The sequence below is a fragment of the Saccostrea echinata genome, unplaced genomic scaffold, assembly GCF_033153115.1.
Source record: "Saccostrea echinata isolate AGI-Se365-2 ecotype Australia unplaced genomic scaffold, CSIRO_AGI_Sech_v1 ptg000002l, whole genome shotgun sequence".
In the NCBI taxonomy this organism is placed as follows: domain Eukaryota; kingdom Metazoa; phylum Mollusca; class Bivalvia; order Ostreida; family Ostreidae; genus Saccostrea; species Saccostrea echinata.
In genome coordinates this window covers 18,118,320-18,190,408 of record NW_026889751.1, presented here as the reverse complement: position 1 = coordinate 18,190,408, position 72,089 = coordinate 18,118,320, and the positions used below count along the sequence as shown (strand labels likewise).

At 33.4% G+C, this 72,089-nt stretch overlaps 3 protein-coding genes across 3 annotated transcripts; 1 reads left to right on the top strand and 2 right to left on the bottom strand.

Moving 5' to 3' along the window:
- Positions 1-3,423: 3,423 nt before the first annotated feature.
- Positions 3,424-5,270, top strand: LOC133178083 (uncharacterized). Its single transcript, XM_061312845.1, has one exon. It carries the CDS (start codon positions 3,424-3,426, stop codon positions 5,263-5,265), a length of 1,842 nt encoding a protein of 613 aa, XP_061168829.1. The 3' UTR covers positions 5,266-5,270.
- Positions 5,271-23,145: 17,875 nt separating this feature from the next.
- Positions 23,146-45,193, bottom strand: LOC133200982 (shiftless antiviral inhibitor of ribosomal frameshifting protein homolog). The gene is made up of 7 exons (XM_061336793.1): positions 45,139-45,193; positions 39,651-39,762; positions 37,669-37,715; positions 34,746-34,880; positions 31,303-31,406; positions 30,210-30,364; positions 23,146-24,166 (listed from the first exon to the last, which is right to left on the bottom strand). The coding sequence occupies exons 1-7, from the start codon at positions 45,175-45,177 to the stop codon at positions 23,985-23,987; spliced, it is 774 nt and encodes a 257-aa protein (XP_061192777.1). The 5' UTR covers positions 45,178-45,193; the 3' UTR covers positions 23,146-23,984.
- Positions 45,194-58,033: 12,840 nt separating this feature from the next.
- Positions 58,034-66,444, bottom strand: LOC133200971 (homeobox protein orthopedia-like). The gene is made up of 3 exons (XM_061336786.1): positions 66,375-66,444; positions 65,431-65,696; positions 58,034-58,678 (listed from the first exon to the last, which is right to left on the bottom strand). The coding sequence occupies exons 1-3, from the start codon at positions 66,433-66,435 to the stop codon at positions 58,148-58,150; spliced, it is 858 nt and encodes a 285-aa protein (XP_061192770.1). The 5' UTR covers positions 66,436-66,444; the 3' UTR covers positions 58,034-58,147.
- Positions 66,445-72,089: the final 5,645 nt, after the last annotated feature.

The window sequence follows — 72,089 nt, the reverse complement described above, 5'->3', positions numbered from 1 at the left end:
AACAAACTAGAGTAATCACCTGGGAACCATTTATGCATTATATGAACTTTCGACCTTGACATTTTGACCTACATGTAACAATCAATGAAAACTAAAGTTAATCTGGAAACCATTTACTACAATATATGAATTTCTGACCTTGACTTTTGACCTTTTCATCTCAAAATCAAACCTTTTTTAGGCCAAATAATTGATTGAATGTAAGTTGTTTTACGTCCCATTCGAGAATTTTTCACTCATATAGAAACGTCACCATATACCGGTGAAGGGTTTCAAATTTAGATCTTTACTCTAGATTTGCATTGAGCAGTGAGGGATCTTTAACGTGTCAACGCCTACCACGACAAGGGCCTTGGTTTTTAAGGTCTCATCCGAAGGATAAGCAACTTTCACTTCAAAGTGCCGATGGCTTGGCGAAGGAAAGTTGCTACCTATTTTTTGTCGACTTAGGTAAGTCGCGGCCGGGGCTCAAACCCACGACCTTTCAATCACGGAACGAGCGCTCTACCGTAGGCCAAATGAAGTTATGATATTAAATTTCATCGATGAAGCTCTAATAAAACTAAAAATATCATTTGGAAACTGTTATTTGCAAGTTTGAATTTCTGAGCTTGACCTTTGACCTTTTAACCTCATAATCAATAGGGTTCTTTTTTTTAGGCCATAACGAGTTGCTATGTAAAATTTCATTGCAAAACTCTCAAAGAGGCATTTTTAAGATATTGTCCAGAAACGAAAGTGTTAAACACAAAAAATATACGGATTTCTAACCTTGACCTTTGATTTTTTGTCATAAAAATCAATAGGGATCTTCTTTAGGCCATAGGAAGTTGTTATATAATATTTCGTTGCCAAATTTCATAAGCCTTTTGAGATAGCGTCCAGAAACGAAAGTGTTACACTCATCCAGAATCACAGACAAGCAGAGGTACAGATGGACAGACAGACCCAAATTAATATTCCCCACTTTCAGTGAAAGCGGAGGAACAAAATAGGTTTAGGTCTTTTATGTAAAGGACTGATCAATAACAAGAGGCCCATGGGCCACAACGTCCACACGAGTCACTATGGCCCTGCTATACTTTATCAACAGATTTTCCCTATAAATTCCTATGTAAAACTTGATAGCCCAATGTGACCGCACACTATCCACGGGGGGGGGGGGGGGGGGGCACAATATGAACAAACTTTAATATGCACTATCTGATGGTATTAACATATATATATGACTAACCATGGCTTTGTTCTTTAGAAGAAAAATTTTAAATATTTTTTCATATATTCTCCTGTGTTAAAATTTGACCGCCAATCATGGCAGCACCCTATCCAATGACGTCATGATTTGAACAAACATGAATCTACACTTTTTAATGTGGCTCTTACATATGTTTCACCTTTTCTGGCAAAGTGGTTCTTGGGGAGGAGATCTTTAAAAGATGCCATTAAATTTTCACCAATTCCTAATCAACTTTCCTTGAAGAAGATGTACCCCTGCATTTGATAAACTTAAATCCCCTTCTCCTAAGAATGCTTAGTAGCAAGTTTGGTTGAAATACGTGCAGTGTTTCTGAAGAAGAAGATGAAAATGTGAAAAGTTTACGACAAGGACGATGACAGGGACAACGACAGACAATGGACAAATTTCGACCAGAAAGGCTCACTTTAACCTTTGGCTCCGGTGATCTAATAAAAAAACTCTTCGACTGCTTTAAATATCACCATCATTTATTAGTATTATTCATGTTGATATTGCAGATGGATTTTAAGTTCATGTTAGTCATTATTGTTATTAAAGAATTATCATCTTGCCAATAATAGTTTCAAAACTAAATTACAAGTGTGAGTAGGCCACAAGGTGATGGGTTTGATTAACAACTCTAAATGCCAAACATATTTAAATTAAAAACAACTTCTTTCTTTCCAGTAAAATCTGTTATATTTAGATAAAGAGTATGTCCAAGAACTATTGTTCACATCACAAATTGGACACGATCGAGGGTACTTTGTTTAACAAGCACATCTTATTTATTATTTTGACAATTTAGCCACATCTCTGAACCTAGATATGAAAAACAAAGATTTGGTAGAGGTTTTTGTTTTCACATGTACATCAAACAATGTTTCTGAATATTCATTCAGACGTTTAAACGATAAACATACTCATAAGCTTACAAGCAGGCATTAAACGACGGACTAAACAAAAACAGAGCAGCATGTGACCTTTAAAAGTTGTTAATAAATATAACTCTTCATGATAATGATAATCCGCTATTATTCTGTTTTTCATTAGTGTTTATAATTAGTGTTTATTGTTACATTTAATTTTCTTCCTCAAAACATAATACACATGTATTAATTTCCGAAGCAACTTAATATAATGTGCGTATTTCATGAAAAAAAATTCAATTTACTATCATTAAACAGCTATTAATTAAACTACAGCTGTATTTATAAACATACTTTTGTTTTTCAGAGCATATCATGATCAACTTTAATATAATGAACAGTGAATTAATACCTAGATGTATCTATTTGCAATTGGCAAATTATTAAGCTGCTTTGTACACTTTCCCTCATTAAATAGTTCAAATTTAAGACGAACTATTTTGTGAAAATCATTAGATTTTATAATTCAAGCCATTAAAGGAATTATTTGATCTCCTTCTCATCAACCGCGGAAGTAAAATGTATTGCCGATGCTTAATAAATGAATTTTTAAACAGGAAAATTTTTCCGTATCATTTCAGATAAAGTGAAGCCAGCCAGTTATGAACACGTTGCACAAGTATGTATGTATTTAATACATTTTTTTAGAATCAAAACATCGTAATTTTTAACTCTATGAATGTGTCTTTAGTATGGAATTGTTCAATAGTAATTAGTTAAGTGATGAAATGGTACTTGAAAGACAGTGGATATTCTCTTAACTGAAAGTCTGTAAAGTATTTTTTTTAATCTCTTTTAATTTCTTCTAACACTTACGTGATGAGATAGGATTTTCTTTTTTTCAATAGTACATATAAGTACCAAATATGCATTAAAGTTAATCGATAATCTTAATACCACAAGTATGATACTCAGAACACCAAGATTTCAAATCAAATCCTCAACTAGGATAATGAAAATGCATTTAGAGTCTGTATGGATGAACCAAATTACATCCGTATAAGCATAAACAGAGAAACAATTCCTTGTTTGTATTATTTAGACATAAACATGAAGATTGCTTTTGTATTGTTAAAATATCATAAGCAATGAAGTCAAGAGTGCATAACTATGTCATTTTTTTCCTCAATGCTTTGTTTTTTTTAAAAAATCCAAATGAAAAAATTTGATGCAGATATAAAGGTTCTCTTCTCAACTGATGTTTAGTAATTTCGAATTTAAGTGTCAATTGTCCTATTTACATTCAGTTAGAACTAGATGGCAGCCGTTGGAAGGAGAGGGAGAGCGTCCTATGATCTTACATCTCCACGAAGGAGAAACAGAGCAGGTCCCAATCATGACTTAGTACCGCCACCAAATGTTCAAAATTCCCACGCGACAAAGCAACATTTCAAAAGTTCAGAAGCAACCGCTACAACCTCCCTCGAACTTCCAGCACAAACACCACGTGCTCAGAGACCTCCGGCTCCAACACCTCATGAATTGCCACCGACGCCACATTCTTTCGAGCTCACTGCGCCGACACCACATTCTCTTGGCGCTGTTCCTCCTCGCTTCTATACAAACTTACTCATGAATCAAGAAGAACCAACAAATATGTACACATGCAAAAAACATAAGGGCGAGTTACTAGAACATTATTGTGAATCCTGTCATGTGGTTGTATGCGGTTCTTGCATGGCATCGGAGGAACACAGGGACCACTTTTGTACGATCTTGTCTGACGTATTTGAAGAGAAAAAAGGGTATTTGATGACCTTTCTAAGTACTTTGGAGGGAAGTACAATGAAAAAACTGGAAACCCAATTGCAGTCCTCGGGCCAAAATGTCTCAAGGTACGAAGAGAAGGTACAGTGCATAGAATCGACAATACAGTCCGAAAAAGAAATGCTTAAGAACGAAATTGATCGCGCTTTCTGTTTGGTGGAAAACGAACTTTCTGTCATGAAGCAAATAGACCTGGGAAAACTGGAAAGCGAACAAGAGAAAGTCAAATCTCAAATAAAGACTGTTCAAAGCTTTATAGATGAGGCTAAACGCCATATCAAAGGCCAAGACAAGTTTCGTTTGCTGCAATTCATGAATGAACTTCCTTCACCTGAGGACATGACACGAAATTGTGTCTGTATGAAAGTTGAGCCGCCAACTTATGAAAGCGCAGAGAAGGATTTTGGCTTACTAAGTACTTTCTGTGGAGCCATACGTGAAAGTAAACAGCTACCCGATCAACACAGTCCTCTTGTGTCTCCAAGGTTTTTTCGAAGATTACAAAGACAAATGTCGCGAACATTAATGCATCTTCCATTCGTCATCAAATCGTTTGAAATCGGACTACAATGGGATTTGAACCTAAGCCCATGTAAATCAAAACCAGACTGTATCTGGGTAGGCTATAAGCAAAGCAAGATCGTTTTGATCGATAGCAATGGGCAAAAAATGAAGAAAATTAGATTTGGATTCCATATGGAAGATTTTGCAGAAGCGAAAAGTAAAGAGATTTATGTTACATTGTTTAAAGAAAGGTGTATTAAGAGATGTACACCAAACGGAAAGGTGAAGAAATTCTTGGACACTTCAGATTGGTCTCCAGTGGGGATATGCACCGATAGAAATGGAGACTTGCTGGTGTGTCTGACAAGAGACGGTGTTGGAAAAGTAATGAGATTTGGTAAAGAAAAAAATGTAATCCAAGATGTGATTCCCCAGCGACAAGGTGCGCCTCTTCTAAGCAAGCCTCACAGAATAACAGAGAATGCAGACCACGCGATCTGTATACTCAACCTTCCTGACAGAAACGTGGCCATTCTGCATGGAAATATGGCGTACAAGGCTATATACAATGGATCGGGAGATAATCAGAAGCGAGCTCAGTTCTATCCCACAGCAGTATGTACCGACAAACGATGTCACATTCTTGTGGCGGATCATAACAATCACTGCATTGACTTGCTGGATAGAAATGGGAAGTTTATGATGTACCTCGTCCGGGAGGACAAGATAAATAATCCCCGTTCTCTGTGTGTAGACGGCGATGGGATGGCCTGGGTGGAATACCTTAATGGAAAAGGGGGATTCAAGATCCTCATGTATTTATCGTAATGTTACTATAAATCGTCCAGCATTTTAACATGCATTTACATGAATCTTATACTAGTTTCCTAATATTTTAAATTAAATGCTTGTTAATTATTTAGGAATTATATGTATTATAAATGATATTGTACACGTACCAAGTTCGTTTATTGCGATATACAATTTAGAAAAAAAAATGTAATAAGAGAAATATGCACTTCTGAACAGAATGCATGGTAAAGTCTTCGTGAAATGGGATCATATTATTTCTTTATTTCTAAATCGAAACAAAAAACTTCTTGTTTGTGAATATTGCATTATATATATATATATATATATATATATATATATATATATATATATATATATATATATATATATATATATATATATATATATATATAAGCCACGGATAGAATATTTTATCAAATTTAAAAAAGGGGGAAAAATAGCAAAAAATTCCGAGTCTATCTATTTAATTTTACCTAGCTAATTATATAAAATACAAATATTTCTAGAAATTTGAACGGGAAGTAAAAAGTTGTCGCTTGAATTGCTATTTCGAGTTATACATCTATATTCTAAACTAAAGGAGTGCCTTATTATATGTGTAAACAGGAAATTTTTCAAGGATATTAATAAATCTGTTAAATGTGAACGGAAAATGATGGAAATATTTTAATGGTTTAAAAAAAACCCTTTCGTTTTAAAAATCTCTGTTAAAAATATGGTATTCTATAGGAAACTACATGTGAAGCTTAATGGTAACTGGCATATCCATTCTCATTGGTCCAGTTAAACTAGGAATATTAGTTATTTGTTTATATCTTATTTTGATTTTAAAGCTTAAGGATATGTAATTACGTGACCCAACAGTCCCTATCCTTCTCCATATACATGTAAGCTTTCAATGAACATGACCTTAGAATATACATTTGGTCAAGATATATATAAACCCACACCAACGGTAACAAAAAGAAAAAAACTGCGACAAGTGAAATTTTCGTTAAAAATGGGTTATATCTATTTTTCATTATTTCTACATAGGTAAAGGCAGATTTCATGCAATAGAAAAGATGAAGTCATCTTTTTCATCATAAAGTTTATTTATCATCAATATTTATATCTAGTAAAATATCCAACATGAAACATGTGTATCAGACTCTTTGGTAGGCTTTATGGAAAAACTTCCGATTGATTGATTGATTGATTATCTGTTGTTTTACACTGAGTCGGCAATATTTCAGCCAGCCATATTTCAGCGGGAAACAAATTTCGAAGAAAGATGTATGTTTGGAAGTTACACCAATGCAATTTTTGAACTATAATTTTCGTTCAATCTTAAAATTTTATTCCGTAATTGTTAAACCTTGCTTTATTCTTGTTGTACATAGCTAAGATGGATATGGAATTTCTCTAAGTATCTCTAAAGCCATATGTTAATTGAATTAAGAATACAATACATTTTGATTAATTACTTTTGGAATTTAATATAATTACACGTTTCTATAATTTCCTAGCATTTATTTTCATCTACATTAACTGTAAATATAAAGAGACGAGAACTTCAAATTCGTCATGAAAGTAATCCTTTGACTCTAAATAAACGAACATACAATGAAAAGTTTTGAAACAAGGTAAAATTTCCCATATATAGTGTAAAATCATTGAATTTGAAGACTAGGACTTCATATTATGTAGCATCGATTTTTTTTTTGTATTCCACAAACAGTATCTTTGTATAATATTTCCTATACAGCAGATACAGTTGAAAATGATAACCTTACACATTTGATCACACATTGGCCTCTTTTGGTCTTTGAAGAGTATGTAATGTATGGAGATAATGTTTTTTGTCTCATTATTAAATATTTATTATTTACAAGTCCATCTGACCATTAAAAACTATGAAAGTACTTTTTTGTATTTTATATTAAAAATTCTTGCTTAATTCTTAATCCAATTTGACCTAATAACAGCTGAACCCTGACCCTGGATAGACAATTTTTAAGAGGCATCCTTGCTTATTATCCCCCGTTTTCGTGAAAGCGAGGGGACATTAAATCTCATTCGTTTTAATGAGAAGAAATAGGGCTTTCACATGTACATTACCTGTGACACAATCTTTACAAATATACTACGATTTTTGACCCCGTGACCTTGTCCTTGAAGTTTGACCTACTTTTCAAAACATTTAACATTAATTAAAATTGGTCATAACTTTTGAAAAAGAAAAGACAGAGCTTTCATATTAAATATATATTTTGATGTAGTTTTGAGAAGCTATAATCTTTGCCATAACTGTTATTTATTTGATAATTTATGTCCTTTTTGTATGATGCACAAACAAGACAGGATACACAAACAAGACAGTTATAATATGACATAAATAATGGCAAATTTTAAATCTAAAATAAGTATTAAAAATCTGCCCCACCATCATACTTTGAATATGGTAACGTAACAGGCGACTGAATGTTCTCCAGACCAGACTTCGACATAATTGTGCATTAAATATTGACCTCTACAGATGTAATTTAATCTCAAGTCCTTTATGCTCATGTGGCAAAAAAGAAGATTCGTATCATTATTTTTTTATATGTCCAAAGTATAAAGAAGCCAGAAAGGAATTTCTTGATAAATTTTTATTATTTGATAAAATTCACATTTTAGATACACATGTTTTATAATGGGGGGTAGATTCATTGAGTGCTGTGGAGAATGAACGTCTTTTCTCTATTGTTCAAACTTCTATTAAACATTCTGGCAGATTCACATGTTAGTATTACATGTAGTATTATTATAAATATATTTATTTATATATACACGTATATACAAAATTATGTGTATGATTTTTTAAAAAGCATTGATTTGTAAATTTCACTAATATTGAATATTTTGAATGTACATATTTAACTGTGACCTAATTTAATTTAATTTAATTTTTGTAATTTACATGTAGGGAGAGTGCGTAATAAGTTTTTAGAACTTGTGCCCAATCCCTTTGTAATTAGAAACTACAATAAATTATGTTCAAACCAACCAACCAAAATAATGGCATTCCATCCAGAAAGCGGGGTACCACAATTCTTTGAATTTGCTTGTCATAACCACCAAGCACTTAGTTTACCTGCTTATAATACAGGAACAAGAGTAGGAGATTTTCAAAGAAATAATGCATTTTCTCTATATATTCAATATAGTCAGAAGAACCCTGATCCTGTGGCCATGGATTTCACAATTTCAGAAGAGGCAACCTTGATCAACACATTCAAGACTTACTTTGTTTGCTAAATACCTAAAGGCAAAGAAGAAGATTTTGAAAGAATTTATGCATTTTCATTATATAATCAATAGAGCAGCTTAGAGTCCCGCCCTAACACCAAAACCCGACCCTGGGGCCATACATTTCATAATTTTGAAAGAGGTACCCTTGCTTATCAAAATCATGCACTTACCTTAATTGCCTAATACCCAGGAGCAGAGAAGATTTTGAAATCTAGTAAATTGTATGACAAACGAGATGTCTTCACTTTTCCATTTTCAACTTTCCTTATTTATATACATGTAGTAACATTCCGCTATCATTAGCACATTGTATCAAGGTCTCCCAACTTATTCGATACTCAAGAGCATGCTCTGAGTACGATCAATTTTTAAACCGAGGCAAGCTACTGACTGATAAGTCGATATTAAATAGATCTCAACAACCTTTTGTAATTTCTATGGTCGTTAAAATGACTTTGTTAACAATTATAACCTATCATCGGGTCGTATTTTGGCTGACGTATTTCATACTAATTGTTAGGCCTATGTTTTTTCTACTACATCTGACTACCAGATCAATACATAGGGCTTAGGGCGGGTGCTTTCTTGCTTACACGTCCTGATCTAACTTCTGGATTTTTCTGGTTATTTTGTTTTATGTCTTGTTCACAGATTTATATTGTTTGTAGATTTTTTTCATCAAGTGACTTTTGGATTTGAAACGACCAATCAACACCTACATGTATCCGTTTACCTCTCCTTACATGGTCAATGTAAATTTCTTGACTTTTGATAAATACATGCATGTATTTCTAAATAAGATGTTTACTATAGAAATTTTCATTAAGCTAGCGTATTGCTAGTAAAAATGTTACATTCGGTGAAAAACAAACAAAATTTTATAAGTTTAGAGAAACCAGACCAAGATAGTATTCCATTATCCATGTCACAGGGTCATCGTTAAAGAATATAACGCTGGATTCGGATTTATGAAGTTTTAATGAGGATAACAAAGAAATGAAACCTAGAAAACATAGAAAACACACTCACAACACACACACATTAACAAGAGACAAATACAGCACATTAAACAAAATTACAAATTACACAACATGAAAATTCACGTCGCTGCCAATAAAGATAAATTACGTATTATCGAAATTGGTTTAATAAGTATTTACATCATTAGAAATAAATCTTACCAGGTATCCAGTATTATAAAATATGAAATATAATTATCACATCATCGTGAAAGTCGATGACTTCAAACATAAAGGTTTGGACCTCTTACACCGTAAAGGTAGAAATCTAATAGTTATTTGATTTGGCGGGATAAGCGCTTATGTAGTGCACGAAGTTAGTATACATGCATATTAATTATCAAATAGTGGTCTATCATTGGTCCACTGGTCGTATTCGTATACCTGGTCAGTTTGTAAACTAAAAATAGAAATATCACGTGACAAAACAAAACATTCACACATGGCACTCATTCACACAGACGGCGCTATGTTTGATTAGCAATGCGCGCTAATCAAATATAATTTATTAACAAAATATTTAATTAAATATCAACTGTGACATTCTCCCCTGCTAAGGAAAATGGCTCCTGACATTTCAAATATATTCATATAAATAACCCTGTAAAAAAACAAATTTTAAATGCAATACTAAATAAAATAAGTAAGTATATGTACATTAACACAAAGTTTGTGTGACATTCTCCCCTAAATATCTTACACATAGTACACAGGAGTTATCTGATGGCTCACCCATTCACCATACTTGTTTGGGTTTGGTGGTCTCACCTGTCTGGTAGATCTCCTTGGAACTGGTGATGTTCTAATATTTACAGAGGGAGAATTTGATACATTACGATTCAATGTCGAGGGATTGTACAGTCCCTGAAACGTTCTACTTTCCCATTTTTCCGTTCGCTCACCGTTCGTTCAGCGTGCGTTCACCGTTCGTTCACCGTGCGTTCACCGTTCGCTCTCCGTTCACAGTTTTGCGTTCACCGTTCACCGTGCGCTCGCGTTCACCGTTCACAAAGCGTTCAGCGTTCGCTCTTCGTTCCGTTCACTTTGCGTTCACCTTGCGTTCAGCGTTCACCTATCGTTCAGTTTTCATTGTCATTCGGAACTCCGAAGTGAAAGGACTTATCTTTTTGTAGGTTAGGAGCTACAGGTTTTTTAATTTAATAACTTACATATCGTGTTTGAAGAATCATTATTTCATGGGGAAAATATCTACGATATATATTTTTATTATTCTAACTTAGCTGTTAGGTTATTTATTAAATTACTCTGGAAAATAAATGTTGTTATAAGCACATTCTGTACCTATGTAGAACAATGCTGAAATATTAAATTTAACTAAAGGCAATGTGCAAATACTTCAAGCACTGCAACATTTTGTAGTTTTGTTAAAGACGACAAATCGTTAATGGAGATATAATTATCCGAGTCTAATTATGCAGCAAAATTACGAAAATATTTATTTATAATACTTTTTTATCAATTACTACAGAAAATATGTTAGAACTAGTTCTGAGAGTTATACATAGTACTGCGGATATCGTATTAATTTATTATCTTTAGAAATTAAATTGATGGTGTGGTTAAAGGAAATATTTATTTAAAATGTAATGCACTACAGAATTTTCTCTACTATAATATGTAAAGTCTATAGTTATAGAGAAAAAAAATCTTTCTTCACCGTAACTTTATATGTTTGTCATTCCATATGATTAATACCCCCCCCCCCCCTTTTCCCCCTAAATCGGTTACTTAGTCAGTATTGTATTTCCAGAATATTTTAATTAACATTTAAAAAAAAAAGTTAAGGTCTTTTTTAGAACAAAAACTCAAAACAAACAGGCTTCTAAAAAAGTCACAAAACAATAGTAGTTCAAAATGTACACGTGTCGGCGGTGGTATTTGGAATTGGCAGAGAGTATGTTTCAAATTCAAGTGTTTATGCCCTATGTATTTTATTCAATTATTATTCAAATGTTGGAATAAAATCTAGAAATGATAAAAATAAATGTTATAACTTGTTGGAAATACCCGCACTTCGTCTTCGATGTGACGAAACTTTCACACCTGCACAGTGTCGAATGATTTTGATTGACAGGACAAGCACGTGGACTTCGTGTGAACTTGAAGCAGGAAAATAAAAACGAGTATGACTGTCAAACAAATGGATTTGATTTGTTGATAAAAAAAGAAGAACTTACTTTCACTGTCTGATATACTTAGAAAAAATTTCAGAGTTTTTGTTTGATAAAGGTACAAACATGTAGTGAAGCCTGAAATGGGAGGGGGGGGGGCTAGCTAAAACGGAATATTTCTCTCTCTCTCTCTCTCTCTCTCTCTCTCTCTCTCTCTCTCTCTCTCTCTCTCTCATTTGTCTGTTTAATAAAAACTATTATAGCATATTACTTGAATATCAAGTTCTGAAAATTGAATTTAATAATATGAATATGTATCTTTGTATTATCTTGTTCGGGTATAATCACGGCCATCTACAGATAAATGTAGAAGTCTGCTCAGTAAACATGGCCGTAGGAACCGAGGGGGGGGGGAAGGGGGCACTGCCCCCCTCCCCAATAATTTTGCCGATATATAGATTATTATAGTAAACATAGATATTATATGCTTGTGTCCCCGCAATAAAAAGTCTGATGATTCTTTTTTTTTTTTTTTTTTTTTTTTTTTTTTTGCTTGTCAGGAAATTTTTGGTAGTGCCCCCTGAACGTATGGCTGTGCCCCCCCCAACCGAATTTGCTTTTTACGGGCCTGATAAATCATCATGTAAAATAGAAATGACACATAATATATTATTGTATTAAAAATTTAAAATACGAGCGTATAATGCAAAACGTCCACTGACCTATGTAATTATTTTTTTTTTTCATTACTTTACACGAAATCGCCTTAACACGGAGATATATGAATGGATGTTACAACCACTTTAATTCATTCTATAAGTCAGAAGTTTTCTCTGATTTGTTATCAAATAAGAATAAACATTTTTATTTTCCAACTAAAAAAATATCTCTTATACTTCAGCGTTCGGCAACAATTGCAATGTTTTAATGCGATAAAAATCGTGTGATTAAAAACTTAATGTGCATGCATCGTCTTTCTCAGGACAATTTTGGAGAATTTATTTTATTGACTTATTTATTCATTCATTCATTGGTTTACTTATTTATTATTGATTTTTTTTTTTTTTTTTGGCACTTGACATAATAAAACAATAAAATAGTTTCAATGCAAGGAAAAGATCAGAGGCATTCCGAATATATCGTTCATCTTGCGTTCACCGTTCGTTCACCGTTCACTTTGCGTTCGCGTTTGCGCTCCGTTCGCGTTCTGCGTTCGCTCACCGTTCAGCGTTCACACATCGTTCACCAAGTTGCGTTCAGCGTTCACACATCGTTCACTCACCGTTCGCTCTGCGTTCGTTCAGCGTTCGTTCAGCGTTCGCTCACCGTTCAAGTGGGAAAGTAGAACGTTTCAGGGACTGTAAGTACTACTGGCGTCAAATGTTGAACTAGTATTATAGGTACTAGTATTGCTCCAATTGTCTGAATGAATGGAACTAAATGGTGTACACTTACCAATACCTGATCCAGGATTTACCCGTCTCTGTGGTATAATATAAACATTACCACCATCAGATGACCCAGAATCTGAATCTTCTGACTCAGACTCAGAACTAGAATGAATAGATTTACAAATACTAGTATTATTATCTACCTTAGGTGGTTTTTCTGGGTTGGGGTTTTCCTGTTTTTGATCAATGTTTTTGGGCACCTTTGGGCAATATCTGCTCTGTTCAGAAAGTTTGGGGATATATGATATGGGCAGTAGCATATTTCTATGCAAGGTCTTAATTTTCTCTTTCCCATACTCTTTCTTGACTTGAAATACTGGGATGTCAGAATTGGGCTGATTGATAACAATATAGGTATCTCTGACCCACTTATCTGCCAGTTTATTTTTCCCCTTTAATCCAACATTTCTAATGAGAACACGGTCTCCAATATGAACTGTAGCTTCTCTAACCTTAGAATCATAATGTAATTTATGACGATAAGCACTTTTCTCAGCTTCACGTGAAGCTATCTTGTAGGAGAACTCTAGACGCTTCTGGAGTTTCTTCGCGTAATTGTCGCGACTGCGAATGTTTTCCGTGTCGGAGTCTAAGCCGAGGTAAGCATCAATAGCTAAACGCGGATGTCTGCCGAACATGAGAAAGAAAGGCGTATATCCGGTACTGTCATGTCTTGTGGCATTATACGCATGCACAAGTGTACTTACATAAGATTTCCAATCTTCTTTTTGCTTGTCCTCCAGTGTACCAAGCATTTTGATCAAAGTCTGGTTAAATCGCTCAACCATCCCATTCCCCAAAGGGTGATAGGGAGTGGTTCGCGACTGCTGTACACCTGCTAACTTACATAACTCTCTGATAACATTGCTTGTAAAGTTTCTGCCCTGATCACTGTGTAATCTATTTGGAAATCCATAATGAACTATAAAATTTTCAAATAATATTTTAGCAGTAGTTTTAGCTGTTTGATTTCTTGATGGAAAAGCTTGAGAGTAATGAGTAAAATGATCAGTAATTACTAATATATTTTCAAAGCCACCTTTCCTTTTTTCCAATGATAAATAGTCCATACATACAAGATCTAAAGGTTGGTAACTTTCAATGTTGACAAGTTCTGCAGAAATCTTTTCAGGAGTTTTGTACTTCACACATCGGTCACACTTCTTGATTCTCTCTGTGATATCTTGGAACATTCTGGGCCAGAAAAATCTTTCTTTTATGAGCTGGATGGTTCTGTCGCGTCCATGATGACCAAGGTTTGTATGTAAGAGTCTAAAAGCTGTTTCTCTGAAATGACTTGGTAAAACTAGCTGTTTAATATTTTCATTCTGTAAAATAGTTTTTCTGTACAATACACCATTTTCTAAAGTCAATTTGTCAATCTCTCTCAAATATCTACAAACACTATCTGACTCTTCTTTTAGATTTGATCTTAAAAACCCTTGCTCAACAAGTTGAATAACTCTTTTGATATCTCTATCAGATGATTGTTCCTTAACCCAGTCAATGTCTGAGAAAACACATGCATCATCAGAATGACACTCGTTAGCTTCACAAGTAAAGGAATCTGATTTGTCTAAAACGTCTGTATTCATTAGTACATTGGTACTTACAGTCATATATGATAATGGATCTTCCTCTGCAGTTAGGAATACATTTTCAAAATAGGGGCAACTTTCACGGTCTGCTACGTAAGCACTGCAGATAGACTGGACAACATTGGGATTGACTTCCACCATCTCATTTGGTCGTCTAGACAAACCATCTGCATCAGCATTGTTTGTACCTTTCCTATAGTGGATGGAAAACTGGAAGTTGCTGAGTGCTGCCAACCATCTGTGGCCTGTAGCATCGAGTTTCGCTGTGGTCAAAATGTATGTAAGAGGGTTGTTGTCCGTCACCACTTCAAACTTGTTACCATACAAATAGTCATGAGACTTATCGGTAACAGCCCATTTTAAGGAAAGGAATTCCAGCTTGTGTGCTGGGTAATGTCTTTCACTGTTCTTTAACCCACGACTCGCAAACGCAATAACTCTTTTCTCACCATTCTGGATTTGGTAGAGTACAGCACCCAAACCATTGCATGATGCGTCGGTATGAAGAATGAAAGGCTGGTCAAAGTCGGCATAGGCAAGAATAGGTGGAGACATCAATTTCTGTTTAATGGTCTCGAACGCCTTGGTCTCCTCATTACCCCATCTCAATGCTGGTGCTTTTGCCTTACTTGACTTACCTTTGTTCGTGGAATGGCCTTTAAGTAGATCATTAAGAGGCTTTACAATTTTTGAATAGTCACGAACATACCTCCTATAATATCCCGAAAATCCTAAAAATGTTCTAAGAGTCTTGATGTTGGTAGGAATCGGCCATGTTGAAATCGCTTTCATCTTCTCTGGATCTGTTGCTATGCCTCTCTCGCTAACTACATGCCCTAAATAACTTACACTGTTTTTGAAAAATTCACATTTCTTAGCTTTAAGTTTCAGACTGTGTTGTTCAAGTCTTTGGAAAACAGCTGTCAATCTGTTCATGTGTTCGTTGAAAGTCTTTGAAAATATCAGAATGTCATCTAGAAAAACCAAACATTTCCTTAAGTTTAATTCACCCATACAACTTTCCATGACACGTTGAAACGTAGCCGGGGCATTCGTCAAACCGAAACCCATTCTATTACATTCAAAAAGACCTACTCCACTTACCGAAAAAGCTGAACTTGGATCCAACTAACCTGTCAATTGTATCATCTATGCGTGGAAGATTGTAAGCATCTTTCACTGTCCTAGAATTCAGTTTCCTGTAATCAATACAGAATCTCAAGGTTCCATCTTTTTTCCTTACCAGTACAATGTTAGAAGAATAAGGGCTCTGTGATGGTCGTATGGCTCCAACATCTAACATTTCCTTGACATGTTGTCTGACTTCTTCGTACATACCTGGTGGAATACGTCGATAAGGTTCCTTGAATGGTTGATTATCTGTCAGTTTAATCTCATGCTTCAGTAAATCTGTCTTCCCTATGTCAGTGGGACCATCAGAGAATAAATGAGTCCAGTCAGACAGAAACTGTTTTACATGACTTACTTGCATAGTGGTAAGGTTGTCCTGAGAGATCTTAATGTCTAAGTCCTGTAGAGATTTCTTGGATTTCTTACATATACCTGAATTTGACGAATCAGGGTTCCAAGTATCCATGACCTTTGCGCCATGTACTGCACATAAAAGTGACTTAGGGGGAATATGTACAATGGAAGCAGAGAGGTTACAAACTCTAACAGGGATGGTTACAGTATACTTACCCTTTGTAAGGGAAGTAACTCTTGGACAAATTACTAGACCACCAGACAAAGTAGTATTGATTTGCTCAGTCACAGCTGAGTCAATGTTATGAACATTTCTAACAATACCTCGTATTACTTTTGTCTCATTTGGTGCTATCTGGATGGCATACTTGTTTGTAGTTTTCACTGGTGTTTCATCTGTCATTGTGTTGAAAGCTAATTTCCATTCTTCTTGAATATTTTCATCTGCTGTCTGCTCATAAGCATTTCTACAAATTCGAATAAAATTAGTTCCAACAATAACAGGGACATTTCTAGAATAATTTGTCTGAGGAACTACAAGTGCTGGAATTGCATATGATGAACTAACAAAACAAGGTACACATATTTCCAATTCAATGAAACCACTATATGGTAATGTACCACCATTGGCACTTTGTACAGTTAGTCCAAATTCAGAAATACTTTGTAAATCTGGTACTGGGTTCAAACTCTGATGAAAATCTTCTGATATACAAGTAACCATTGAACCTGAATCAATTAGAGCTCTGGTTTTGACACCATTTACAAAAATCTCTGAATCATTGGCTTCACCAATCAGTCTGGACAATAAATTGTTGGTAGTTTGAGGCTTGGTTGTAATGGCAGGGCTTTTCTTATAGACATCTTCTGTTTGCCTCACAACAGAAGATGATTTTAGTTTAAAGCATTACCTTGACCTGGATTAGAATTACCCATTCTTTGTACATGTTGATAATTCTGTCTTGAACTCTGTTGTTGCTGATGCGATCTCTGGCTTTGTTGTGGAAAGTTTCCTCTGCCTCTTGGATAAATAGAACCTCTGCCCTGAGTCTGAAAAGAAGCTGTTCTATTAAAATTTCTTCCTTGATTTGACTGACTGTTTTGCTCTAACTTGTTCATTCTATTGTCAAGCTTTTTCATTTGTCCCAATAATTCTGAAAGTTGTTTTTGCATTTTCTCTATCTCAGAATTTTGAATTGAAAGAGCATCAACATTTGTTGACATTGTGACACTAGACTTACTGGCTGTGTTTACAATCTTCAAATTGTTTTCCTCCTGATCTATCTGCCTTATTTCCCTTAACAATGAATGAAATTCCTTCACTGACTCATATTTGTGTCTGGTTGCATTTCTTAATTGTGAACTTTTCAATCCAGACCAGAATTTTGACCTAAGCATTGCGTCTTTGGCATTTACATCAATATGACCTAGTTTTACAGCCTTTGATATACACTGTTCTAACCTAGACCCATAGGAAACAATTGACTCACCTTCTTGTTGATGATCAGAGTAAAATTTCTGCATTATGTTTTCAGGAGTGCAGACATTCCCATAAAAATCATCTAACTTTGCAAGGATATTGTCTACAGTTGCATTTTCTCCAAGTGGAATCAGGATTTCCCTTGCTGTGCCCTTCAGAGAACTTCTAACTGGCTGCAAAAGAACATGATCAGGCCACTGGCCCTTTAAACACCGAACCTCATATGACCATACATCATAGCTCACTTCTCCTTTTTGAGTTTGTTCACTACCACTGAAAGTTGGGAGTTTAATAGGGGTAGGGTTATTATTCTGAAACAGAGCAGAGCTGTTAAAAAACCTAGGTGATGACATAAGACCTGGTGGGTGTAAATAACCTGGTGAGGGTACATGACTTGGGAATGGTACTTGACCTAGGGGTGGTAATTTTGGTATAGCACCTTCACTCACATCTTGCTGAACCTTAGGGGTACTAGTAGGAATTTTCTGTGATTTTAACATGTCATACTCTTCCTTTGGTATTACTCTGTAATGTGGTTCTGCATTAATTTGATCTATAATTTCTTGCAAATCTTTTTTACCCATGGTTTCATCACCACCAAATGCCATGTTGATTTGAGGATGATCAGAAGACTGACACCAAGTCGCAAGCAAAATTAAACTTATCGCAAAGCGCATCTGTCAACACACAATCACGCATTCAAAATCTGTTCAAACAATAAACCTGAAAATATGTACAAATATACCTGTCTGCTTTGACCCGCTGTCCTGTTTTGAAGTCCCGTACTTTGGTTAGTAATGCTGCAACTGAAAATGTGATCGCGCGCAGGGAATGATTTTCAAACTACTGTAAACTAGCCTACTGTACGAGTAACACATACCACACAACGTACAACAGACAATGACATTGACAGACAAAAGTACATTGACAGTGAACAACAATGCATCACAGACATTCAAAATACACAGAAAAATTGTTTACCATATTGAACATACGCGTTTGGCAGCTCAAAGTTTATCAAAACATGTCGAACATTTGAGAAACACGTTTTTTCTACACTTCCGGAAGTTCAAAACCAAAACAAATGAAAACATGAATATCGAGCCCGATCTTTTTACACATCTTGCACACATTCACAAAGCCGGCAACCTCACACACTATACACAGCTGATACACTGAACATGAAATAATACACAGACATATACAATACAATACAAAACACAAAGACACAGAACATAAATAGTAATTAATAGCACAGATATATCTGGATAGATTTTTTTTTTTTTCACTGGCCAAAGATATGAATCACTGAACAGCTGAATGGATAGTTTCACCGCGATAGGGTCTTTTCATAACTTGTAGCGCGAAATTCTTTTCCTAGCACAAAACAGATGTCAGTTAGTTTACGGATCACTGGACAGTGGACACCTGTCCTGAAATGAACTCAGGTAGACTCGAGTAACAGGTTTAGAAATTGTTACTACTACTGGGTAGTAGACAGCGTAAAATATTTATTAAGTGCACTGATTCCGTACGGACTCGAAGCACGTACTGAGTACAATCATGAATAGAACTCACTTGTCATGATTATGTAGAATGAAAATTGTAGGCCTACTTTCTGGAATTTTGGCGTTGGTCGTCACAGCGGCACTGGCGAGTGGCGTTTCGGCCTTGTCCCAGGAACTGGAATCTGGACCCTGGTTCCCTCACAGTAACATCATTAACGTGGGCGCCATATGTCACAGGGTCATCGTTAAAGAATATAACGCTGGATTCGGATTTATGAAGTTTTAATGAGGATAACAAAGAAATGAAACCTAGAAAACATAGAAAACACACTCACAACACACACACATTAACAAGAGACAAATACAGCACATTAAACAAAATTACAAATTACACAACATGAAAATTCACGTCGCTGCCAATAAAGATAAATTACGTATTATCGAAATTGGTTTAATAAGTATTTACATCATTAGAAATAAATCTTACCAGGTATCCATTATTATAAAATATGAAATATAATTATCACATCATCGTGAAAGTCGATGACTTCAAACATAAAGGTTTGGACCTCTTACACCGTAAAGGTAGAAATCTAATAGTTATTTGATTTGGCGGGATAAGCGCTTATGTAGTGCACGAAGTTAGTATACATGCATATTAATTATCTGGTCTATCATTGGTCCACTGGTCGTATTCGTATACCTGGTCAGTTTGTAAACTAAAAATAGAAATATCACGTGACAAAACAAAACATTCACACATGGCACTCATTCACACAGACGGCGCTATGTTTGATTAGCAATGCGCGCTAATCAAATATAATTTATTAACACAATATTTAATTAAATATCAACTGTGACATCCAAAAAAAAAAAATCAGGTTTGTACAATATATTCTTTGCAAGTAATTTTATTTAAGCTATTTCCTCCATTTTCCAGACTGTTGAATGTTTTTCTTGTTTAAATTAAATCGACATTTTGAAAGAGACGTAAGTAGACTACAAAACATGTAATAAACTCGTTCTTTTTAATCTACCTGCAATGACCCACAATTCTATCTTTTAAACTAAGAGCAAAAACCAACAACAAAAAAGATTTGATGATAAGGTATTTGAAATTTATTTATTATTAATTTTTTTGTACATTTGATGACGCAAAAAAGAAAAGTTGCGGGTCCTTCGGATGAGACCTTAAAAACCGAGGCTCCGTGTCACGGCAGGCGTTGGCACGATAAAGATCCCTCACTGCTCAATGGCCCTGAGTGCCGAGTAAAGGTCAAAATTTGAAGCCCTTCACCGGTATATGATGACGTCTCTATATGAGTGAAAAATTCACGAATGGGACGTAAAACAATATAGAATCAATCAGTCAATCTACGGACGTACCAATTTTGATCAGAAAAGCTCACTTGAGCCTTCGACTCAGGTGAGCTTAAAACAATTTCAAAAGTACCTTTTAATAAAATAATAATAAAATTAATCACTGCAACCAAAGTAATACAATTATAATGTTGGTCTTTAATAAATAATGCTCTGGATAGAACAGGACTGGAATTAACAAGGTACAGTGTACCTTCGAAAGTAAACAAACATGGACGTCTTTTCATAATGTTGACAAATTCTCTTCCTAGTCAGTTAAAGACTTGGAAGGACTTACCTTGATACTATTCTATTAATCCTCAGGCTCTTTGTCATCATGAGATCCTTACTGGTCTGTCTACCAGAAGGGATTTGAGCTCCTGAATTGTTTTAGACCACCTTCCAGTTCTTCTACCGCCGCTGGTAGTTATTTGTCTTACCTACCTTCTTTTTTCGTTGATGAAAGGCTGCAGTTTAGGGGATTTTTTTGTATTATGTTTCTAAACGTTTTATGTTTAAAAGAGGAATTAACTTACATGTACAGTAAAATACATGTACTTGTACATGATATGTATATATTTACATTTGTTGCATTTTTCTACTAAGCCGACTGTGAAATTGATTTGAAAGCCATTTTTGTAGAAATATACACGGAGAAACTCACGTTAAAGTGACGTCACAATGAGACTACAGAGACGTTAATAAAAATTTGACGATATAGGGCAGCGAGAAATTCAAACATTGAGTATATTTGTGGTGCATTTTAACATGTAAAATGTAAATATAAGGAATGTTTTTAAGTTTAGTGTGAATTATTGGTGTGTAAATCTCACACACTTGCACGTAGGCATATTTTTCATGAAGCGCTAGCGCGCTTCATGAAATATGCCCACATGACAAGTCTGTCTGATTTACACACCAATAACTCACACAAAACTTAAAAACATTTCTTAAATGTGCAGTAGGTGAGACAATTACGTAAGGTGTATAATACTCCAAATTTGAGTCCCCCTTTCTGCCCCCAATTTTGCATTGTTATCTACATGTTTTACTGCTTCAATAGATGACTGTTTTAACTTCTATAAGGTGTTTTGTCTTATTTGCCTGCCTTATTTGGCGAGAGAACTAAGGCACATTAAACAATTACACATTTCAGATGCCTTTTAAACTTGTTTTACTCAAATCGAAAAAAAAAATACTGAAAGGAATGACATTTTGAAAGAAGTAAACAAGCTGTTTTTATTCCTTTCAGAAACTATGGTGACACTGCTCAGCAAATGAAAATTTATTAGTGGGGTGTTTTTATAATGTACTAATAAGATATAAAGTTCTTTAGAAATCAGGTAAAAATGTAGGAGGGATAGCATATGTAAAAAAAAAAAAAAAAAAAAAAAAAAAAAAAAAAAAAAAAAAAAAAAAAACTATGGTAAAGGACTTTGATATTTAATTATATTAATTATAACATAATTATGTTTCTTGAAAATGTACTATTAGAATCATGCTAAATCCTATTTTAAAAATCACAATTCATTTTCTTTTTAGCTACGTCTATACTTTAGTAGAACAGTTCGTCGAAACGGAAAAAAAAACATCTAAATACAGTCAAACTTCGTTATCTCGAACTTAATGGGCCCAAGAAAAACCTTCGAGATATCCGGGGTCGAGATGTTGAGGGTAAAATAGTTAAAGAAAAAGTGCTTGGACTTCCAGATCACTTCGACATATCCATGGTATTCAAGGTATCCGTGTTCGAGATACCTAAGTTCGACTGTAAAAAAATTCATTATTATTCTTTGATCAGTTGAAGATAAAAAGTCTCTGGAAAATAATACTAATTTGAGCTTATAACAGTTTCAAAAAGTTGAAAAGGAGGCTGAGTAACAATTTCTATTACGGTTTTTTTTAACCCAATACCCAAATATTTATTGTAATAAATATGAATGCCTTTACCTATCCCTACTTAGTGAAACTCTCTTTCCTTTTATAAAAGACAAATACCTGCAATAAGGTCAGACGACACGTTCTTCGAAAATATATAATTTTTCCCAAGATTTTGTCATTGGGCATTAAACAGGTTTCCTCGCCAAAAATTGAGGTACCCTTCCAGGCACTTTGCCAAGATACCAGATGGTGATATTTCTTATATAATCCTTATGGATAATCTTTTGAACTGTCACTGTCACAGTTTTTTGGTGTACTAATATTTTAAAACATATTGAAAACAATTTAGAAATCACAAGAGAATGACAATTATGAATATTTTTTTATATAATACCAATGTATACAAAACAGATATTTGAGAAACGCCGTCTGACCTTAATTTCTAAACTAAGCGTTTAAAACGCAGTATTTCTGTGTATGTAGAGTAAACTAAGAGTTATATAAGCCTTAAATGTCCTATGAAATAACCTCAATTCTCGAGCGTATTTAATTATCGTGCGTAGAGGTTTATTATACAGTTCGTTTCTGTGGATTACAAATTTATTACCGCTCATTTTTGTCTAATTGTTTTGACTGCACAATTCCATCTTTCAAATAATGAGCAAAAATAACACCATGACTTTTAATTCAATTTATTGCACACTTAATCATGCTGAACAAAACGTTAGACATTCGAAACACAGAAAACTAAAACACAACATCAGTTTACTTAATGCCGAATTTTGACACTACATGTACGTTCGTATTGGTTTCAAAAAGCGATTTGGACCTTACAAGTATTTTACGTTTCACAAGGATAAGAGGGTTTCTTTTCGCGCAACGTTTTCCTCGTTTGTTTAAGGTGACAATCCAAAGGTAATTCCATTTCTTAGAAAGGGCATTCTTGTGAACAAAGCTGAATGTACTTTTTATGAGGATATTTTCATAATAATTTGACAATCTGAAGCATTATTTTTCTTGGGAACTTTCTTTAATACATTTATGATATAATGTTATTCTTTGACACAAAACTAACAAAATGAAAAATACATCATAAAAACAATTTGTGAATAAAAAACTTTGTGATAATAAGACGTTCTACTCCTGTATGTAAAGATATCCCTGTAAAACATTTGACGCTTTTATGGCCACATCTCTGTACCGGGGTATTGCTTTTAAAACTCTTGAATCTTTAATATTTGAGGGGGGAGGGGAGGGGGGGAGGGGTCATATACATGTGTATCTTGACAACTTGTATCCTTGCTGTTCGTGAAAAATTCTTAAAATATCTTATACATTTCTATATGGAAATTTAGATCCCTTCACTAGTCCTGTCTACTGCGTCAGGGGGTATTAGACAGCTTTTTTAATAAAAAGAATTATCCATTTTTTAAAACCAATACCATGTTACTATGGGTCGTCTGAGTGACTCAGTTGATCTAAAATGATACATGTAAAATAAATATAAAAATATACAATTAAGTATTGAAATGAGTACTACATGTATTAATTTTCTTCATCAACATCTGAAAGATTTGGTCGACTGCTGCCTGATATAAATGATGCCAAGTCATCTTGAGTTAGGAATGTATCGACAGTAGAACCAGAGCTAGCGTGCGTATCACTCTGTGTTACAACTCTTCGGGCTAGAGACTTAGGGTGAACACATATCCCGGGTTGAACATCGCCTAGTATAAATCAATATCATTTGTTTTCAAACTTTTATTTCATTTTAAACAATATTTTGAAAAATAAAGTCAATTGTGATTTTGGGAAGCCATTACTTAATTTATTCCACATTGATTTATTTAAAGTGTTCATCTTTTCTACTCAATCTGTATAAAGACATTTCCAGAAGTTATCCCTCCTCTCTTTGCCTATTTATTATTACAAAATTATCCCATCATGCCAGTCTCTATCTTGATAAGACATAGAAAACAAACTTTTGTCAAAGTTTGTCTCAATAGATGTTGTACCGGTAACTAAATGCAATTTCTTATTTAAAAAAGGACAATTTTGAACTTACAGATGGATGGGGATAGAGTAAAGGAACAACCAGAAACTCTTGCAGGGGTCTAAATTACCTGCTCCGTAATAGCGATTGTCATGGGAAGAAATTCTGTGGATTTTCTCTCGTGTAGCTTTAGAATGAATCTAATCATAACGCAATTAACGCTAATCTTTATATTACCCATGAGAGTGATGCGAAACAAATGATGTCAGCAGTGTTGAGGGAAGGATCCAAAACTTTTACAGATTTAAAATTAAAGTTTTAAAACTTTATTTTTAGAGAACAACTTGAGGCTTTTGGGGGGGGGGGGGGCATGTTTTCAATATCCCACGTACTCGATAATAATAATGAATTTAAAATGAAACATATAATTATAGAAAATAAACGAGTAAACAATAAACAAAGTAAAACAAAAAGGAAATTAAAATAAATGTTCGAATTTGTAACCCTTAATTTGATGTTGGAAAGTATAAGTATGGCAAGTAGTGCCAATTAAAAAGTTTTTCCCCCATAAATATGTCTTAGGATGTACATGTATACGGGATGGGTTGGGCAGATCTTAGGTCATAGAACGGAAGGAGAGTGTGTGGGGAAAAGAATTAAAATTTAAAATTGAGAAATGCTTCCTTTGAATGGTAGTAGGAAGGGTGTAAATAGGTGATGTTCACCTTCTTCTCAAGGGGTAAGTGAAATATGCAGTTTATGGGGTACATGTAACTCGCCGTATCCTAGAGGGACTTGCACACTATGGATTCTCCTTAGATTCAGAAATATTTTAAGGCTATAATTACGCAGTACGGTTAAGGCAACATTTTCTTTCAAAAGGCACCAGAAACGAGACACTTAAAATTAAACTGTCTTATTTTTTAGCACGAAACTCTATTTGAAATATCTTAATGGCATTTTGAAGAGTATGTTCATCGCTTTTCAGATCAGTATTTTTTTTCATCATGTGACCCTCTACAGTCACGTGGGATCCGATTTAGGGTCAAAATATGAAATGTCAAATTTAACCAAAAAGTGCAAGGGCAAGGCAAACAAAAAATAAACTGCACAATGTTTCAGTGTGTCCCTTGATATCTATCCTATCTCAAAACTGATGCTCAGTCAGTTAGATTTCTGAGATATTTAAGTTAATCATTGAAAACAAACACCAGTATTAAAAAAATAGGGTATTTTCATAATTCCATCGGAAATTATAAATTACCTAATGAATTACAAAGAAATGAGCACCACTTTTTAAAAACTATACAGTAAAATAAAGAATTTAAAATAAAAACCTACTTCTTGGGTTGTCGCCTTGCCCTTGCACTTTTTGATTAAAAATTGAAATCTTGACACATTCATTCTAAATATAGTTTTCAAACGCATCATTGACCCAGCATGGGAGATAACTCTTTAGTTCTTAATAGAGTTTGTGTACCTCGCAAAGTTTAAACAAATAATACCTACGGACTGTGCTGGGCTTTTTTTTTTCACTAAATCAGAACGGTATGCATAAAAAATCCTTGACTTTACTTTGTTTTGTATGTCTTCGTTCTTTTATACGCTTCACAAGACGTCTTTGACACCTTCCGCATTTCCTCCATGCACAGGCCTCTGAATTTCTATCAATAAGCCGTTATATGATTCGGAGTAATACATATATATCCCCTCTATTATATATAAATACATATATATGTATTTATATATAGAGGGGGTATATATATATATCACTCTGATCAATCATATAACGGCTTATTGATAGAAATTCAGAGGCCCGTGCTCCATATATAAACGTTAATTCACAATAGGCCAAAAATTTGCCGCACTACAATCATACCCATGGTAAAAAAATATTGAAAGATTCAATCATTTCTAATAAACAGTAGACAGGCCCTATCAATTAATTAAATATTTATACCCCCCTCCCCCAGTACACAAATAAAAAAAAAAATCAAAACTCAGTCTGACAGAATTAAGTTTTTTTTTTGTTTTTTTTTTTTTCATATATTCTATGTGATTCTTGTAGTAGCTATCAAACCTTCTACTGTTTAGGGATTCTAGACTAAGTTAAAAGTTTTTTAGAACCAGGAGGAAGGGATTGGAGTGCTTACACCTGTAATCAGTGATGATTCTGTTCCGATATTTTGCGGAATTCCGCTAATTTGAATCCAAGAATCCGATATTTACAAGTGCTTTCCGATATTTTGGAACTTTCTATTTTTGCAGTGATCCCTTTCCAATTTGTCCGGGTTAAAAAAAAATTCAAGTTGTTTAGTTCGTGTTTCGATCTAATCAGCTGACGTTTCCTTTCAACTCCAAGTAAGATAACACAAACAATAGGGACGATTAAGACGTCCTTACAATGGCGATGCGGTTCATTCAGCCAGGTCATGATGTAAAAGTTGTTGAACACTTCAATTTTTTCACTCATTTTAACCTATTTTGGGCTTGCTAAAGCCCATATTTTGTCAGCCCTTCAACCCCTAACCTATTTCAGATATTTTAGCCAATTCACGGAATCATCACTGTGTAATTAATAACCGTTTCCCTTTCTATATATCTAACCCCCTCCCCCCTACCCCAACCACCACCAGTTTGCTTCTGGCTACTTTGATACCATATACCGTACTTGCATGTTAAAAATAAATTATTATACCGTGTTTATATAAGGTTTTTACTTCTTTGGGTACTTTAGCACAAATCACATGGGGGGGGGGGGGGGGGTAGTCTCCTTTTTTTGAGTTTCTATCAATCCATGCACAAACAAGATTACATAGGAAAAAAATTGTAATCAAGAAACAGATACTCTTTTAAAAAAACAAGTGGACACAACAATATTCATGCTGAAATTTAGATCTATTTGGTATACCTCAAACAACAAAATACATGCACGTTAAGGTTTCAAATCTTAATACCCTTCAAACTTTCATACCACTGCACAGTTAAAAAGTCAAAGTATTATATTTGTAGAAAATATATTTAATAAACACAGCTCTTCAAATTCAAAGGCAGGCTGTGAAGGTAATTCTGAGCAGGTGCAAAATTATTCGGTTCATGTTCCTTTGGATGAAATCAGTTCTGAAAACAAAATGAAATACCATTATGGAAAGTTCATTGGTGTTGAGAAACATAGAAAGCATATACATGTATATATTTTAATTCTACTGTTTTTATTATCTAATCATTTCAACAATCTTGCCAGGAATATGTATAATGGTTTATACATTTAGCCAATGTGGAGCAGGCCTGTAGGAAGCAATTACAGTTGAGGGGGGGGGGGGGGGGGCGGCATACATTTTTAAATGGGGGGTAATATCAACTACCAAAAATTCCTTGACAGGAAAAAGAAATAAAGAAAAATTTTTAAAAAAAAAGTCATCGGGGTTTATTACTGAGGGTGCACAAGCATATAGGTATGGTTTTTATAGTATTCTATATGTCGGTAAAATTATCCCCCCCCCTCCCCCACGGTTCCTACAGCCTTGATGAGCATACCTTTTTACTTGATTGGTGAAAACACGTGCTGCCTGAATGAATGAATTGTTCAAATTGTTTGGGAGGAGCTACAACACAATATATATGTAATGAGTGAAATACCGTATATACTCGCCTATAAGTCGGTCCACCTATAAGTCGGTTGTATATTTTCCAGGTTATTTTTCAGGGATTTGCCATTTCCCCGCTTATAAGTGTTATGACTCGCCTATAAGTCGGACATAGAGTTTTGGACAAAAATTCCACTCCCAAAATACCGACTTATAGGCGAGTATATACGGTACATTATGATTACTATTGTAGAATGAAATGACATTGCATTGTGCAAAACATTAACCATGCTACACTTTATTTTCTGGAATTCCTAATTTAAATGGAAACAAACTTTTAATACATAATTTTTCTGGGAAATTGAAACCTATAACATTGGCAAGAGAAGATTAGTAGCTATAGTTAAATTAAAAAAAAAAATAAAATCAATATACTAGAGGTAACATTTATTCTTTCACCTAAACAAAATTGAAAAAAAAAATATTACACTGGCATACTATAAAATGAATGTGAGATTTTTTTTTTATTATTTACTAGTAGTGATCATACCTAGTGGAGAAACTGATGCATCGATCTATTTTGATAATTCTGGGTGATGTAATGCCAGTTTTATTCATTCTTCAGCCTGTAGACAACACTTAGCAGCTACAATGCAAAAAATGCACATATAAACAGTTTATAAAATTAATACATGTATATACATATAAGACTGACTTAATTTGTGTGTAGTCAGACTAATGAAAATTCAAATATTTTATCTTCATTAATATAGAAATTCTACAAATTTACAGCCTAGTGATCTACAGATAGATATAAGTTGTAAAATAAATTTAAAATATGAAGCACTGGTAAAAAAAAAACTGAAATCTTAAATTTCATTTATTTTTGATTGGTATTTTTGATTGTCAGAGGTATAAATTAAAGTTAACAGGGTCTTGAACTCTTGTATTTACAGTGTACATACATTGTGCACTGTGCAGTTTGACTTCACATACATGTAGGCCTATACACTACAAGTGTGACTACATCTAAATTATTATTTGATATCAATTCATGTCATGCTGTGCATTTTATATTATGTAACATGTTTGTATGATAAGAATTCTGTATATTCAGTGCAAATTAAATTGTTAAAAGTGTGCAACTTTTATTATGTGTGGTTGGGGGGGGGGGGCATACACACAAGGCACTGCATTACAGTTTGTGACGGACTGTAATAATACATCTTATTGTACATGTACACGGTTATTTTACATTGATGTAAACAATAGTATGTTTAGGCCTACATGTTGATACATATGCGCATACACACCTAAATGAACAGAAATGGACCTGGCCTAGGGAGGTGGTGCAGATCGTCCCAGTTTTCCATGATTTCCCGAAATAAAGTCATCATCTTCTTACCAAAGCGATAAACAAAGCTTAGGCTTCTTATTTTATCCATATCTTCTTTAAAGATTGCCTGCTTGTTGCATTTATCCACTGCATATCTCAGCTCCTGTCGCCACATTTTTAGATGTAAACATTCCATGTCACCGAGTGCAAGCGCTTGGCTGAAGCCGAATGCAGCCAAACGACACCAAAAAAGAGAATTATCTCGAAGACGTTTTGTTTTTATATAAAAGAAAATCACTAATGTTTATTTATTTAAACATGAAAATACAGACATGCATTACAAATTCTCGCAATCATCATTAAATGACTTTTTTGAGCTCTATTTCCTTATATAGATCTATCAGGGCGGAGCAACTGTCATGACGTCAAACCTCATTATGACCTCATTACCATATTATCTTCATGTGTAGCCTTAACTGTACTGCGTAAAAAAATCGCTAAATTTCAAGATTAATTTAATTAATTCTAAATAAAATTGAAATAAATTCCATCTGCAAAAAAGTAGAAGAACAACGCGTGGTAGCAAAATAATTGATCATATTTAAGGAAATGAATGTTATAATTATCAATGACATCAGAGGAAAATATTTCTAAAAGTAGTTTTTTTTCCCTTAGATCCACCTATCCAAGATTCTGCCACCAATTGTCTCGAATCACTCTGAGGGGAATATCGGTGATTACGTTACTTAACAGCACTTGTATTGAGTTCTGCTAAATCGGACGGGATTTCTTGGGATGGGGGGGGGTCATAATTACCTGCTCTGTAACAGCGATTGTGGAGGGGGTATTCATACCTGCTATGTTATAGCAATTGTACGCAAAACAGGAATGGGTACTTTGACGTCTGTTTCCTCCAGTGCTTCGTCTTTTAGGTAATATCCTGGCAGGTTGGACTTTATTTCCACAAGCGTAACAAGGGCTATAATTATTATTCATTTGTCCAAATCCTCTGCAAAATAAGAAAATTAACCTTTTCTTACTATATTTATAAATATTTATTTTGTAAAATTAAATCCCTTTATTTAAATTGTTCTGTCAAGTTAAAAGAAAATACTACACTGTAAGTACAAAAACTCTACAATGAATTAAGGAAATGCATATCAAAGACAGCCTGTGGTTCAACATTTTATAAAAGTTTTCCTATATATTCTAATTTTAAAAAATGATCCCCTATTGTGGTCCCACCCTTTCCCTTGGGCCATGATTTTTAAAATTAAGAGTCTAAAACATGTGCACTTAAGAAGCTTTCACATAAGTTTTGTCTCTGCTAGCCCAGTGATTCTTGAGAATAGGATTTTTAAAAAATATTTTCTATGTATTTCAATGTAAAACTTTGATTCCCTATTGTGGCCCCATCCTACCCTTGAGGGCCATGATTTGAATAATTTAGAATCTACAGTACCTCAAAAAGCTTTCATATACATCTTAGTTTCGTCAAAAAGCTTTCATATACATGTAAGTTTCATCTTTTCTGCAGGCCCAGTGATTTTCTTGAGAAGAAGATTTTTTTAGTGACCCCACCCTATTTTTGCCTTTTCTTGGCAGAATAGAACTTGGTTCAGTATTTGAACAATTTAGAATTCCCTTCACCCAAGAATGATTTGTGCCAATTTCCGTAAAAATTGGCCTAGTGATCCTTGAGAAGAAGTCGACAATGTGAAAAGTTTACAGATGGACGGAGACAGACAGCTAGATGGATTCCGTCCAACGGGTGATCAGAAAAGCTCACTTGAGCTTTCAGCTCAGGTGAGTTTAAAACAGATATATAATTCTACATACAGTCACATTGACGACGGGAAACTATCTGCTTACCGCGTGTATGACCAGTAAGACAAATGAACGATTTTTAAACCTATGAAAAACTAATATTTTAGTACCAGATCTTACATAAAGACATTTCCACATTGGTCGCATTCAAATTGAGCTAGGCCCCATTCATGTTCTTTCGGTATTGCATCGTATCTAACTCTACATCGATGACATTTTGAAACCTGTAATTTATAAGGCATGATGCAAAATTCAGCTAGTTTATACAAAATTTAAGATTTCACGAACAGGATAGAATGTACTATTACAAATGTATTTATGTATAACTATGAATTTAATGCTTGATACAAAATACAAAAAATGTTTTATTAATAATGCCTTGAATGATATGGTTTATGACATTTATTACTATAATACATGTAATTCATTGACAAACAAAAGAATAATTTGTACACAAATTTTACAAATTTTAAAAAAAAAATTCCTCTGCCAAAGTTAAACGTGATCAAGCTCGTGATAATCGTACATTCTCTGCAGACAGATAAGTACATGTATAACAGGGACTAGAGTTTTCGACAGTGACAGATAAGTACATGTATAACAGTGACTAGAGTTTTCGACAGTGACAGATAAATACATGTATAACAGTGACTAGAGTTTTCGACAGTGACAGATAAGTACATGTATAACAGTGACTAGAGTTTTCGACAGTGACAGATAAGTACATGTATAACAGTGACTAGAATTTTCGACAGTGACAGATAAGTACATGTATAACAGTGACTAGAGTTTTCGACAGTGACAGATAAGTACATGTATAACAGTGACTAGAGTTTTCGACAGTGACAGATAAGTACATGTATAACAGTGACTAGAGTTTTCGACAGTGACAATATGCATAAAAGTTACAAGATAGTCCTTTTTGCCCATATCGGAGATTGCAAGTTTTGTAATTATCAGAATTTCTATAGCTTTGGTTAAGAAGAAAAAAAAATACACTTGTGCCATTAATTTTTTAATCTTCATATACGCAAACAAATAATCATGTCACGTGAATTTAAATATTGCAGTAAAAATTACAAATAGAACAATCTTACGTAAGTAGAAAACTCAACTGTTGTGAGGTCGAAATGCATATCATTCACACACAAGAAAACATTGATGTAACCATCAATTGTCGCCCGGGAAGTAAATAAAGTAAACAATGGAAATGAGTCTTCATCATCAAACCGCTTCGATATGTGTGAAAAAGGCATGCGTCTAAATGATGGAGACGATAGTCGAGAATATTTTGAAAACCTATAGTCGGATGAAAATCGAACAAAAACGATACCCTTTTAAACTTTATCAATTCCTCAAGTAAATGTTGGCTGCATAAAATATAAATTGAAACCAGACACATACATCACCTATTTTCAAAAATGTCTTTCATTTTAAGAATATAAAACACGAACTGTGTAAAGTACGTTTTTACGTTTTTATGCGATAAGTAAAATTCGATGTTCTAAAAAAAGGGACCTGTCGTTTTTTCGAGAGTAAATGATAAGCAACTTTATATATTAAATATGAAAAACATCTATATTTTTACAGATTCACTTTATGGAAGTAAATATATTGTGTATCTCGTAATTTATAAAGGGAAAAAACATTCTGATTAACAATCTTTTTAATGTTTAGAAAACCTTTAATTCTGAATAACTTCTCCCACCTCAATCCCCATATACCAACACTTAAACTTATATGTATAGAGCAGCCCGGTCCTCCGGGCTGCAATAATTTCGCAGTGCTGAAGGCTGTTTTTACAAGATGAAGTGTTATCCCCCCATACTTTTTTCTTTATATGTGAATGATTTTGAAGTAGAATTTCTGAAGAATGATATTGTTCCTGTACACTTGCGTGAACTTAATCTATTTGTATTATTTGTAGTAATGTATGCCGATGATATGGTAATCTTTGCTGAGACTGTAAATGAGCTTCAAAAGATGTTAGATATATTATACGAATACACAACTCGCTGGGATCTTTCTGTTAATATAGAAAAAACAAAAATTGAATTTTTTAGAAACGGAGGTAAAATCAAGTCAACAGAAAAATGGAATATTAAGGGGCACCCAATTGAAGTTGTCGATAAGTTTGTTTATCTGGGTGTGTTACTAAATTTCAAAGGTAATTACAATAGTATACAAAAGCAACAAGCATACCAAGGAAGGAAGGCCGTGTTTGCATTAAAATCAAAAGTAAAAAAAGTGTCTTAATAAAGAAACCCTTTTGTCACTTTTTGACACCTATGTAACAAGTATTTTAAACTATGGTTGTGAGGTTTAGGGTAGTCATAATGCTAGTGACGTAGAAAAAGTACAGTTGGAATTTATAAAATCTGTTTTAGGCGTAAGGAAAAACACAAACTCTGCTTCAGTGTATTTGGAAACTGGTTGGCTACCTATGAAAATTACTCGATTGTATAGAATGTTCAAATTCTGGTTCAAGGTTTTATCTAGTGAGAATTGTGTAATAAAAAACTGTTATGATGAACTATATGATAACTGTGACAGATTGAAAAACAGTAAGAAAAATTGGGCCTTTTGTATTAAAGAAAAATTGTATGAAATTGGGTTAGGATATATGTGGTGTGAACAAGATAGAGCTTGTTATAGAATTTTTTCCCCAATTATAAAACAAAGATTGAATGACGTTCAAAATCTTATGGAAGAAATCAATTATTCATCAAAATGTAACATTTACAAACATATAATAGGCATATAATAGACAATTTTTCTTTACAGTATTATCTTTGTAAGCCCATACCTTCTATGTACAAAAAGCAAATTAGTCGGCTTTCATCTCATAACCTTGAAATTGAGTCAGGACGACATAATAAAATACCTAGGGAGAGTAGAATGTCCAGAATGTGTAAAAGAGAGGATGAGTACCATTTTGTTTTAATTTGTCCACATTTTGAAAAGCTTCGTAAAAAATATATCAAATTGTAATACTGGCAAAAACCATCTGTTTTTAAATTTGTACAATTATTAGGTACACGCAATGTCCATGATCTTTGTAATTTAGGGAAAATACATGTATATTCATTTTGCTTTTAAATTGAGAGAAAGCATTCTCTCATATGGTAATTCTTCATGAAATCATTATTGTTATATTGTATTATATTTTTGTAATCTATAAGGACCGCTATACAATGCCATTTTGTAATATTTTGTATTATATGTTGAAATGCGATAAGATGTTTGTCTTAAGCAATAAATAAATAATAATAAATAAAATTTAGCATTTGAAAATTATCTGAAAAAGAATCCATATATAACAACCCACATTTTTTAGAGTGTTCAAGAAAAAAAAACGTATTACATAAGTACATGGTTTCCGCATTATTTCAAGAAATGGAGGAGGGTACTTACTGGTTTTCTTGATAAACCAATCATGCAATTTCAAAATTGTATGTAGAAAGTAATTAGCACATGCTTTGATTTATAAAATATAAGCCAGGGCGAAATATAATTATGAAAAAGACAACACGGTGGTGTTCTTTGATAAACGACATACGTACAGTTTTTCTTCCCGGAACCCGTCGCCACCACACGCTGTCACAGGGACGACATGCAAATTGTCGAATGTCAACTTCCGGTATCTTTGCTTGTTTGGCAAGCTCCCGCCAAACTCTGTTGTTTAAAACTATCTGCCACTGAAGCAAAAATGTACTGATAATTAAATAAGAATTTACACTTCATCAATAAGAACTTTTTTTTAGAATTCACAATGAGAACTCTATGTCTAAATACTTGAAGCGCATACACGCCATAATTACAAGTAACATAACGATTTGATAAACTGTTTGAAAGAGACGGCGAAAGTTTGAAGTAACTGTAACGTGAAGCGGTCGCCCATCTAAGGGCGCTTCAGGCTCGCTGTATCTTAACTTGTATGAAATCTTCCAACGGTATGTTGGAGTCCTCATAGGTACCGTTTGCGCCCTGTTATTAGCAGACCTATTTTTTGCATTCATATAAAGCAGATTTTATTCAAAAACTTCCACATGTGAAGAAGAAAACGCTTGCTGTGGCCATCAACTCGACATTAAGATATATCGACCTCGTATTATCAATTACCAATAGTTACTTCTATTCATATATCGATTTGATATATCCTAGTGAGTTTGAAATAAAAGACACCACAGAGTCTGACACATCTGTTTCATATTTGGATATTTTACTAGAAAGACGTTAATGGTACCCTAAAAACAAAACTTAATTTAAAATCAGACGTGTTTGTAAAACACTGATGCCCCCGTATACCAACTTATAGCGAAGGTTAAACTTTCTCAAATGCAAATCAAATATGCTGGTACCCAAAGTAAGGTCTTGTATCGATGAATAAACCTGTGAAATATGAAAGCCCTAGTAGCAACCGTTCATAAGATATGGCCAAGGTTAAAGTTTTTCAAAGTAAGTCAAACATCAAGGTCAAATGGTCAAAATTAATGGGCCCAAGGAAAGGCTTTCTCACAAGAAATACACAAGTGAAAAATGAAAGCCTTAGTACCAACCGTTCAAAAGATATGGCCAAGGTTAAAGTTTTTCAAAAGTAGGTCAAACTCCAAGGTCACGATCAAAGGGTCAAAGTTGTTGGAATCTAAAGTAAGGTCTTACCACAAGGATTGCGTATGTGAAGTATGAAAGCCCTAGTACCAACTGTTCAAAAGAAATGACCAAGGTTAAAGTTTTCCAAAAGTAGGTCAAACTCCAAGGTCAATGGGCTATAATTGTTGGTATCTAAAGGAAGGGCTTCGCACAAGGATTGCACTTGTGAAGAATGAAAGCCCTAGCACCACCAGTTCAATAGAAATGCCAAGGTTAGAGTTGTCCAAAGTAGGTCAAACTCCAAGGCCAAGGTCAAAGGGTCAAAGTTGTTGATATCCAAAGGAAGGTCTTGTCACAAGGAATACATTTGTAAAGATTGAAAGCCCTATCACCAACTGTTCAAAAGAAATGGCCAAGGTTAAAGTTGTCCAAAAGTAGGTCAAACTCCAAGGTCAAAGACTCAAAGTTGTTGGTATCAAAAGGAAGAACTTGTCACAAGGAATACATTTGTGAAGAATGAAAGCCCAAGCACCAACTGTTCAAAAGATATGGCCAATGTTATAGTTTTTTTTTAAAAAGTACGTCAAACTCATAGGTCAAGGTCAAAAGGTCAAAGTTGTTGGTATCCAATGTAAGGTCTTGTCACAAGAATTACACATGTGGAGTATTAAAGCCCTAGCACCAACCGTGTAAATGTTATAGCAAATGTTAAAGTTTTTCAAAAGTAGGTCAAACTCCAAGGTCAAGGTCAAAAAGGTAAAAAATGCTGGTATCCAAAGCAAGGTTTTGTCACAAGAGATACACATATGAAGATCGAAAGCCTTAGCACCAACTGTTCAAAAGTTATGGTCAAGGTTAAAGTTGGGTAAAATTTTGTAAAACTGGGTCAAACTCCAAGGTCAAGGTCAAAAGGTCAAATATGATGGTACCCAAAGAAAGGTCTTGTCATAAGGAATACACATGTGAAATATGAAAATCATAGCTCCAACCAATCAAAAATTATTAGCAATGTTGAAGTTTTTGCGGACAAACAGACAGACAGACGGACGGACAGGGCAAAAACTATATACCCCCGAAACGTGATATCTTCAACTTTTTTATCGTCGGCTTCCCTTTCTTGTGTCGCCTGCCTGTGCGGTTTATGTCTCCCGGTTGATTCGATGTGCGGGAGCATGCTCTGTGTGCGGTCAATTTTTAAAATGAGGCAAGCTTTTAACCAGCAAGTTCATAAAACAAGGATATGAACAGTCTCGTTTGAAGTCTTCATTTCTTAAGTTCTATGTTCGATGCAGTGACCTTATCGGCAAATGCGGTCTATCATCGGGTCAGATGCTGAATGGCGTTTTTCATACTATTTGTTAGGTATTGTTTACACACTATCAGAATTGTCTGCGGTTTTTTCTGTTTACTCGACCATGAGAAAGAGCACTCGGTGGATATAACCAATCGACAGGGGATGCTTACTCCTCCATGACACCTGATTCCTTTTCTGGTGTTTTTGGAGATCCGTGTTTACTCTGCTCCCGATTTGTATTGTCTAAATTGACTATGAGCTTGAATACTGTTCGTTATCGGAATCGATGGAGATTCTTTACCGCATTACCCGAAAAGCTATTGGCCATTACCGAGGCAGTGTAAGTTCCATTTATACACCGTACTGCCCGCTACACAACGTTTATAAATTTTAATTAGTTTAATTTAGTTAGAATTTTAATCATAAAACTGCTTTCAACTAAGGCCTATACGTGATAAAGAAAAGGAGAAAATCATTTTCACAATAAAATCTGGTGAAGCTTTTTAAAACAATTGTATCCAACAGAACGTCAGAAATAACAGATTCGAAGTAGGATGATTTTAGCAAAATAAATACATTTTTTTATGAAAAAGAGATACCCCTTCATCTTCGCTATGGGACACTCTCTTCAGCTCCTCTGGGTCCGCTGAAATAATATTAGAGAAAATATGTGAAAAATGTTGTGCTGATCCAGATATAGACCATTATTTTTTTTATTATTATTCTACATAATTTTGCTATACTTAATATTGAACTCTTTTCATTTTATCAGTTCAATAAAATCAGCAAAAAACCCTAAATAATTACATAAGAAATTGTTGTTATTTAACCAAATTACAACACTTTCATATAAATGATTTTTTATGTTACAAGTCATAAAATCATGACAACTTTAATGTCGTGAAGTAATACTGTGCACACATGTACAAGGTAAAATGGAACTAGGCTAAGTCGCACTTTAATAAAATGTAGACCAATATATAATTTCATCCTGTTTTCAAAAATTAATTTCAGAAACTCATCAGATAAAGTAAAAACAGATGTCATGATGTCATATACTTTCTCAAAGAATGAGCAGGAAAATTAACCCAGCAATAAAACGTAGTTCATGCACCTCATGAATTCTCAAAAATTAAATTCATATCTTATATATACATTATTTTTCTGATGACTTGCAACATATTTTTTTCATTTTTCAATCATTTTTGAAAAAAAAAGTTTGCATTATGTTTTGACTCCAATTACTGTACAATGGAGATATTCTTGCTTAATCCACGGTAGTTTGTGAGATTGTGAACTTTTTTTTAATTTGCAGAGAATCTTAAGGATAAATTTTTGGAAATGTAAATATTTCTCTGTATAATTATTTAAGTTACCGTCTCAAAATATTACAAACCGTGTGTTCTTTACCTATTTTTTCACTACTACGACAATAAAACATTTCCCAAAACCGTTGCAAATTGTCCTCCTGGGCCTGAAATTGAGACCATAGAAAATTTTGCCTATTTATACTGCCATCTTGGGTAGCAAGACAATTCGGTTCAACGCCCTTCGTACATGACTTGTACATACAGTTTTGTTGTTGAAGTAGTAAAAGAATATGTAAGGAACACGCGATTGGTAATATTTTTATGTATAAACTGAGAAATAAATCGAGAAACAACGCATATTTGTGCGCAATAGATATACACTATTTTCCATGGGTGGCACTGTAGCTCTCTGGTCGTCCATTTCAATTTTTTCTCCAGACCAGCGAGCTACAGAGCTGCAGCTATGACAACTGATAAAAAGGTAGGGAACCAACCTATCATTTAATTGTAACAAAAAAACTCTAGAGTATAGAAAAACAATATGTGTTTGTGAAACACTTATGCCCCCGTATGGCAACTCCAAGGTCAAGATCAAAAGATAAAAAAATGTTGGTACCAAGGAAAGGCCTTATCACAAGGAATACATATGTGAAAATAACAGCCCTAGCACCAACTGTTCAAAAGACAAGACCAATATTAAAGCTTTTCAAGAGTATGTCAGTCTCTAAGGTCAAGATCAAAAGGTCAAAATTGTAATTACTCAATGGAAGGTCTTGTCACAAAGGTGAGGTATGAAGGCTCTCTCACTAACCATTCTAAAGTTATAACCAAGGTTAAAGTTTGGTAAAATTTTTGCAAAGTGGGTCAAAGTACTAGTCCAAGGTCAACGTCAAGAGGTCAAATACGTTGGTATCCAAAGAAAAGTCATGTCACAAGGAATAAACATACGAAATATGAAAGCAATAGAATTATTTAATAAAAAACTTATGACCAAGGTTTAAGATTTTGGGCAAAAACAGAACAGACAAACAGACAGACTGACGAACAGGCAGAGTAAAAACTATATGCCCCCGATCTTTATTATTGGGGCAAAAAAATAAATCAGAATATATAAAAATACAGAGAATGTTTGGCTACAATAAGAGTATCATATACATGTAAATCTCAAAGTAAACTGTTACATGATAAAAAGCTTGATTGAAAGCTCCTAAAATCTTAATTATATATTTAGATTAAAGAAATTCCATTTCAAAATACATGTACATATGTACCTTCAAATATGAAGTTCGTCGTAATTTCTAGATTCCATCCATGATGTTCCAAAAGCCTGCGAGCCTGTCCCACAGAAAACCGACCCCTAAACAACTCCTGTAGCCGCCCTATCTATGAAACAAATGTTTACAAGTGCTAAAGATCCTATCGAGAAAAATAAAGGAAAATTTAAATACAAGTTTAACAAATAATTGGGCTTAGAATTAACGTAATGAATTTGAAAATTAAGAAATGATCGACCTATTTTTGAAGACAAAGGTCATGGTTTAATATTGAAGAAATTAACTGATTGGCTTCCGGTCAAAATAAAGTTGCACACCTTCTATTTTCTTCAATCTCTATTACATTAGGTAAGTAAAATTGGTAATGAATTTCAAGGGCCAAGATGAAAGTTCAAGAACACTTTTGCCTACTTATATAACGTGCTAGTTTTTTTTTCTTTCGTAATTTCAAGTACACGTTCAAGCTGAAATTGGGGCTGCTTTCTTTATTGATATTAACATATAGAACTCAACTAATATGCATCGTAGAATTACGTTAAATTAATGAGATCGCTATCTTACCTGCGTTATGAATAACGTAAGATTTCATAAATTTAGAAGTACAATGTCCTTCCATGTACCATATTGACAGAATTTTTTACTTAGCAAAAATTATAGAATCGTTTTCTTTTGATAAGTGGTGAAAATTTAATACATTCATTGAAAATTACAGGAGGTTGGTGATTTCCGGCACCTTGATTAATCTCTATGATATGTAATCGCGAAGTAAGGAGTTGATCCATACATGTACGTCGCGGGTTCGAATCCCAATGCGGGACGTAGAGACCGGTCCTTCGGATGAGACCGTATAAACCGAGGTTCCGTTTCGCAGTAGGTGATTGCACAAAAAAGACCCTTCACTGTTCAATGGCCCTAAGTGCCGAGTATAGGTATAAATTTGCAGGCCCTCAACCGACAGGTGGTGGCGTCTCCATATGAGTGAAAAATTCTTGAAAGATACATTAAACAACAAACAAAAAACATATCTATTATCTCAAATTTTCAAAGGTTGCTTTAGAATGTGATGTCTTTCATGACGTGTCCATGTAAGAAACCACTTACACAAGGTTGGAAAGACATGTTAAATGTAAAATATTCTTTTGCAACGGTGAATTGCACAAGAAATTGAAATGGGAAAATAATGAAGACAGTAGGTAAGACTAAGGAAATGACAAATCCGTTTAACAATAGTGAACACAAAAATACAATCGGTAAGCTTGCAAAAATACCTCATAGCGAGGATAGTTGGTGGTAGAAGATGATCAACAAGTAAAATGGAAGAAGAAACTCTTGACAGTTTCTGCGCCAGAAAATGAACAGTAAGACAAAAAACCCACTCCTGAAGGTTATAGCGAGCGCAGCGAGCGGCGCGAAGCGCCGCTCGTCTCTGCGAGTTCTTAAAGCAACGCCTGGGCAAAGAGAAAATTCGGACTTTGCACATTTTTTTTCCGCAGTTACCTGTGGTCCCGTAATGCTTTGCGAATTGCATCTCGCCGCTAACAACGTTCTCGCGGTAACAAGAAGCTCAAAGAAAAAAAATAACTCACCTTGATTTGATGGATATATAGCAGATAAATAGTACATTGTAGATTAAATCTTCTTTATTAAAATTAGCACTGTTCAGACTTCCTTTTGGTAATGAAACTTACAAGCGACGTCATGTGACGTCAGAGTCTAGACATACTAAATGTCACGTGCGATTTGAAGAGCCCGATCTAAATAAAACTGAATATAGGTATCTTCGCTCGCCCTAACGGTCGTACCGTCAACATATTAAAGAAGAAAGGATGTGAGAACATAGAGATGATGATCGGTAAAATCGAATAAAAGAAATTCAGAATGACTAGAAAGCTCTTACGTCGAATAGGGAAGTTTACCAGTACGATACACACGAAGTTCGATAAAATCATTGATATTATTATCAGTTTCTTGCAAAGGGGATCCCTGAAAGAAGTATTAAAAATAATAGAATCTTATTCCTTTAATAAGTGGTAAAAATTTAATACATTGAATTTCATTGAAAATCACAGGAGGTTGATGATTTCCTGCACCTTAATCAATCTCTATAATATCGCGAAGTAAGGAGTTGATCCTTACGTCGCGGGTTCGAATCCCACTGGAGGACGTAGAGACCGGTCCTTCGGAAGAAACCGTATAAACCGAGGTCTCGTGTCGCAGTACATGTAGGTGTTGGCACGAAAAAGATCTCTCACTGCTCAATGGCAATGAGTGCCGAGTATAGATCCAAATTTGCAGCCCTCCATCGGCAAGTGGTGGCGTCTCCATATATGATAATGAGTGAAAAATTCTCGAGAGAAAAACAAATATAATACGAGAGTTGTCCCAGAAAAACGCGAACTTTTTAAATATTTCATAAACTACTTGAATAAGATTATTCATTTTTGGCATATTGTTGGGAAATGATATTTTTGTCATTTTTGGCTAAATAATATGAGGTTCCAATGCCATGCGCATTTAATAAACAACATTTAAAGGGTGTTAAATATCGGTGGTCGGGGCACGGCAAATTCTTGACTTTCAAAAATAGCATTGACAGCACTGTTTTCTTTAATACCAGGCTATACGGAAATATAATGTGACAAAAATTATATTCTTAGAAACTTTATGATCTAGAAAACTCGATCATGTGTTAAAAATCAATACTCTGACATCATAAATAACAAAAATATGACGTTATATGCACATACACTATTAATCAGATATTGTCAAAAACGGCGACTTCGAGCGAGAATGCGGAGCACCAAATTATCATTCAGTGTTGTTGAGCGCGGGGTTTGACTCCTGTTCACACGCAAAAAGAGCTTGGAACGAGGGAACGACACAAATACATGTGTCGATCACAGGTTTATACATAGTAAAAGAGGTTCAAAGATGAATTGACTGGGTATAAGATGGAAGAAGAGTTTGGTAGACTAACAAAAATGACGACAAACTGAAAAGGCCAGAGCTGGGCGTCATATATGGAGACCACCGTTAAGTATTCGAGCAGTTAGGTTTGTAATCGGGGTTGGGAAATTTTCTATTAAAAGAATTAATTCCTTGATTTATTCTTAACTGTAGTACGTGTGAAATGGATAAGTCGGTAACTAAAAGAAAATAAAATGCAGTATCGAATTTATGCTTATTTTTAAAAAAGCACGATTCCTGAACAAATTCAACTTAATCTTGGAAATTGTTATTATGTTTAACAAAGATAATCTCAAAGCTGACTTTGAATAAATGATAATCATAATAAAAATATTATAATAGTAAACTTAATTTCCCTTTCTTCTGATGCGTAATCCACCTTTTAAAGTTTTCACTGAATGATATAACTCAGAATGTTATATATATATATATATATATATATATATATATATATATATATATATATATATATATATATACAGGGTGTTTCAGAAAACATGCAACCATTTACTTTCCTCACTTTGTTGATACGCAAACAGAAACATATGAAAGTTTTATGTACAATTATGCTAAAAAGGCTTAAGTTTTTACTAATAACAAAAATTTATGAAATAAGTATAATTTGAATTAATAATGACGTCATATTTGACATCACTAAAAAACAGGTATTTTCAATCTTAATGAGGAAATTAATAAGAAGGAATCATCAGAAGTTCCGAAAATGCTTTATCAATGCATGTTACCAGTTCCTGAGATTAGGACAATGAAAATAAGGTTTACAGAATGCAAAGAACTTACTTAGTAAAAGAAAGTGGAAGTTGTATAAATCTGTAAAATTTTGAAGCTAATGGAAGAGTTAATGCATGATCAAAGAAAAGGAAAAATTGGATGAAAAAGACAATGAGAACACATGAAAACATTTAGAATGTTACTAAAGAGGCATTGTTCCAGAGACTCACACAAAACCCTTTAGTAAAATAACTGAGCTTGTGAACAAATGCGACTCAAAATTGAGCAAGTCAAGTGTATATCGGATGCTGAAATATTTTTTCAATCTTAAACCTTGGACTGGTTAGAACAAATGCTCTGAGGACCGTTCAACTCTTTCAAATCCATTAAATTGGGCCTCCACACTCACCTGACTTAAACTCCTTTGACTTTTATCTTTGGGAATATTTAAGTGTCAAAGTTTTTAAAACAGACCCCAAAACAATAAACAAACTCAAAATGGTTTGAAAAATGAAACCTGATTCATTACCAAGAGACTCTTTTTACTGGAAATGAGAACTTTCTTGCATCAGATAGATTTATTCATTCAGCAAAAGTGACGCCATTTAGAACTTATTTTGTAACTAAGTAAAATTTTACGAGTTTATTTTTCCTTCTGTAAATCATTATCTATTTGCCAGATTAACATTATTTTCATAAGAATAAATCTTGAAATTTTGACTTTTAATTTGATATGTTGGTGCATGGTATTGGTTGAGGCACCAGTAAAATATAATTAATCAAAATGGTTGCATGTTTTCTGAAACACCCTGTATATATATATATATATATATATATATTTCTCCGGATTTGTTTTTGTGATCCTCACATTATTTCCACAGGCACTTGACGTTATACATATTTGTCTCATTTAAAAATATATAACACCATACCTAATAATTTGACTTATAAGACAAATATGTAACGTCAAGTGCCTGTGATTATTTCCTAGTTTATCATCATTGATGTGGAATTTGGTAGTTGTTTCTGCCCGTTTACCATTTAATACAACCCCCCCCCCCCCAAATGAAAAGTGAGCGTTCGTAAATCAAAGTGCAAAAAATTTTAAAAATCAGTGTTACTGTTCATCAAAGTATATAAAATGTACTATCATGATTATAAACTATAGTTTTCTTTAAAGGATTTATTGTTTTTAAATCACAATATTTTTTCATTAAAAAGCCTAGGTTTTTATATTTCCTTAGTCTGTCAATGATTTCTAGAAACAATCCATTCTTTTATCCATTTTCCAATAATGCATGATCAGTGCATGGTTACTCTAACAGATCTAAACAAAAATTGTCAACCTGAAAAATCGTCATACTGTTCGGACATGATATGATATGGAAATAATCGACCTCAAAAAAATTATCGAAACATGCCCTGACAAGTGCACCGTCTTTGCATAAACAGTGCAGGAAAATGCACACAACTTTTATATGGAAATTCCCTATTGACCCACTTAAATATTATCGCTGTTGCACTTAAATATGCATATTCTGACCTTAAATATATTGCTGCTGTTTATAATATGAACATGCATTTTCATCCAAAAATGGGAATAATTCTAATCTTACTTATTTCAGACGTATTTATTTTGATCAAAACAATAAAGTAAAGATAATTAAATCATGCATATATTATGCTGGTTTATTTTAACCTTTTACCTGTCATAAATAAAACGTGTTCTGGCTTGAATACAACAAAGGTAAACTTAAAAAAAAATAGTGGAGCACAATATTTGCAATACCTTTTTTTCACGTTCTCGATCTTGAAGTATATCAGCCATTTGTGTAATTACTAGGCCACTACTACTAGAAGGAAGTAACATAAGGCTGGCCATTAAGGTGTGTTTTACATTTTTCCCCCGTAAAAATATGTATTAAAATTTAAACACTGTCATTTAAATATGTATGTAATCAACACCTTGCCAAATGCTATATATGCGACTTTATATGGTACATCAATTACTTGGAAGTTGGGGGGGGTGTTTTTTTTTTGTTTGTTTGTTTGTTTGTTTTTTGACAATTTGCAGTCTTAAATTTAAAACAGAATTCTAAAGCTTACCTACATAAATGAATGAGCTGGTCTGATTCTGGCAGGCCGACCAGTGTAACGAGGAAAAGTGACCTCAGTAGAATATTGACCGAGGGGTCAAATTCCTAGGTGGAAAAGTGACCCCCGGTCAATATTCTACGGCAAGTAAGGTCATTTTTCGACCGTAGAAAACACTTCCAGGCCGGTATTCTACGACTCCACACACGTTGAAAAATGGTCCCATAGAAATATCACCCCCACGCCGTCATGAGAAAAGGTGCTAAAGTACGAAGGATAATCGTATTCAAATGTCCAGACTTGTATGTTTGTAAATCCGAATTTGCAATCGTAGCAGGTTCACAGTCTAGACATGCAAGTAGGTAATTCAGATTAATTTTAGCATGTTTTGTTTGTTTGTTGTTTAACGTCCCTCTCGAGAATTTTTCACTCATATGGAGACGCCACCACTTGCCGGTGGAGAGTTGCAAATGTTGACCTACACTCGGCAGTCAGGGCTATTGAGCAGTGAGGAATATTTTTCGTGCCAGCACCTACTGCGACACGGGACCACGGTTTATACGGTCTCATCTCATCCCCTATAACCGGTCTCCACGTCCCCCAGTGGGATTTGAACCCGCGACGTAAGGATCAACTCCTTACTCCGCGACTTTAGAGCAAACGCTCTAAACACTGCGCCACGCAGGCGACAATTTTAGCATGTTGTTCCGAAAATACAACTTCAGAATTTACTGTAATTTTGCCCCGCTTGATATCATACTCCTACACTTCGTCTACTTGTAGGAAACAAGATATTAAACTTGCATGTGTTGTAAGTTATCCTTTCATCCCTCTTCATGTTTTCTGCTACCTATATTGCCGAAAGACAATTCACAAGTTTACAAATGTAAAGTCTAGACGTTTGCCAAATTTTGATAATGAGAAAATATGGAGGAGTATTAGTACCATAGTTTCTTAATGTTTTTTTTTCTAGCTGCATTCGAACTTCTTGTTTTTCCAAATATCAATACCCCCCCCCCCCCCTAAAAACGTTGTCACGAACCTGCATTTATTGGATGGTTATTTTTAAAAATTTGATATCATTGCAATTAAAGTAGTTCTTAATACATGTAACTGCGGCGCTGATCACAGTAGCCTATTGTCTATGGGCGATAACTTCGTACGCCATGGAAGCTCAGAGTTCGATTGTCCAATCTCTCTGGTGCAGTGTCACACCTAGATATTTTAACATACATGTAGATAGTGACTATTCCTTCGGCATTGAAAGCCAATGGTCTTTCGGCTGGGACCTTAAAAACCGAAGCCCCTCTAGATCCCCGCATACCGTGCATAAGCCCCTCTAGATCCCCGCATACCGTGCATAAGCGGGAAATAATTCATATCATGAAATATGGTGATAAAGAACAGCATTCAAGCTCAAAAGTCAAACAATACTAATCAGGAACAAAGCAAACAAGGACCTCTTAAACGTCACAGGTGGGATCAGGTGTCATGGAGAAGTCAGCATCCCTGCCGACCGGTCAGATACATCGGGAAAGAGGCCTAACGGAAAATTCCATCGACAATTCAGTGTGTAAATAATGGCCTAACAATTAGTATGAAAAATGTCAGTCAGCATTTGACTTAATGATAGATTTTTTGCTTATAAGGTCATTGTACCGACCATAGGACTTACGAAATGATGAGTTTAAACCAGACTGTTGATATTCTTGTTTCATCAACTTGTTTGTCAATAACTTACCTCGTTTTGGAAATTTTTCATACGTAGAGCATGCTCTTGCGTAACGAATCAACTGATAGACATAAACCCCGTTTGCAGGTGATATGGGTATATTGCTGCATAAGTAAGAGAAGTTGACGATTGAAAAGTTAAAGTCAACCCGTTTATCTTGAAGCTTTGTCGTTGGGTTACCATTAACGTCTTTTTCTAGTAAAATATCCAAGTACGAAACAGATCTGTCAGACTTTGTGGTATCTTTAATTTCAAGCTCACTGGGATATTTCTTGTCGACATATGAATGGGAATTACTTTTGTTAATTGATAATATGTCGTCGATATATCTAAATGTCGAGTTGAATGCCACAGCAAGTATTTTCTTCTTCTCATGTATAAGATTTTGAATAAATTCTGCTTCTTATAATTACAAAAATAAGTCTGGTAATAACGGGGCGCAATTTGTACCCATGGGAATTCCGACAGATTGTCGGAAGACCAGGTCTCCAAAAACCACATAGACATAGTCAATCAGAAACTCAGGTATCTTTTTGATATCAACTTTAGAGTACTTGTTTTTACAATCAGAAAGTTTTTAACAAGATAAGTTGGTAAATGACCAATGACAAGGTAAATAAATTTGCGAGTTCCATTTTTATTGAAAAAGCAGCTGTCAATGATGTCAAAAAGCCTGGGGCCCGTTTTGCACTTAATTTAATCCTGCTGATAACTTTCTTATTTACATTAAATAGAAAATGTCTTTAATATTTTAAAAAGTGTGTAGAAAGACACTTTTACTCAAGGAATTTTAATCAGAATAATTAATTTTGCAAAATTTTACAATCAACTGAAGTTTTTGGTCTTAGTCGTAAGTTCTTTTGTAAAACGGGCCTCAGGTCTTTAATTTATTGTTGGGAATGATTGCATATAGAGTTGAAAAGTCGTACGTTTTTATGTCATTTTGGTAAAATTTTGTGATTTTAAATTTTTCAAAAGTTCCTTTGAGTTTTTAAGTATCCACATCTGATTTACACAATTCCTCAAATATATTGTTGCACAATACTCCTGAAGTTTCTCCTTCAATGCTGTTAATATTTTAGGAGGAGTAAAAAAAGAGGCTTAGAAGGACTTTTACTGGAACCCACTAATCGATAAACATTGTTAGTAAAATGACATTAAGAAAATGGTAAAAAAAAAAAAAAAAAAAAAAGGAAAAAAACTGAAAATTTTCAACTAAAAGTTAGAATTAAAATAAAAAATTAAATTAAAATTTTAGAAATAAATTTGGAAAAAAAAAACAAAATAATTAGGGAAAAAATAAAATATTGTGGCACTGTTTTCTCTCCATAATTTCTCATTGTCAAAATTCGACAAACTTGTAGACTTTACTTTCGTAGACTTGTGAACTGCGTGGCTGTATATATATACTGAAAAACACGTAAAAAACTGATTGGTAAGTTGTATTTAAGTTCGTATCTTATATATTAGACAGAAATGATATCAAGCTCTTTCCCTCTCCCCAATCTCTCTCTCCACCACAACCTACCCCACTCTCCACCTCTCCAATTCCAGAAAACATCTCCCCAACCTCTCTCCCACTCCCTCTTCCCCTATCTCTCTCGCCACTCCCACACATCCTTTCCCTCAATCTCTCCATTCCCTCCAAAATCTCTCCCCCATTCTCTCCCTGCCCACCTCCTTCTCTACCATTCTCTCTTTACTCCCCACTTCCCCACTCACTCCCCCCCCCCTCTGTCACCACTCTTTCTCTCTCTCTGTCTCCACTCTCTCTCATCTCTCTCTGCACTTCTCTCTGCACTTCTCTCTCTCCACCTTCTCTCCACTCTTTCTCCCCACCCTCTCTCTCACACGTTCTCTATCTCTCCCTCCCCACTCTCTCCCTCTCTCTTTATTTATTATCCTTTTACTTTCGATTTGTGAAAAAAAAATTTAAAAAATATATCTAAGTATAATACATGGATGTTTTATAGTTTATTTACAATAAAAAATAATGGGAAAATACTTATTTTCTAGAAAATAGAAAATTCTTTTCGCTATTTTAAAAATTTCACGCTATTTAGTGGCGATGTCTTAAAAAAATAAAGTACTATCATTTTAAATAATTTAATTTTTTCATACGCATTTTGTTTCATTTTTGTTCTGTTAATTAGTGACTCAGATTTGACTTGAAACAACTAAAATTGAAATGACTCAATGGAATTTCTTGGATATTGCATCAACAGCGTAATTATTGGATACATTTTTATATATTGAAAAATATTAACGCACGCTGTCTACAGTATAGCTATCAAAATGATGTGTGAGGTGCACTTGCCATTAATTGTGCTTTTTATCGTTCTAACTTTTCTCGTGCAATTTGGCGACAGTGACCATAGATGTGAAAAAAAGTTTACTTACAAGTCGCTAGTCTATGTTAGGAAAAAACTATGCATGAAATAAACGTAATGTTGAATGTTTTGTTATAACAAGCTGGACATACCCGTCGTATAAATAAAGTCATCTACGTAGCATATCTATTTTTAAAGACAACTCTTCATGCGTCGTGGTATATTTAAATGTCCTTTTCGATATAGGGAATAATCACGAGTTTCTGCAACACCCTCTTTAAAGAGTGGGTTACAATCCTGTAACTATGGTGGCATATTTATGCCACCATACCAAACACCTCTTTTTAAAGTAATCAATTTTTTTATGTAGAAAGTCTCATTTTGTTAAAGACTTTGTTGACATTAACAAACGACAAAAGCCATTGGTAAAGATTTTGAGCTTATCCCTTTTTGTGCCCCTGATACCAAATTTCAGAGTTATATTGATTTAGTTCTGCGTTATTTTTTCACAAATACTCTATTCATAGAAAATCAAAGATATTTACGAGATCCCATTTTCTTATCAATCTTCCATTTTTTCACGCAAATTTATTTTGGTAGGGTTCCAAAACGTTAACCTTTCTTATAACTTTTAAAGAAAAAAAATACTTTTTTTTATTTGTTGCACATAATTTTCCTAAAGTAAAATCCAAGAGCATGGCCGTAGAAACCGGGGGGGGGGGGGGGGGCACTAATTTTGCCGATATATAGAGTACTATAGAAAACATAGATACTATATGCTTGTGCCCCCTCAATAAAAACGTCTGATGACCTTTTTTTTTTTTTTTGCTTGTCAAGGAATTTTGGGTAGTTGATAGTGCCCCCTCAGCTGAAAATGTATGGCTGTGCCCCCCCAAACTGATATTGCTTCCTACGGGCCTGAAGAGGGTTACAATTATGGAAGCTATACAATTTTTATTTATGTTTTTTTTTCTTACACCATACAGCTAAGAAAATGATCTTGATTTTTTAAATAATCACAACTGTGGAGACTTATTTTATTAAATGTGATAAAACAAATCAAAGAATGTGCGTACATATATTCTTGATCTAATAATGATAGAACATCATTATAGCCTCGTTAGGTTTTCCTTTAATGGGGATAAAACTTCTTGTATTATTAATTTATAGTACAGTATACTAGTAACCTTTTATTTTTGTCAATTAAACTTTGAAACTTTTCGAAATGAACACTTCATATCATATGGCTGTTTAATCCCTATGTATTTGCCTGACAAGAATTTTTCCTACCCAAACCATGCTTTTTTTTTTTTTCTTTTTTTTTTTTTCTTTTTTTTTTTTGTATCAAAAAATGACAGAGGGTCATTATTCTACAGGGTCATCTTTCTACAATCCACATGGAGAAAATTACCCCCAAGGTCATAATTTCTACAAATATCTACATGTACGTAGAATATTGACCAGGGGGTCAAATTTCTACATAGACAAATGATCCCCGGTCAATTTTCTACGAGGGTCACTTTTCGTCGTTACACCGGATCCACACCATGGGTCTTATATTTTAGTTGCAGGTGAATTGGGTGTACTGCTATATATTTCAAATATGAATGTGATTTTCAGTCTCCTCTACACACATTAGCCTTGTTTATCAGAGAAAACATGAAATGCAATTAATATATGCAAAGCAAATCCTTAATTACTAGCTTGAGGCCTAGGAATAGGTTTGGCCAACCATCCGGGGACAAAATTTTTCAGACACACATAGATACACGTATCAAGAATAAAAAGGCTAATACATGTATTTGTAAAATTTACATTTATTTTAATACACACTAAATTAAGATTGTTGAAAATATGGACTATTAATTTTCAGACATTTGATTAATGAAGTTTCCATGTATCGAAAGGGTACACAATTCATTTTTTAGTTCAATAGTACAGAAAAAGAGTCGGTTGTATAACTACGGTGGGTGTGACCGGTCGGCAGGGGATGCTCACTCCTCCATGGCACCTGATCCCACCTCTGATGTTTGGAGGTCCGTGTTTGCTCTGCTCCTATTTTGTATTGTTTAATGGACTTTTGAGCTTGAATACTGTTCGTTATCTCCATATATTTCATTTGGTAAGAAGTGACTTTATGCAAAAAATCAAAAGATACTCCCAAATATAAAAAAAAATCCGTAGAAAGTTAATTTGCTGGAAAATAAATTATCCAGTAATTGTTGTGCTTGTTTATGGAAAAGGAAAAACAAACAAAACAAAAAACTGAAAGCACACAGGGAGAAATAGTGTCTATTCTGCCCATTTGTAGAGCAACACTTTAAGGGTTATAATGGCGGCAGATTCCATATAGGTTTATGTAAGAAAAAAAATCAGAAGTTAGAGAAATTTTAAATACTATCTATTTCGGATAAATTTCTTCCGCCAATGATTTGATTTTTCCTCTATCTTCATCCAGAAATGACATGCTTGTTAATAAGAAGGAGAATGTTATGACCGTCTTTTAGATTTGAAAATTTGAAGCGAGAGTTTAATATTTTCTTAAGGAAAGGGTATGGAAATGGGTCATATTTCTTTGCAAGACTTTGTCATAAATATATGAGGAGAGTAGAAAATCAACTTACGTTATTTTCTTTGCATTAATTCCTTGCGAGAATTATAGCCGAATCATTAGCATACAGTTTTGGCTTAAACTTTATCAATCTTATTTCCATATGAAGAAAATGAAATTCTAACCTTCTCCGAAAAAGATTAGAATTTTTCCTGTTTCAGATTTTGAGAATTTATTCATAAACGGCAAGATGAACGGAAATATTTTATGTACTTCATAAAATGATAGTCCTGACCTGTTTGTGTCCTTGTATTTGGGTATAGATCCTTAATCAAGACAATGAATTAAACAAAAATGATTTTGCGAGACTAGAGATAGATCAACAAATTCTGGAAAATGATAAGAAATGATTGGTGACGAAGCATGAAAACAAACGCGTCAATATTAGGATTTCTTATCCTTAACATAAAAGCATACAACTTTCTCTACATAAATAATGCGTATTAGTCCGGCATCCGGACAGGTCTTTACATGTGCCCTCGATGTATCTGTATCAGGAAAGGTTAAGTTCAGAGGTTCCCTATTCTTTGTGTTAAAATTTCTTCATATTATATGATTCGACATAAAATTCATTTCTGAAAAAAATAAGCAGCGCTTCATACCTCATACTATTTTTCATTTGAATCTGTTGCTATAACTCTTGATGAAAATCAATCTTAGGAAGTTTTAAAAAAGTCGTGAAATTTAGAGTAGAGAGTCATTAGTCCTTATCATTCATATAGAATATTAATAAGGAGTATCTAAATGTTAAACGCATAATGATTATAAAATTGAATAAATAACTGGGTATATGTTTTATCTGATCGAATCCTGATTGACGAACTCTGAAGTGCGGAGAATATTAGTACAAAATTGGGTATTATTTAAAGTAAAGACCGATATATATATATATATATATATATATATATATATATATATATATATATATATATATATATATATATATGATGAAGCGGGTTTTACAATGTGCCAAGCGCCAAGCATTTTCCCGCCACAACTCAACACCAAAACAAAGAAACTGTTCTGGCGGATCTAGAGGGGGTTGTGGGGGTTTCAACACCCTCCTATGGATATGAATGAGAGAGAGAGAGGGAGAGAGGAGTCCCAGATATTTGTGAAGAAAATTAGGTTGTTGAAAAATAAAATCCGTGCCTGCAATGTCGCATGCACAGTTTTATTTCACCTGGATAAATTAACAGATTAATTCAGATATATTACTAACAGATCATGTATTTCAGTTTGTTGCCTCATAAAAGGAACAATTGGTTTGCGGCCGATTTTTGACGCTTGGTCAATATATTTCTTGTTTAACAATTTACATGAGAGTTTACTAAGGAGATAACTCCTACTTGACAATTCTAAGAAGACTTATAAAATAAATAAATTAAATAAATATTTGATTTTATGTTCGTTTTGAAACTTACGTCTATGTCTAAGAGCACACCTGCCGAGAAAAAAAAATATACATGTACGCATGTCGTGTTTATTTTGAAACAATACTTTTATAGATTATATCATTACACATTAAGCGAATAAAAATAAAAAATAAAAAAAAAAAATAGACGTTTGATTTATTATTACTCCTTTCAAAATATACGTTAGAGTCTGTAATAAAAGAAATAACCATTACTTGACCATAAGAAAATAAGAAAGGTTCTGAAATATTATTCTAATAACGTTTTACTGTACCATCCTTTCCTTTTGAATTTGATTTAAATTACGTCATTTTTTCTTTAGAATGATGGATAGGAATGATATGAACATAAAACGATACTTTGTACACTTATAAATACATGTAGTATTTTGATTTTTCATTTTTTATTAAAAAAAATGTTTGTTTTTTTATTTACATTGTATATCCTTCTCCACTAAACATATAGATGGTTGTGTAGGAATAGCTTGCTTTATAGCTTCTCTTACCTGTTACATTTTGTTATTTTTTTCAAATTACAGAGTTGAAGTATTTTACAGGTTGCACAACAGTATTACATTTTGCTATATATTCTTACCAAAAATGTGCAACTTTGAGTAGGTGGTATTAATTGAAAACAAACTTTTGAGACGTTTCCTTTTCAGATCTTGTAAAACAATTTTTTATAAAGATTTTAGTACCAAAAAATACATAGTCATCCAGCAAGGCACGCAAGTTTGTTTCGGTCGAAGTCGAGCAGGTGCTAATCACTCCCCACTCAAATACAGTATATAGAAAAATCAGCACGCCCTAAATTATAATGAATCTAGTCAATACAGGAAGTTTACATATTGTTTTTCATCTCATAAAAAAAATTCAGCTCCAGTTTCGTGTTAAAATGCCCGAATCGGAAGGGAAGATTCAGGAATTAGTGAAATACTGTTATGACACCTACATGTACAGTCATCGGACTGTGCACTTCCTCTCTTCTGTGATTGGTAGAAAATGCATGATGTGAAAATTTTCAATTATTTCATTGGTTTAAATGCTGTGCTAGGCAAGGGAGATAATTTTCCGGTGATCTGTTTTTCGTACGACTTAACAATTTTTTAAGATTTTCAATCTTTAAAAAAAAATCAACAAAACGAAACAAAGGAAATTGCGGTAAATAAAAAATGATATTTTATTTTTTTTAAAAAAACAACTATTATTAAGCTTTTCTATATTTTCATGATTAACAAAACTTTTTTTTCTGCATGCAAACATTGAAATTTTCCTTCTTTTATATGGTAGGGCTAATGTCTGGTAAAAAAAAAATAATAAAAGCTGTTGAAGAATCCAGGATCTACAGTACTTAAAAATAATACGGTCTGATAGGTATATGTTTAAAGTTGTTACTAAAGATGGCAATTAAAGTTTTTGAAAAAGTTATACTTGTTATACAACTCTGTTGCATACAATAATTGATATTAAAAGGAACAAGATATTACGTAATAACTGTTACAGATTCTTTTCAAAATGACCGTAACAGTAAAATGCATACAGTAGTCTTTATTAGCATGTGCACATGTGCTCTTGGGCCTTCTTAAATTTCTAAATGAACATTAAATAAAATGCTTAAATTAAAAAAAATGACACCAACTTCTTGGTTTTAATAGAATCAGTTCATTAATTTGTCAAGTACGCGCTATCTCCTTTAATATCAATCAAATGAATCAAGTATAAATAATTTATTTCTTTTAGTATCTTTTGATCAAATCTCAACCAAATACCTTATTAATAATATAAGTTAAAAATAATATTTAAAAAAGTTGTGCCGTTTGTAAGAAAGAATGTGAAACAATACAAAGGTGTTTATTCTGTAAAGATATTTTGCCATTTTTTAGAAGTCTAAGGCAACATATATACAGAACTACTTCAATAAAGGTTAGATGAAATCACTACTTCAATAAAGGTTAGATGAAATCATATTAGGTGAGATCCCTTTGTCAAAAAATAAATAAATAAATAACGACAGAATTGTAAACTCTTGTCTATTATATACAAAACAGTATATCTTTACTGTAGAAGAAAATGTCATATTTCAATGCCCTCTTATGTCATCTCAGAGTTTCTTATCAATCCGAAAGTATAAAATATCTAATTTTAATTCCATGTGGTCTTCTTGGAACCTGGTTTTGTTGATTGACATTAATATTATTTAAAGTCATTAGACTTCGGGGTTTTTTTTAATCTTCAAACTGTCTTTTAAAAGAAACACTGTATATTTCATAATTTGGAAATTACATATGTACGTGTATAAGGTTAAGTGAAAAATAAGTGACAAATTGTATTACTTATTATTTTTGACTATACTTGACTGATAAGTGTAAATAATGGATTGGATAGTGTAGTTGATTGAGTGATTGCGTATGTTAAATTAAAAGTTTAGAATTAAGAAAATTTAAAACTAACTATAACAATCTACAGACGAAAAAGTCCATGTGAAACGTATCTCTTAAATGTAAAAATGTATATTTACAATTACTTTGTTGATTACGAGATAAATTTAAAGAACATTCTAAAGATTTTTTTAATAAAGATTTTTATTAAAAATGATAATAATTAAGTAGAAAAAAATATTGTTCTTACAATATATGATTACAGGGACGTAATATCGTTTTTAAAAGAGGGGGGGACAGCCTGAGAAAAAAATTTCAACTTACCTGAAAAAAAACCTTGACAAGCAAAAGAAAAAAAAAAGGAAAATTCTCCGAACTCGAAAATCCCATTTTATTCATACACTACTACAAAACCCTTATTTGACTATTCTACAACAAAAAAGTGAGGGGGGGGGGGGGCAACCGGCCTTTCAATTAACAATTCAAATAGTAAAAAAAGTCTTTGGGAAAAAGTGGGGGGCCAGGCTACCCCTGCCCCCCTTCCTGTTCCTACGTGCCTGGATTACTTGAACTTGTTACTCTTAATCGTATGTAGTTAGCTTAATGTGAAGACACGCGTTTAACTTCCATGTTCAGTACTGTAGGAATTTTATATACAAAGATATGATTTATGATTATAAAATTGTTTTAGCAATTGTGTCTTTTTGTGACAACTGAAATTAAACTTACATGAAATGAAAACATTAAAATATTCATCATAAACTGAAAGAAATGAGACGTACAAAAATTGCTATAAATCATTTTTATGTTCACATACATGTAAGACATAAAAGAGCTAGTTTCTTTTTGTGTGCTTTTATTTTCTTTTCATTTTATATATATACACTGTATCTTAGAAGTTATGATACAATACTGTGACGTATGGTCATGATACAATCATGATACAGTCATGATACACAGAGTATAGAACAACAATTCCAACATACAACAAGGATGGCACCGACACATTCATTGATATACAGCTGAAATTACAAGTGAAAAAATTCATGATTCATGAAACTCGATACATGAAGACATCGATCATTTTCACAAAAACGGTATTTTTAGTTACATATGACAGTATACAAGATATACATATACATTTACTTTAAGCTATTGAATATCGCAGTAGTTTAGATACAGATTTTTCAATAAAAAAACTTTTTAGGGATTTTAAGATTGTCAATCTGTTCTTTATAGAATGGGATTCGATTAATCTTAAACGCTACGTTAAAGGTTCTATATATGCTTCAAGGTCTGACAACACATTCCTTAATTATAAATAATTTTCCCCAAGGAAATAAAACTACTTTAAAAAAAATTCCTCACAAAAAATTTAAGGTACATTACCATGCATTTGTGCAAGACTCCAGAGGATTGTATTTCCTATATAATTCTATTAATATTACAAATCACTTAAATTGCTATATCAGTATTTTTTGTGTATACATTTTTAATATATTTTAATAAATATGATAGATAATAGAAATAAAATGAATAAAACATGCCAAGCCTTCTTGGCAAGGTCTGAGGAAATGGGGAAAAAAATTCTGAAAGAAATAACAGAGTTTTATATAAAACATTTTATAAAGGACAAACATGTTTACAGAAAGAAGACAGGATTACAATGTTTCTATTCGTTGCATCATAATATATATGAATAAAGACATATATATAATTAAGTGCCTCATCAGGAGGTTTGATCGTGATATTTAGATTCTGCATTTATAGAGACATATAAACTCACGTGTACAACTTTCTCTGTGTGACAGAAGTACTTGGGGTAATGTATTTTTCATCTGAAGTATAAAATTATCTGTCAGCCGAATTTAAGTGTTTTTAGTTCAAGTAATTATCTGCAAAGAATGTGTCAGCTGTACTGATGAATTATTAATAAATGTTGACATTTGAAAAAGCTTAAATTTTCTTTCTTGTCAGCTGAAGTACAAAAATATGATACATTAGTTGATGATAATATGATTTTTTTTATCTACAACGTACAGTGTACTTTGTACATGTAGAGATACTGCACAATGTGTGCACACTAATATTGAACATTTAAAGCTCTAAAAATCAACAATATGTGGTCCTTAATCGTAAACATAATAAATAGTACATTTGTTGTAATTTCAAACTTTCATTCCATACCGCACTGTATTTCAAATTCAAAGTTTCACTTGGGGAATACACATGTATGTATTCACCTATACCCTGAAAGCGTTGCTGTATGCGCCAAAGCCTTTCTGCGCAGTTCTGCTATACTGGTGCCCCGCCAAACATCTTCCACTTCCTGCATCCCACAGTTCACTTGTGGATGAGAAATCGGCGGAGAGTTGGAACTTGCTGAAAGAGGAGAAGCACAGCTTACAGACGGAACACCAAAGCACGTGCTGTGCAGCGAAGCACCATTATTTGGCATTGAAATGTTGCTTGCAATCGTGGAGCAAGCTTCCTGAAGACCCGTGAATGGGACTTGAGACCCAAAAGACTGACCCAGAGATGTTTGTCGAGGCAAGGAGGATGCTAGGGCAAGAGGGTTCCCGTTCATTGTTGATGTCATGCTCGGAATCGAAGACCATCTCGAATCTGTGGGACGAAAGGTGCAGAAAGCGTCATTCATTGTTCCGAATGGAGACATCCCAGGATTAGGCAACAAGGCGCCAGGTGTTCGGAACACATTTGTTGTCTTCTTTCTTTTCTTCCACTTTGCCCGCCGATTTTGAAACCATACCTGTTAAAACCGAGTGTTAAAAATATGAAAAACAGATGAAATTCATGCATAAACACAGTGGTTAAAATGAACATGATGAATAGATAATTACATTTGATGTAGGTTCGTAAATATTAATTCAAAATAAAGTGTAAGCTACACAAGTACTATAATAGTGTATATACTACAGTTGTATTTTTTATGAATTGTGGCAACTGTTTTACACAGACACCCAGTGAAGATTGGAATAAAGGATTTTGGAGAATATTGTGATCGGACATGATAAGATATCGCACCATTTGGTCTCCTTGTTACAATGAAAACACGGGGAATGTAAACTTAGATATAGTCATATATCCAATATAAAAATTACCAACGTTCCCCAAGCTTTCTGTTTTATTAAATAAATGTATAGGTATTTATTTATTCTTCTTCAAGGATCTATGAATGGAACTAAAAGCGTGCTTTCAGCTTAGTGTTGACAATGTAAAAGGTTATGATCACAATTACATGTACATCTAATAAAATATAGATAATTATAATTACCATTTCGTTATGATTCTAATTATATTTAATTATATCAATTCAAATTTTAGATTGTATGTTGTCTCAAATATAAAATAAACACACCAATAGAAAAAAATTAAATGTCAAGAACAATCATTTTATCACCAAGTACATATTGTAATATAAGAGGTTGGACAACCTGAGTTTTCATTCAGTAAAATGTACAGTAATCAATGTTAATTATATATAATATGTCTGAAGGTGCGACCATTAGGGTGAGCACAATTTATGATTGGATACTATAATTTTATTCGTCTCATCAAACCGCATGACACATTTTTGAGGGCGTTTATACTTTCCAACACTGACTTTCATCAACAACTATAGCATTAGATTCAAATGGAAAGCAGTATGAGGTACATGCGTGGAGCGATGCTTATTTTTTTCAGAAATGAATTCTATATCTGAATATGTTGTGAAGAAAGTTTGACACAGAGAATAGGAAGAGCAAAGAATTATTATCACAACATAAAATTAAAAGTATGAGATATATATTAAAAATAATATTTAGCGTCATACATTAGAAAACATAATAAATCGCAGCTTATTACATAATACATTGTTATCATCAACAAGAGTTATCTTTCTTTAAAATATTTTTTTCTCTATAGATTGACTGATTGATTCACAGGTACTTGTGGACAGGACCCTCCCCCCCCCCCCCCGATATTCAACCCCGGGGCTTGTTGGACATTTTTTTCACAAATTATATTTATTGCATTTATTCATCATGTGTACCAAAGGAAAAAATCGTGAAAACCCCAAAATAATCGTTCCACACAAAAATACCCCACTATGCATTATAAGAGAGAAAGGTATGCCACTCCGGTTTGTTTACGTTGTACCCCCACTGGTCTTTCTGGATTTAAAAACATGCATTTATTTTATTTTAACCTAAAATGTCGGTTCACATTGTCTCTACATGTACATATATATTTCTGTCTTAGTTCATGCTATCGGAATGACTCTGCATCTCGTAAGAATCCCACAATTAATCCTTAAACAGCATTGCAGTCGGTCATCCTTAGGTAAACGCAACGGAAGTACATCAAGAATGTATCACTTATTACGATAACGCCCGAGAGAGTTTTGGCCTGACGTAATAATCTCTCTCGGGTGTTATCATAATAGGTAATATATTCTCTATGCACTTCCGTTGCGTTTACCTTAGGATTTTTCAACCCACTGACTGCAATGCTGTTTAAGGATTAATTGTGGGATTTTAACGAGATGCAGAGTCAATCCGATAGCACGAACTAAGACAGAAATATATGTAGAGACAATGTGAACCGACATTTTAGGTTAAAATAAAATAAATACATGTTTTTAAAGCCAGAAAGACCAGTGGGGGTACAACGTAAACAAACCGGAGTGGCATACCTTTCTCTCTTATAATGTAAAGTGGGGTATTTTTGTGTGGAACGATTATTTTGGGGTTTTCACGGCTTTTTTCCTGTAGTACACATGATGAATAAGTGCAATAAATATAATTTGTGAAAAAAATGACCAACAAGCCCCGGGGTTGAATATCGGGAGGAGGGGGGGGGGGTTCTGTCCACAAGTACCTGTGGATTGATTGTATGTTGTTTAGTCCCATTACAAATTTAGACCTATATTCAGCGCTCGGGGCCATTGAGCAGTGAGGGCTCTTTATCGTGTCAACGCTTACCGTGACATGGGACCTCGGTTTTTAAGGTCTCATCCGAAAGACCAGTGACTTTCGCTTCTAGTGCGGGGCGCTTGGCGAAGGCACAGTCACGGGTCTTTCGGATGAGACCGAAACGTGGGATAATTTGCATAACGGGCGAACTTTCCTGGCATACCCAACAAATTAGACAGCGATTCCTTATAGTTTCCTTATATTATCATTTATACATGTATGTGAAATAAAATTGTAAATATAAATTTTAAGAAATGCTGTCTAATATTTAGATTTAAAGTACACGAGGCCTTCCATGTTAATTTCAATAGTCCCCGCCTACTGACGTCAGACACGAACACAGCCGCACGAGATTGACATGCATATTACATGTAGGCTTCTGATCTTTCAGTTGGCAAAATTTACATTCAGATACAATAAAATGCTTTCTTTGGTGGTTAGTACGGGAATTAATGTCGCAGCAATACATAACCTGCGTAAGTGGGTTATGTAATTTTTTTCTGCAATAGCTGAGACGTTAATTCCCGTTCAAACAAACAAAGAAAGGCATTTTATTGTTTATATTTATATCTGTATAAAAAACTTTCAAAGTAAAATTAGATATGTTAAATATTGTATTATAGATGTGTATGTCATTGTATGCGTAATTGATGGAACAGCCACGGCTCAAGGAATCTATGCAGGTGGCTTGCTAAGTGTCGTTTACTGACTGATAAACGGCAATGGTTTTCTTAAGAAACGAAGGAAATAATATTCAGTGGATATAAATAAGTAATTACAATGTATCATGAAATCAACTCACCTTACTTTCAAAGAGTTATCACATGCAGAGAAAACAATTAGAAATGTAAATATTTTCAGACAACTATGCGTGTATGTACAAGACGTATACTTAATATATGTATGTATGATAATGGATGCTCAGGATGCACTCAGGGTGATCAAACACGTGTTTAAATAAGTAGCAAAGCCCTTACTAAAATAAACCTTCTTTTTCTTTGAAGATATTATTTGGGATGGTGAAATCAGCAAGATGCTTAACCGATATAATATAAAGATATCTAAATTGAAGCTTTTTTTCAAGTTTTAAGTTGCGAGTAAGTGTTTTCGTAAAAAAGATTCCATGTGTTATTCGTAATGTCAAAATATTATCTAAATTTCAGATATTATATATACCTAGACTTCTTACCATACATGCGCTGTGAAATTATTCATATTAGTTTTTTTTTTATTATTATTTTTTTAAATATATTTATATATAATAATAATAATATAATTATATATAATAACTTTTCCTAATACATGTAACTTAGTGAACGAATATTTAACGGTGGTTAGCCTGATATTTAATCCTGTGCATTTTGTAAATAAAATCTAAAAATAAAACAAGTATATATACTTATAAGTTTGAGCATGCACTCTGTACTGAATTCTGCTTTCTATGCGAGATTGGAATACATACTTAACGGTTGTCTTGGATATTTATGATTATAATTATATCAGTATTTGATTATTATTGGTTGTATGTTTTATCTTCTAGCTCTAGTATGTTGTAAATCTATACCATACATAACTCTAATGGAGTTTTAAATAGTAAACTTGTTAATTTCCAGAAAATGTCAAATGTACCACGCATTTTTTATTAATTTTATCACATAAAGAAGAAACACTCCTTCTTGTGAAACTCGACCACTGACTATTCCGATCTAAAGCTAAAAAAGTGGTTCTTTTCCTAAAGTATGAAATCGCTGTCAGGACGCGCAGTCTCGCGAGAGGAGCGTGCGTTTGGATGACATGGCAGACCCGTTTTCCAATAACAAGTCACACGCAAGCACGGTGGCCATAACAAAATGCTAATTGTTCCATTTGCACATCTTTGACAGGACTGAAATACCGTTGTGTCATGATATTCCTTTGACAATTTAGTAGAGTTAATAAAATAATTATAAATGTGTCAGGCATAGATAGACTGTGGTAGGAGAGATAATTTGTATGTTAATTGAAATGTTTCAATAGCGTGAGAGAAAAATTCATCAAAATCGTATGCTTCATCAATGTACATGTTTATCAATTTTCAACCAACGTCTCAAATCCACTTAAACTAACCACTTATCAAAAAAAAAAATTATTCTTAAATAATACTGTAAAATTAAATGAAAAAGAGAAAGAAAAAAATCTAAACAAATATATTTAAAATGGCTCTACAATTCATCAAGGGCTGATGCGAATTTTATAAATGTATATTTTATAGACTGTGGGTCATTTTTATTTTAGAAGTATATTAACTACAATATTTACCGCATATTTACAAGGCATTATTACCAAACTACAATGCATTTAAAATGCGGAGGTTTGAATGCAATTGAATTTGTTTACTTTTCACAGGTTTTATTTATTTTAAGCAATTAATTGAAGAATATATGTGTGTATAAATCGGCTAGGATCAAAGACTTTATTAATAGGATTTGTGTACAGGAGAATATCAATAGAAAGAGGTCAACTGTCTCGATTTTTAAAGTTTGAATCAACTTCGTCTTTGGTTTGACCGACCGTTCAGGTCATTTTATTTAAACAACATTTAAATGTACATATGAATTACAAAATGGAATCGCACTCTTTTTCTGTAATGCTTCTGAAAGCCGACAATGGATTTGTGTATCGGGCAAAAAAGGTATCAATATTCTGGTCACTTCAAAGTAAAATCCTCCTTTGAAGTCTTTTCCCACTTAATCAATTACTGATAATTGAGATTTTTTTATATTTTATTGAAATTTTAAAAAAAACTAAGATATCCACCGTTCAATTTTATAATGAAATATTCCCAGCGCATTTAATATAACATTGTTTATTAATTTAAAAAAAAAGGTGCATATCTGTATTTTCCCGCTTGTTTAAATATTTTTTTAATTAATGATGCACTATTCTAAACGACGATCTAAGTCAAGGAAAGTACATGTATAAACATTTTTTTCCTTGAGCTTATACATGCATGACTAGAAATCTTTTAAATAAATTATATAAATTACAGTGTTATTTGCCGTCAGTTTTTGGGAAAATCTATCCCTGATGGTACTTAGTAAAACATAGCAAAGAAGTAAATATTAATTGTCACATACAAACAATTAAGATGTCAATATGACAGTTTATAATTTCTTTCGTTTGGAGTGTGGAAACCGTTAGAAAACCAACGTGAAATCTACACCTGTCGTGTGGTAGTACATGTCAAAAGTAATGTGCGCGGCAACGTGTGACAAACTCTTACTCACTTCTCTAAATGCCGGGAGTGGATTGTTTAGTTTGATAATATATAATGTTCATTTCATGCTGAAAAAAAAATACAACTGCAAATACTGGTAATTCTTGACTTTTATGGGTATGCGTTATTATAACCTGAACCGATGAAATGGTTAAAAACGGGTGCGAAAATTACATATCTTTATGAGAAATATGCTGCTATCAAAATCAAAATTTCAAAGAAATCGCAAGTATGTTCAAAGATGGCTCTTGTCAACGCATGAAAAGCGCTTTTCTTAGATGTGTAATTTTGCTTAAAGATATGAAACAGCGGGAAGTTATTTGCGAAACAGCGGGATAGCTTCAGAAATTCTTCTTATACCTTTTGTCGGGTTTTTTAGTCTTCTCAAATTACCTAAATTAGTTCTTTTATATGCCATAATTAACATATCATGGATTAAACGGGTAGACCATTTGTGATTGTAAGCGAACAGTAAGATATTTTACAAATGTATGTGACTCATTTTTGTTCAGCATTGGATGGACTTATTTCAATAACTGTCAGAAACATTTACTTGTTAACTTGCAATGATTGAAACTTGGTAATATGAACTTCTGGGGTTATATTATTATGTTTTTAATACAGTAATTATTTTGTTTAATATTAGTTCAGGAATTTCCCAAATCTCATAATGTCACAATACGTCAGTATTTATAAACGTCAATATTTATAAATATTCTCTTCATCGTATGTGTAATATTAAATTAACTTGACATTTTGAAATGTTTGATGATATATTATTGTATAAAATTATTACTAACAACATTTAGAAGTGAAGCAAAACCATTATCATCGTAGTATATTTTAGGCCATCTTTTAAAAAAATTGTTTGGTTGCCCTCTCCCGACATACTGGCTAAAAATGACCCGACTCAAAAAATTTTTCAACCTCCAGGAAGCAGTTATTTTTTTTATGCATTCTGGAAAATAGATTTTGAAAATTCAGCATTGAAATTGAAATTTTCTGGGGGGAAAAAAATTCTCACCTACCTACCGACCCAACTTTTTCATCCTGAGTCGGGAGAGGGTAAATAAACATTATTTTAAAGTTGGCCTTACCTAGAATAAATGTACATACTTGACATATTGTACGATAATTTTTATACGCAACATTCGAATGCATTATTTCCTCCTCTGCACAGAATTTTTCATAAAATTTCATAAAATATTAGTCTGGAAACACTCTCTTAAATAAAGATAAAGACAAAATTTTAATATACATCCTTCATTGGAGTTACTGAAAAATACCGACCTGTACACGTGATTCTGTCAGGCCGATTCTTAGCGCCAATTCCTCCCTCATGAATATGTCAGGGTAGTGAGTTTTGGCAAAGCTTCTCTCGAGCTCATTGAGTTGGGCTGGCGTAAACCTGGTGCGGTGCCTCTTCTGTTTTGAGGGTTTGTCCGAGTCCCCCATTCTGTCATCCCCCTCACTGTCGGAATCTCGGGAGGGGCTTTGTGGGGGAATCGGGCGAGGGTTACTTGAGACATTTCCTAACTCGTTCTTGATGACACCACCTAAAAGCAAAAGGGATGGGGAAAAGCAAGTTTCTTTTTCTCCTCTTTATTTCAATTTCAGTTATCGGAAGTCTTTAAGTAAATTTAAATGCAGCCACTCTATTACACACTTCTATCTTGACTATCAATGGTACGGCATCAAACATCCATTTGTCAAATATTTGATAAATGAAAATAATTAAATATTAGAGCGATTTGCTTTAATTGCTTCGAATCATGAATCATTTTAAGATTAATTAACACGATTCGAAAATTTTAATTCAATAATTTTTTGCCTACTGTATCAAAAAATCATCAATTTCAAAGCTTTAAATCTACAGACAACTTGAACAAATTCTGACACACTTAATTTCTAGTTTAAATACACGGGACGGGATTTTGTCTATCATATTACTGTAGATTTAAAGATAAATACTTTATTTAAACACAAAAATTGGAAATAAAAACATTTCCTGGAGATTAACTATGAAGGATTATTGGAACGCATTAACATTATCAAAGAAGGTGTCGCTTGCCGCTAATCATATTTAGTTAACAATGTCCAATAAACTTGAAATTGAAATGCTGGGGTTCCATTACTAACAGATGAATTAAATAAGAACGAGACCAACCAGGGCTTCCTGGCTTAATTTGCTTTTCTTATAAATGTAGAATACGGGACCGACAGTCCCCCCTTACCTTGTGTGTTCCCTCCAAAATTCCCCGCCATGGGCATCAAAGTAGCAGTACCTAAATCCATTTTGGACTCTTAATTGTAGAAGAATCACATATGAAAATTATTTTTTAAAACCTTCCATTTATTTTTATATCAATTGTTGGGGTAATTTCTGATAAGCATCCGCAAATGAATTTCATTGGACGAAATTCGATCCACAGTTCCACGCTGACGTACTATTGCTCTTGAACCTCCCATAAACGGCGGCGGAGGAATCTGACAATGGCTGTGAGAAATGCCAATAATTTTCTCAGTACATGAATATTAAGTGTTATTGATCACGAGGAAAAAAGGAAAAGAAAAGAAAAGTGGGGGTCAAGCATTTTGACAGCAACAATAATATACAGTTTGTTTTCCTTTCTGGTTAGTCAATGAGAACTGGTCATCAAACAAATGATATGTATATACAAAGGGATTGTGGGAATTTCTGATCAATGGTGTTGAATAATATTTGCCTCTCTATGCAGTTAAATAGGACGAATTTCCCTGTGCCTCAGAAGTGGTGTTTGGACAGTTCTTTGTTCGACTTCTTTCATTTATAATAAACAAAATTACATTACCATGTAAATACTAAATGGATTGAGTGACTCCGATAATGTAGTTGTGAAAAGATAATCAAATGCAGGTAACTTTATTCTGGATGCAAAAATACCTAAAAACAATGCAGTTGTTTCAATTTTTAATTTAAACCTCACTTTGTTAAGAATGTAACAGCATGTATATTGCAAATTGTTTATTTTCACACGCTAAATATTTATAACAAAATTAATTACCTGTATCTGTGGAACGTCTTCTTCCTTATTCAGCAGCTAACAAATCAATTTATTAAAACATGAATTAAAAAATCTGCGACAATATCTTTATCGCCAATACCACCACCAACTCAAATATCAATATCAAGATCATAATGATATAATGAGACGTCATTTCTTATAAATTTTTAAAAATTGTAAGACAAATTTAGAATGAGATTTATCTTTACTTCATCTCGTAAATGTAGAATACTTATCAAATAGAGAACTAATCACATTATGTTAATTGAAAGTAATGAATGGATTTGTATTCCCATAAATGAAAAAAGAGTATTAATGAACTGTTGCTCTGGACTAATTGGCAAAGAAAATCATAATCAGCTCTCCTTTTTTTTTTAAATTTAAGTTACTGTTTTAAACCGAATGTCATGAAACTTTGTGATATACTGGTGCATACACTGTATGTACTACAGTACAGATACACTAATTAAATTAATTTAAATATAATAATAAATATAATTGCAGGAATATAGCTTTTAGCAAAAATTTGATAGAATTTTAACTATGTACTTGTTTCTGTGATTTTTCTTTCAACCATATTTTGATAATTATAATATAAAGTCTCTAACTCCAAAATACATGCCCCCCCCCCTCCCCTTCCCCAGAATGGCAATCATTTACTCTTTTAGAGACAAGACAGAGGAAACCTGTTTATTACCATTCTCTTTTAAGATACTTATTTTCAAAATCGTGTGAAGCATGATTGCTTTTATTCTTTTCTATCTGCTTAAACGATGTACAAACAGTGCTCGCTGATTTGAAAACTGGTTTCACATTCCCAAAGTGCTATGGATATGTACTAGTCTCGGGAGGGAAGTAAAATCCAAAATCAGTAGGTTTAAAATTTTAATCCAAATTATTAAATAAGGCAATTGATAGAATAATGTTTTTTTTACTCTTATTTTCCTTAAATACATTATAAAATTTTTCCGATGAAAATTTAGAAAACGTCCCTTAGCCAGTCAAATTCCAAGTACATATTCTGCCAGGAACTATAGCACAAAGTAATGGATTTCGCAGTCGGTGAGCATATTAGTTTGAACGCTGTTTACAGATTAAAAAAAATAAAGACAAGCATACTATAATATATGATTTTGTAGATGAATTATTGCAAATGAGAATGGTAATTAACTCTTTGCCACTGAGTTTTCTCTGAGAGGGTCTTTCTTTATTTATTATTACTTTAAGCTTTACAGCTTATCAGTATATACAATATAATACAATATACAGTCGGATACAGTACAGAAGTGGATGATTTACAGGAGAACAATGTGTACGTACATAAATAATAATGAAATAAAAAGAAGTAAAATATTACAATTATTGGATTACAAGATCTCTTCGCATCATGCTATAATAAATATATTTACCAAGGTTACACATATCCTTATAGTTCTCTGTATTGAACAATTGCAGTAATTTAAACATGGATGGTTTTTTTAAAGAAAATTTTTTTTAATAAATTTGTTTCGATAATCTGCATAAACAGGACATACTAGTATAAAATGATATTCATCCTCAACACAAGTATGACACGAAAAACATTTCCTCTGGGCTCTGTTAGTTTTATTATATCTCCCAGTTTCAATAGCTAAAAGGTGTGAGGATAATCTTTGATATACATATATGCATTTTTGAAACTTAGCCGGAATAGATTTTTTTAAATAATATTGTAGGTAAAACCCATCAAGTAGATATTTATAGAAAGAACATTTCTGCGAACTTTCAGTTTTAGCAAATATTTCTTGTTTAGCCTGATCCAGATCCTTTGTTTAATAAATTTTAATGTAGTAGTATTAATTTGTTGTTTACCCCAAACTTCACTAAAACCAAGATCATTTAAGCATTTCTTAACCTGAAAGGCCCAGCTTTTTTGTGCATGAGATTCACAGTTAATATACATTTTTTCATAACAATTTCTAATAATACAGTTATCACTGGCTAATATATTACTCCAAAATTTTATCATTGAAAACATCCTTTTGTACAACAGAGGAAGTCTACGTAACTCAGCATAAACAGCTGCATTACATGTAGATTTTTTAACTCCTAGTATTTGCTTACAAAAGTCGAGATGAAGTTTTTCAACATTGTCCCCTTTATGAATTCCCCAGATTTCTGATGCATAATTAACAATGCCTCCAATATAGCAATCAAAAAGTGATAATAAAGTTTCATGATTAAGAGACAAAATCCTTAGGTTTTTTTTCCAATGCAAACAATGCTTTTCTACCCTGGTCAGACAGCTGTTTTTCCGCCATTGCAAATTTATTATTATAATGGAAAATAATTCCCAAGTATGTAAAATGTTCAACAATTTCCAAAGCATGATTACCAATAAACCATTTTTCATTAGATTTGATTTTGCCCTTATTTCTAAAGACTAAAACTAAAACCTCTGAGAGGGTCATTAACTGCGATTCTGGGGAGTGGGGTACTCCAAGTAATTTGAGTTCGATACCCTGTGTTATTATTATTATTATACCATGGGGTAAACAATTTAGTACAGAAACAAGTAGCTGTGTTCAATTCTTGATTTAAACAATATTTATTCAAAATACTGAATAGATTGGGCAACAGGTAATGCCTATAAATACCCTCTCTATACAAGAACAATTCTTTATTCTCTCAAAACCAGATCACTGGTACAAGAGGTACATATATACAAACAAAAATAATAGTGAAAGGTTCTAAATATGTTAAATTATACAATTTTCCGAATTTCACCCACGTTTAAAAATTCCATTACGAATAGCCTCAATAGGTAATTGTAGTGTGTTGACAATATACAAGTAAACAAAACAAATAACCCAATTAAAACAAAACCAAGAAAAAAAGATCCAAAAAAAAAAGAATATGAAAAAAGAAAACTGTCACCCAGCCGCACATGAATGATGGATATAAAACAGCATTTCATCCATACATGTATCTATACAAATATCACTTTTGAAATAATTTGAGACTCGACCAACAGCCAATTACACAATTACACACTTACATCAGACATGGTATACTTTAAATTTGTTCATTCTCACATTATTACTGAAAGTAATATCAAACCATTTGAAATCACAAACATTTTACTGTTTTTGCATTTAGAATCGGAAGTCAAAATCCACAAATATTTTTAATTAGCACTTAAAATTGTCTACAAAATTAATACATGTACATGGGCGATAATTACTTTGATTTGAGGTGTCATAGTAAGAAATCCTTCTGTCATTGTTGGGTCTAAGGTAGTTTTCTATGTAGTCTTTACTTCTCCTTTAGAGAGCATTTAGAAAGTGTTTAATTGTTTATCACAACTACATTAGAATCCAAGACATCTGCTCGACCACACATAAACTGCATCGTTGCAGTAAGATAAAGTATGCTGTTTGGTGTAGGGCCGTTGCGTAGACTCTGTGTGAAAAATTTCCACCGTGTCGTACAGTAAATACCAGATTAAGCGGACTTTTCAACCTTTCTACAATGCAATGTCTAAATATTATAGCCTCAGATCTAAAACTCACACCGTAATCTAAACAATTATATCAGGCCATTTTTATGCAGAGTTTCATTTAAACAATATTTTATTATACATAATCATAATAGGATTGGACAGCAGGCACTATCTATATAAGTCCTCTCCATAATACAAGGTCAAAGTCATACATGTACAAGTACATGTACATATAAGTTACATATCATTGAAAAAATAAATATATTCATGTGCATATTCAAAAGAAATTTATAAAAATAAGACAAAATAAATAGTAAAAAATTAATTATACGTGAGCTGATGATACAATATATGTATATGTTTACAGTTTAACAGATATGACTAATAAAAATAATACAGGTATAAATGTGAACGTTAAAAAGAACACATAAATAGATGTTGGTTCTGTGGTTTGACAATTTAAAAAAAAAGAAGAAGAGAGACAATATCATGCAAATCTCTCAATAGATGTATAAATCCATGAACAAGTTTATAAATACTGCAATATTTTGGTTGTAAGTAAGATTAGAGTTTCAAATTTAGATAGGTCTATTTCAAGTAACCATGTCAAGATGGGTTTTAAAAGAGTTGTGTGTAGAATATCTGAGAATTATTTTTGAAGTATTACTGAAAGTCCATTCTTAGGACATTTGCTAAGCAAGAAAGCATATGTAGTGGTGCATAGCAAGTGGTGTAACTACCTTTTTTCTCTCTTTTCTTCATCAAAATATTTTGGAAAATGAGATCAGAATTTACATTGACAATGATAATCAATTTTAATTTCATTTAACTTTTAATTTTAACATTTGACCTTTACTCCAGTTGTATTTATTTTGTTCATTAAAAAAAGAGGTTTGAATCAGTTATTGAATATAAGAGGAATTCTTCAATCCTAAAATATGTATATTTCATGTATTTGTACATTGCCCCCGTATCTTTTGATTTGAGTTGTAAAAAATTTCATAAAGAAAAGTCTTCAAGATCTAATAGGCCAGACGCGCTTAAGCGTTATACATTGTACACTTCACAACAAGAATATGTCTTGTGCGAGACAAAATCGGAGGGGGGGGATAATTCGACTTCGAGATTAATTCTATCTGTTTAATAAGCAGGCTGTAATTAGTTCTACATTTGATAAATATTCTACATTTACGAGATGTGGTAGTGAAATACTTTTTACATTCGGAATTTGCCTTACAATTTTAAGAAATAAGCTATTCATAAATTTTGCTCAGGACAAAATAGATTTTAGTCTGAATAATTGTTATCCTAACAAAGATTTTGAAATAAATTTACACTCATGGAAAGCTGATTAAATTTCCCATAAGCTGGTCAAAAAGGTGGCATTAAAAAATATTAGAACTAAAATTTTGTCTGAAGATTGT

What these genes read in the sequence shown, in the direction of transcription:
- LOC133178083 (XM_061312845.1), top strand. Translation starts at nt 3,424, where the DNA reads ATGGCAGCCGTTGGAAGGAGAGGGAGAGCGTCCTATGATCTTACATCT.
- LOC133200982 (XM_061336793.1), bottom strand. Translation starts at nt 45,177, where the DNA reads ATGGCTGATATACTTCAAGATCGAGAACGTGAAAAAAAG. An exon ending in CCCATAGCGAAGATGAAGGG is followed by an intron (nt 34,881 to 37,668) that starts GTATCTCTTTTT and finishes TTTTTGCTTCAG; the next exon opens with TGGCAGATAGTTTTAAACAA. An exon ending in GGGTTCCGGGAAGAAAAACT is followed by an intron (nt 31,407 to 34,745) that starts GTACGTATGTCG and finishes TATAAATTACAG; the next exon opens with GTTTCAAAATGTCATCGATG.
- LOC133200971 (XM_061336786.1), bottom strand. Translation starts at nt 66,435, where the DNA reads ATGGATTTAGGTACTGCTACTTTGATGCCCATGGCGGGGAATTTTGGA. An exon ending in TTTTGGAGGGAACACACAAG is followed by an intron (nt 65,697 to 66,374) that starts GTAAGGGGGGAC and finishes TTTTGCTTTTAG; the next exon opens with GTGGTGTCATCAAGAACGAG. An exon ending in TGACAGAATCACGTGTACAG is followed by an intron (nt 58,679 to 65,430) that starts GTCGGTATTTTT and finishes CGGTTTTAACAG; the next exon opens with GTATGGTTTCAAAATCGGCG.